General features: G+C 34.8%; 2 protein-coding genes across 3 annotated transcripts in view; one reads left to right on the forward strand and one right to left on the reverse strand.

The window, feature by feature from the left end:
* Positions 1–9161: 9161 nt before the first annotated feature.
* LOC149776238 (uncharacterized) lies at positions 9162–44300 on the reverse strand. The gene is made up of 4 exons (XM_089942642.1): positions 44132–44300; positions 43575–43628; positions 41569–41629; positions 9162–16251 (listed from the first exon to the last, which is right to left on the reverse strand). The coding sequence occupies exons 1-4, from the start codon at positions 44156–44158 to the stop codon at positions 15455–15457; spliced, it is 939 nt and encodes a 312-aa protein (XP_089798768.1). The 5' UTR covers positions 44159–44300; the 3' UTR covers positions 9162–15454.
* Positions 44301–63226: 18926 nt separating this feature from the next.
* Positions 63227–72089, forward strand: part of LOC149776239 (uncharacterized) — an 18140-nt gene continuing 9277 nt past the window's right edge. The window contains exons 1-3 of one of the 2 annotated variants that reach the window (XM_089942644.1): positions 63237–63435; positions 66569–66672; positions 66936–67237. In XM_089942644.1, coding sequence (XP_089798770.1) covers positions 67234–67237 — 4 coding nt within the window. In that variant the 5' untranslated portion in view covers positions 63237–63435; positions 66569–66672; positions 66936–67233. Of the gene's footprint in view, positions 63436–66568; positions 66673–66935; positions 67238–72089 lie in introns of both variants that reach the window. The other variant, XM_089942643.1, reaches the window with a different exon arrangement.

Consider the following 72089-nt stretch of genomic DNA (forward strand, 5'->3'; position numbering starts at 1 on the left):
AGATCAGCACCATTTTTCAGTAAGGCAGAGCCTCCCTAGAAACTATTTTCCTATCCCATTGTCACCTTTTGTAGTTATCCACATTGATAAAGAATGCATTTTGCTATAAAACATGGTAGTGGTCCCATCAGAACTTTAAATCTGAATGTGATATTAGTTAAGGAAACAACTGCCTAAGTACCTGACACAATAAATGTGGAACATAGCACCTGTCATTGTTTCTTTAGTGTTTACGCCTATATGCATCTGGACAGGCATATTGCGGTTTGCTGCCAAAATCACTATGAGCTATGTTACTTCACTACCCATGGGAAAAATGTTATCAGTTGTACAGACCCAAACTACCATTTGTTTTAAATACCATTCATTATTCAACTTTTCTCTCTAAAATTTGTCAAACTGTGTTTTAAAACTTGTATGAAATTTAAGTTGTCAATAAAATTTAGTTTTTAAAATTTTAATGTTTTTTTTTAAATTGCCATTAAAATTTAATTTATCAACATTTGTAACTTTCAAGCCAATTTTCAGACATATTTATCTTGTATTACAGTTAGGTTTTTGCTGCATTAAAAATGTCCTATAATTAAGGAAGATATAGCAAATTTAGTTTTCGTTTCTCAAGAGCACTTGTACCAAAACTTGCACGCTGTGGAAAACCAGCACTACATACTTTCTGACAGATGTCACATGTTTTGTTTGCAAGAAAATTCAAAAAGACTTCATGTATAAAGTTGAAATAGGTATAGCATGCAAATATAAAAGTTTGACTAAAATTGGAGTAAAACATGGGGCCTGTTAGGAATCAGGTCACAATTAATACTTCCAGTTCAGTACCCACGAATGTAGTTCTAGTCTCTGTTGCTTAAATTGGAGAGTTACTTGATCAATGTCTCTCTGGAACGTGTCCAGTTCTCTTCTGTACTGCAAAATCTGAGAGTCAGTAACCTGAAGTTGTTTTTTGCCTGTTCAGAAAGTTTAGTGATTTCGTCATGGACTACATGACCTGCCCTTAAAGTTAGTACAGCATCCAGGTCTTCGCGAATCTGGCGAAAAAGAAATGGTACCTGTATAGCTATGTTTTGTTAATAAATTTGTAATCTTTTATGGTGCAAAGTAATTTAAGAAAAAGAATAAAGCTATAAATCTCTCGAATTATTCATATACATTCACTGAGTGTGTTCTTCAGAATCCTAGAGGCATGAATATTACAGGTATATACACTATAAAGGAGGAATATACGACAAGAAGCATCAAGAGAAAGAAGTAACATAAATATTCCTGTTGAGCCTACCTAGGTTATGGATCTATGTTTAAATAAGACATGCTAGCGGCATTACCACAGACGACGAGGGTGATTGGCACTGTCATACTTATCGGAGAGTCCCACAAATAAAATAAGACTGACCCGATCAATGTCCAAATCAGAGATAACATGCAGGCTAAGTTTTAGAAAACCAAATCGCATCAAATAGGGACGTGATATATTGACTGCTGCCGCATCTTGCTTGGTTATTTTCTATGTATATAAAATGTTGAAGTTATAACAATCTGAATTCGTATAACATATGATATGTAGTAACAGTCTGCTAGGCCCGAATGTCCAACAAGCCAGTACTCCGGTAAATCGCTTGATGCCTGGCACCTGTGAGCAATAGTATTGGCAGGCGATCTATCGGCACGTGTTATGGTTTAACTCATAAACGGAGGTGCGTAAATTAGGAATATGGTCACGATCTCACTGTCACCAACAATCACACATATGCTTATCTTTATGTGGAGTATATACGTTTGTACAAAATATGAGTCTGATATTTGCAGTTCTCAGTTATTAAACTATTTGATATTTGCGCTTTTGTGAAACATGGGCCAAATGATAGACACAGTTTGTCAATTGTATAAATAGTTGTTCAAATTTTAGCAGAGCTAGGGTAAAAGGTACACATCTTTTGCAGGTATTCTGGGTAGTCAAATTTTGTGAAGTCAAACCTTGTTGACAGTAACACTATTTAAGGAATATATTCAGAACTAGAGGATAGTGTTTTATCTCCACTTTAAACGAAACTATCTGGATGCAAATAAAGATATACGATTTTTTTTGTATATCTATCACCCGAATTGTTTCATATGCATTAGAGATTGAAGAGAATGACGTTAAATATTCATAAATATTTTTAAATTTTTTAAGTTTCATCTTTGCATTTGATGATTTTCTTTTTCTAGCGAGAAGCTTCAACGGTTACAATAGTTGTTGATTAGTTAGCTAGTTAAAATGTTGATTTGCGCTAAACGAAAACGTAACTTAAAACATTTAGGTTAGTTGGATTTGGAAACAATAACAAAAGATTCATTGTGTGTCATGTATATTTACTTTATATTGTGCCTTAACTTTATTCCATAATTTTAAGTGGTAAATAGAATGTTTATGTAGAACTAGTTCAAGGCCAGTATAGATTAGAGTTAGACTAGGTTTAGCCATTAAAAATTTTACATTCTATTACGATGTAAGTCAAGTGAAACTGTCTATAAATGGGGATTTAATAACCAAATAATTCATTCCTGTTTTGGATCACTCTGACAGATATACTTCAAGAGGAACTATTTATTTGAAATATTCAATGGGATTACTAAAATGATCATTGAAATAATACAAATTACTTAGGACTATTGTGAACTCATTCAAAAACATCATGAGCTGCAATCTTCTGTTATGTACATTCAAGACTATCGTAAGTAATAAAGAACATTCTGTTTTCGGACTTCTGATAGAACACTGGGGATTATTTGGGATTTATTTCACAACACTGTAATTTCCATGAATTTCCACTTTGTATTATAGAAAGTAAATTGCTTGTTGACTTTTCTTAATTTGTTTGTTTCATTCTTTCTCTTACATGTTTTAAGTTCTAGTGTATTTGGAGTAACAGAAATTGGTAGCAGTTCAGGATCCAAATTTCTTTTAAAAATTCAGAGATTTTGAAAATTGTCTCCAAAATTTAAGTTGGCTTTGAATCAGAATTTTTGTTGCCCCTGGTATAGATTTGAATCTGACACATTTAAGTAGCTTTTAGTAAAACCAGCAAGCATTGAAAATGTCATCTGATGTCGAGAACTTTATTCTAAATTCTACCCAGAATAGGTTAGAGTCAATGAAAAAGGGCAGGTTGGTTTAAGCGAGCGATACATTATCTGTCTGAAGTAAAAGCATCTTTAACAAAGCAAGAGATAAAGAATATTTTGACTCAGTATATGGCGGGAACGAACATTTTGGATAATAGTGATTTTGATAGAAAATAAAAGGAATTACAGTTGCAAATCAGAAAGAAATAATGGAAGAAATAATGGGAATGCCAATTCAGAGAGAGGAAAGTTGAGGGAAATACAAATGCGAAAAATCAGAGCCAGGGAAAAAAAAGAATACAAATTCAGAGAAAGAGGAAGGGGAGAGAGAGAGGAAATGGAAACACAACTGTATTTGCAGGGAGAAGAAAGCAAACTACAAGACAGCTTAAAAGAAGGCAGAAAGCGTCCCACACCATATCTTACACACTCTTACACACAAGTTCAGGTCTTGATGGTAACGGACATATTAGGTTAGTGCCCAGTTTAAAAAAATAAGACGTAGATAAAAACTTTCTCCACTTTGAGAAAATTACTGACAACTTGAGAGAGAGAGAGAGAGAGAGAGAGAGAGAGAGAGAGAGAGAGCGTGCATTGGTATTTATAATTACAAAATGTACTTATTGGCAAAGCTCGTGAAGTATACACTTCACTGTCGGTAAAACAAAGTGCTGATAATGATGTAGTTAGGGTATGTATCTTGAAGGATTATTTGTGGGTACATGAGGCATATCGACAAAGGTTTAGAACTGTAGAAATGAAACTGGACAAATCCATGTCGAATTTGCAAGGGAAAAAGAACAACAATTTGATTGTTGGTGCTCATCCAAAAAGGTTGATAAAGATTACGATATGCACTTATTAGTTGAAAATGTCAAGAATTGTATGCATAGTGATGTCAAGACTATCGCGATGAGCAAAAGTGGAAACTTTCGAAACTGCCTATTCTTGAGAAGTCGTTGTCTACTTTTAATTATTATTGATGGATATTTTAATTTCATGTCGAATGAAACTTTGTTTCATTGCGTTCAGATAACTGTCAATGATCCATGCCATAAATCTTGCTATTGTATGTATGTATGCATGTATGTATGTATGTATGTATGTATGTATGTATGTATGTATGTATGTATGCATCTATAAGTATGTTAACGGCAGGGCAGCACAAGAATGTAAACTTATAAAACTATCAAAGTGAAGAAACCAAAGCCAAAGAAAAAGTATTTAGAAGTCGTCAAATTTTAAGGATCAATGGAAAATGATATCTGGAAACGAGTAGAAAGTATAGCTGGTTATAACTAAATGAGACTCAATTTCACGCCCAAATGAACCACTTCCTCACAACTTCTCTCATAAGACTCCTCGCCATCAAGTGGCTAGACAGGATCCCGGACATTGAGGTCCTTGCCCAAGCAAGCTTACCATCAGTCAACGCCACCCTGATACAATCATTGATGCGATGCGCAGGCCACGTAGCCTGCATGCCAGATCACCGGCTTCCAATAAACCTTCTTTTATAGTGAGCTTAAACAAGGAAAACGCAACAGACGGAGGCCCAGGAAAACGATACAAAGGACACCTTGAAGACTTAATTGAAAACTTTGGCATTAACTATGATATGTGGGTGCAGAATATCCAGGACAGGGGCGTGTGTCGCTCTTCCACCGGTAAAGGAGTTGCAGCTTGCGAGGTCATCGAGACAGTTTCATCAGAACAAACTGTCATCTAATATGTTAAATCCCGCACTGATGTAGTCTTTAGGCCTAAACACCAAACAGAAACCACACATTATTCCACCTTTTGACACACGAAGTCTTCCCCACATAGAAACAATACATTCAATGTTTGAAACACTGAAAAGTTATTCGTTCCATATTCAACACCGTGGTTATCAACACCCCGTAAAAGCATATTTGATCTTTGCCAACTTAAAAAGTCATCGGCCGATCCTCTCCGTTTCAAAGTAACTTGAATGATGTCAACGTCAACGATAGTTTTCATACGACGCTATATACAGAAGGTTCGAACAAAATTGAAGCTGTCATTGCAACACCCCATGCCATCATCTCATGTCAATATTTCTGATAAAGCCTTACCTTTTACAGTAGAAACTGCGACCATACTAATAAATTTGAGCTACAGTGAAACTTTTCAAAAACAAATTGAATCATTACGGATCTCTGCAGCACCAACAGTCTTGAAAACTGTTACATCTGACAATCTATCAATATCCCAGTTTTTAAAGAATAATAGTGTACAAACATATTCTGGCAAAACAGTTATGTACTAATGGCTGCATGGTTTTATTAACATCAAGGGCAATGAAAGAGCAGATAACTTATCCAATGCTGCCTTTCAGTCACCTGTTTCTGAATGAAACATTCTATACACAGACGTCAAATATTGTATAAATCAGAAGGTTCGTGATAGCTGGACAATATGTGGCATGAAAACTGTGAAATGGTATTTTTTTTTTAAATCCAATATGCAGGTGTCTTCCATGATATATAGTAATCGCATAGATGAGGCGGTATAGCACCAAACTCTGATCGGACACACACTTGTCTCATGCTGGCTTCCTGAATGGTGAACCTCTACCAGAGTACATACTATTGCAGTTTTCACTGACAGTGAAACACATTCTTGTCCGGTGTATCGATTTCCATCTTGTGGCAGAGAAGTAATTTCATATGATTTTAATGGCAAACAATATCATGCGTATCACCCAAGAAAATTGTAGAACTTTTGAGGGAATAGGGTTTGTGAAAAAAATGACCATATGTTTTAAGGATTTTACATGTAATACCTTTTTGTTGGCATATTTACTTTTTATATTGTATGTTGATATATTGCTCGTTTCTTTTCATTTCGTTTGAAGGGTTTATGTTTCTGCAATTAATGTCTGAATTACGAGAACCTCATTTGGCACCACATAGCAACTAAAGTGCCTAAGTAACACAAAAGGCAACAATGTACACCCGTACATGCATATCCCATTTCCTCCGCATGATATAGCCAAAGATAGATGATCACGTAGATTCTACAACAGTTTTAACAGCCAAACGTCTGAATGATGATTCTAATTTACATAGTTTGTGTGCTTGTATTCTGTATGCTCACATGAAGTCAAATGCTCTCATTTGTGATTGTTAAAACTAGAATTCTAATTCATTATTCATAATACTCTAATAAAATAAATCAAAATATCAACAGAAAGGAGTCGATGTTGTAGGGTAAATGTTAGGTATCATATTGAGAGGGCATTTTTCCTATTATGGACAACCACTTATGCCTTACTCATAATTAGGATCCCTCTAATTCATGCTTCATCAGATCTAAATGCCATGTTTTTACTCGGAGAAGAAAGAAAACATACATGTGGGATCAAATTCAAAACTCTGGTTAGGAACAAGCATTTGACAGAATATCTTGATATCAATAGACTTCTAAAGATCAATATCAAACGCCGTTCATATTCTCAAAACACCTGAGCAAGAATCACAAGCGAAATCTCTAAATTTTAACGGTTTGTTTCTTGAATTAGAATAAATATAGAATCATGGCCATTTTGAATTATTCTTTTGTAATCCTACGCTGCTGAAATCTCTGAAGTCTGAAGAAGTTCAATTCCAAGCGCTTCCTAATTGAATTTGAAGCTCTGAACCTAAGTTTGTGACCAACATGTTTGTACATGGATCCTGGCAAGATAAAAATAAAAATATTGAACTTTAGATTTTGTTTCAGCCAATCACAAAGAACATTACTTCTGAATCTCTTTTTCTAACTAACCGATAATGGGAATTCTATCTCGGCCTCAAAGTCTAAGTTTTATAAAGTCTAGGCCTAGGCTACGTTCAAAAAGGCTAGCGTTGTATTTTGTTAGGTACTTAAGGCTAACAATCCAAGCGTTCGGTCGGCCTGTGATTTCAACGTATTACAACGCTAACTGAGAAATGAACTTATATTTTATCCTATTGTATAGTGCAACGGGTATCGGGAGGCTGATTCACTCCACACTAATGCACCTCAAGTCAAGAAAAATTGACCAAACATAAAACAAAATAGAGAATAAATGTAAAGTATGTAGCGATACCTTGACAATAGACCGACAGTAAAACCATTTTTTCAATACTTGGTATTGCACACATGGAAAGGAATTAGGTAATTAAATCAGTTATTTGCTGCTTACTTGAACACATTAATGCATTAAATATAGTTATTTCCTTTTCCGTCTTTGTTTGCTGTCACACTGATAATTTGTAACATATAGGTTGTTTGGTTAAGTCGTGCCACCATAAGTTGTGTAATGCTTAGTCTGTCTTTGCAAGAAATGTGAACCAAGAAATTTTCTTGACTGTTTTCTGCTAAATAATCAAATGTATTTATTAAAGACTATGCAGAGGGTTGTGATCAGGCATACAAATTAGTCATATTTATTCAATGAAGACGATATATGATTAGGAATCGAAAATCGTCGGATTTTTTCACTGAAGATCATACAGAAACTTATGACAGACGTTCATTTAGGATACTGATCCGGTCCACTGTGAAGGATATACAATACGTTTAGCTTTGAAGCCACCAGTCTAAAATCCACGGTAATTGGAATTGGACTTAAATCTAGTTTATGACGCTATCCCAAAGTGTGCATGCCACTATTTAGGTAGATAATATCCAATACTTTTGTATTTTAGAAATAGCTTAAGGTCCTCACAACCTTCAATATTCCAGTTTAGATGCATACAAGTGATAGACCATCTCCAGAACAATCAGTGAGAGATTATAAACGTACTGCCTTATGATTCAGCGTTGCTATAAAACAGAACAAGCACTTTTATTAAATAGGTGCAGACTGTGTCATCTCGTCAAGCTGTAGCTAGTCTAATTGGACCAATGAGATATTCAAGATATCATTATACTAACTGGACCAATGCCATGTTGAATATATCATGAGACTAATTGAACAAATTAGACTAATTGAACCAATGGAATGTTCACAATATCACTAGACTAACTGAACCATTGAGATGTTCAAGATGTCACTAAACTAAATGAACCAATGAGATGTTCAAAATAGCACTAGATTAACTGAACCAATGAGATGTTCAAGATAGCATTAGGCATACTGAACCAATTAGACTAATTGAACCAATGAGATGTTCAAGATAGATTTAGGCATACTGAACCAATTAGACTAATTGAACCAATGAGATGTTCAAGATAACACTAGACCAGAGGTGGACAAACTTTCCAGTGCAAGTGCCGCATACACAAATTTACACCTTGTCGCGGGCCGCATAGTTCATTAAGTAAAATAATTAATATTTGAAATAGCAAAAACAAAAGGTTTTTCTAAATAACATCATAATTAATTTTCAGTTGTTAATGTGTTGTTAATATTTGAAAACTTAAACTTAAACTTCAAAAGAAGCACATTTATTTGATAAACAGAGTCAGTGCGAATGATGACTTGTTCCTGGGCCGCATGAAAACCCTTGGCGGGTCGCATGAAAGCCCTTGGCGGGCCGCATGCGGCCCGTGGGCCGTAGTTTGCCCACCCCTGCACTAGACTAATTGAGCCATAAGATGTTATTGCATTCTCTCAAGGTCCATAAGAGAATTATTCGTATTTGTTCCCTGATTGTACCTAAAGATATGTTATGCAGTGAAAAGATTTGATTGCTTTTCTCAGAAAAAGCATTAAAGCCTTGACATAAACCAAATGATGTTCAGTCTGTTGACTTTTCCGTATTATAGTGAAAAACAACTGTGAAATCTAGACGGTTTCGTAAACGCCGTTTGAACCACTAATTCTAGTCATTTGATTCAAATAACATCTTTCCCAGGATATGCAACATAATACCATGCTGACTTTGTTGATGTGTTATGTTAAAGTTAGTGACTATTACTGCATGATGAGATTCAGTCAGTGGAAATAATATATATATATAGGTAAATGAGAAAAGAATATAGTTGACAAAAAAAAGCTACTTCAAATTGTTAGGAGACAGGTATCTTTATTACATAATTACTATTCTCAGAAACACTAATCTGAAGCTCAGATGCAATATCGGAAAATTTGAAAATATTTGTCACGAAGTGTTACTACTCTATAGTCTTAAACTCTTAAACTAAGTAATATAAAATGTTAAAATTCAACATATAATGTATTTTCCTGGAAAACAAAGTGAACATGTAATAAATAATTATAGTACTGTGAATTAAATCCTAAATAATCTTAAAAGTTATATCACAAGGCCCAAAGTAAAAAGTGTTCCTAGTAAGTTGAATGTCTTGATGTACAATTAGCTTGAACAAGCTTATATGGCAACGGTCTTAATGTATCACAATGATTTTATCCAGAATTTCCTTTGATGAAATTGACTGTGATCCCAAAATAGTGATTGAGATTAAAATATGAGCACTTGGTAGTTCCAATTCATAATTTTAAATAAATGATTCCTCTCAAATTATATATGTTCACCGTTTGACCTCAGTGGCCCTCCTCTAAAAATAAATGAGCGTGAATATGTTATAGGAAAAAAGTTAAACGTATGCCTTGGAAATTCTTCAAAATCCAGGAGCTTCTGAGGACTTCAATCCTCCCCTGGTTCCCACCATGTGTTCCTTCTCAAAGACCCATGCGTACTTATTTGTATTCCCTTTTACAACAACCATATCTCTAGATTAGCCCATATCATGTCATTGAAAAGTATCCGACAACTATGATCAGCGATGCCAGATTATACTTGCAAAGCAGCGAAGCTTGCAAAATCTTTGTGTAATGTACACGTGCAATTTGGAAACAGTAAGATTTATTTAAAATCTAATTTGTTGCAATCAACTCCTGGCATGCAATGGTCAACACTATACATTATATTGACATTTGTAAGAATCTCCATTGTAATATTTCAAATATCTTTTTAATTTTGTAAAAATGGAGACCAGTGCCAGCCTCGAAAATATAGACAATACCTGGGTGAACTTAAGTTTGGTAACATCGAATTCCATTTACAAATTACTGACATCATTAAATTTGATGGAATTGATCCTTGCATGGACGTTAATAAATTTGTTCGTAATTACTTCTTGCAGCATATTTGGCAATTGATATACACATGGAGGCAGTTTAATATTGATTTCTCATTGCGCAGAATCAAAAAAAAAACTTTGGTGGTAGTTCTGCATCCATTTTTAGGAAATGAAATTCTTCTCGTACGACTGTTCCGCTTGGTGGACTTTGTCCGCCAAATGGTAACGTGTAGGTTACCACAGAGTATCAAACCGGTCATAACTTGTAAACGCAGCGACGGATCATACCGGATCAGTTGTACAACGCTGTCTTCTTTCTAACTCCCGAGGTGCATACAGATCCCAAACGAAAATGTTTCCGGATAGATCTAACGGTTATTGTTGTGAAAGCTATGTATCGGCGACAGATGATTGTGGAAACGCTTCAGAAGGTTTTAATCGAGTTGTACAAGTGATTTCCTTAGTCAATACTTGCGTGACTGATGGAAGTTGTGTTGCCCACTCGCGTGATCGGGTTCGAGGCCTTATACAAAATTCATGTGCATGCTGTTGCCCGCAAAACCGTTTTGTAATTGTAGGGTTAAAATCGTTTCACAATATCTTGGTCCCGATGCCTGTTAACACGTACAGCACAATCCTGCACTACGCAAAATTGATGAAATCTGGTGTACTGTTTCCGACGATGTTCGCGGAGGTCACGCAGGACCCAAATAGTCTCCTCACCATTGATTAGATCGATGGATTGCTCAAGCATCGCGCTGGTTTCAACAAATCTACCTGATGTATATACTGACCATCGTCGTTAATGTCATTGCCGAGTATGCTGATGGATGCGTCAAAGCTCACAGGATCAACGGAAATTTTTTTGCAGTTACAAAGATCTCCGCGAATGCTTCCGATATGTGCATTTTGAACAGACGCATGCGCCGTTATTAAAACCAACAAGCGAAACCGTAAAACAAGTGAAGAAGATCGCGGAAACCGCGACCCCAATTATTTGAACAGAACGAGACCCTACTCCAATTGTCAAGACAACCCAAGCTATTGAACTTTCGCAGATCACGCGCCCAGAGTTGGCTGAGGTCCAAGAAGAAGCTGTGTCACCCAAGCGCAAATCAAAGCTATCACATGCTAGATTATTTGAAAAACGTTGCCACCAAGAAATCGAAAATGATGTTGTAGCTTTGCGGCTATTTCTCCCAAAATGACTGGAACAACTACATAAAGCTAGGTTAGGAGACTTGTTTCAACATGCTAGCTTCTGAAAATTGGGTTAAGTGGATGTATCAGGAGAAGCTTAGTAAGAACATGGTGACAGGTGTGGACATGAAAGAGTCTGAAGGTGAAGTCAAAACAATACAAAGAACATCAACATGGGAGGCAACAAACAGGTGAAAGACAGGATCCAAAAATATTTTTTTTGTGAAACAGGAACCTGAAAAAGAATATGCAGGTGAAAATATCAGTGATTGCCCTACCGGAGGCCATGAACTCGTGTACAGGATGAACATTCTCGTGGGTCAGTTCGCATAGGCAACAACGCACCAGGAATCGATAACGAGGCTGCTTTGATTTATCAGCGGTTACTCACGACCAGCGTTATGTATTCCGAACGTGTCACTTTTGTTATTTTAACCCCGGGCGTCACAGCCATGATTCTAATCTCTTCAATAAAACCAGAGATCGCATCAGAGTCATTGCGAGTTTATCAGGGTTTTGGAATAACATTCAATCGCTACCGTTTTGGGGGCTTTCCCGGAAATAACCAGTTCGCATTTTCGTCAGACTTCTTGATCAACCACGATTAAAATATCAGTATTCGTGTACAGGACACTAAACTCAACTCTGCCATTTCAATCGAGTCTCTAGCGTCTGCTCTTGATATTGCAGTCATCAATGATCTTGGCTATGTTGAACAAGAATTGTTTAGAGCCCCAAAGAATATCGCGCACTGCACCAATCAGTAAGCACATTGCAATGTAAGTCTTTAGTAGTATCAAAACCTTTCCTTTCTTGCGGCTCTGTTGAAGCATATGGGATTGCAGGCCGTTCCATCGATTTGAGATCGAATACGACGATAAGTCACTCGAGCACCACCAAAAGTGGTTATATTTCAATAAACAGCAACAACACCAGGCGACGTCATTAAATTATGACGATGGTCGAGAACGGATAGCAGATTTAACAACTGCAAATATAGTAATGTGGCGCGGGTTACTGTTCTCTCGCAAAATATATTAGATGAAACTATAAATATACCCAATTCAAATATGTGCCAGATTATGTGTTCGACATGTACGCGCATGTGCTGGGAGATAGAAGCAAGCAAGATTTTCAGTATTATTAGCACAAAACTAAGGTGCCAAGGTGAGAGACAAGAAACGTTCAAGATAACATTTAGCTCAGGACAACTGCTTTTCTTCCGTCCAAGGGAAACTTGTACGCATCGACCACACCACCGCATATAGCCATGACCCAAATGCCGGATTTGTCAACAACAGAATCATGAAGTTGTTCAACAGAGCACTTTATCTCATCGATGGAACCTATTAGATGGAACCTAAATATAGCTAGTTTTGAGAAACAACAACAATTCTCTGACTGGACAATACAGCGATGAATACGAAAGATTCGCTGGTCCGTCTATGATGTTCGCCAAAGACACAAACGCATATGCAGGTCATTCAACATATTCATTCAAACAGGCAAGGGAGCACGCAGATGTCTGTGTTGCTCTAAATATTAAACAAGATTTAACTTAACCGTAATTTTAACCACCTCTTTTTAACGCGACGAAACCAGCTTAACGATAACGGTAAGTTATACTGCACGATTCAATTCTTATTCATATGCGGGTTTTGCAAACTTTGAAAGGTTATTTTCGGGGCCAAACACACATTCACGTTAACTCGTAAAAGCCGCGCAAATAATGATGAAACTTGGCATGGAGATGGTGTCACCGACGGTAAAGTTCAGTTAACCAAACTTACGCTTTGGGGGCCTTTATTGAGTTACTCAGTAGCCACTGACAAACGTTTGAAAACATTTTTTGGGTATAGCAGAACATCTACCTTTTCATTTTTCACAATGACCACAGATTCGACATCAAACTCTGATACATTTTCAAGTGCTTCTATCCTGTATAAATGTGTTATTTGATATATTTTCAAGTGCTTCTTTCCTGTATAAATGTGTTATTTGATAGACTCTTTAGACCCATACTCACACCATGAACGTACATAAAGAATTTATATTAAAAGAGCTTGGACCAAGCATATCCTTTGTCTAATCTATACTTGAAAAAGCCAATAATCGCAAATGCAGAACAGAACATCTATATTAGAAAAAGAAAATAATTATGAAGAAATATCAGATAATATAGAAAGTTGTCATCGATTCATAATGATTACAGAAAAGATAGAAAGTTGTCATAGATTCATATTGATTACAGATAATATAGAAAGCTGTTATGGAATCATATTAATTACAAATAATATTGAAAGTTGTCATGGCTTCATATTTGATACAGATACTACAGAAAGTTGTCAAGGATTACCGATAATATAGAATGTTGCCATGGAATCATATTGATTACCGATAATATAGAAAATTGTCCTGCTATCATATTGATTACCGATAATATAGAAAGTTGCCATGGAATCATATTAATTGCAGATAATAGAGAAAGTTGTCATGGATTCATATTGATTACAGAAAATAGAGAAAGTTGTCATGGAATCAAATTGATGACTGATAATAGAGAAAGTTGTCATGGAATCATATTAATGACTGATAATATAAAAAGTTGTGGAATTATATTAATGACAGATAATATCGAAAGTTTTCATCGAATCATAATGAATACAGATAATATAGAAAGTTGTCATGGAATCATATTGATTACAGATAATAGAGAAAGTTGTCACGGAATCATATTTATTACATATAATATAGAAGTTGACACTGAATCATAATGATTGCTGATAATAAAGTTTTCATGGAATCATAATAATTACAGATAATATAGAAAGTTGTCATGGAATCATATTAAAGACTGATAATATAGAAAGTTGTGGAATCATATTAATGACATAATTTAGAAAGTTGTTATGGCATCATAAGGAATACAGATAATATAGAAAGTTGTCATGGAATCATATTGATTATAGATATTAGAGAAAGTTGTCATGGACTCATATTAATTACAGATAATGTAGAAAGTTGTTTTGGAATCATAATGATTACAGTTAATAGAGAAAGTTGTCATGGACTCATAATAGTTACAGATAATATAAAAAGTTGTCATGGAATCATATTAATGACTGATAATATAGAAATTTGTGGAATCATATTAATGACATAATTTAGAAAGTTGTCATGGAATCATAAGTAATACAGATAATATAGAAAGTTGTCATGGAATCATATTGATTACAGATAATAGAGAAAATTATGGAATCATATTAATAACAGATACTACATATTGTTGTCATGGGATCATATTGATTACAGATAAAAGAGAAAGATGTCATGGAATCATATTAATTACAGATACTATAAAAAGTTGTCATGGAATCATATTAATGACCGATAACATAGAAAGTTGTGGAATCATATTAATGAGAGATAATTTAGAAAGTTGTCATGGAACCATATTGATTACAGATGATTGAGAAAGTTTTCATGGAAACATATTGATAACAGATACCGCATAAAGTTGTCATGGAATCATATTAATTACAGATAACAGAGAACGTTGTCATGGAATCATATTGATTACAGATAATATAGAAAGTTGTCATGCATTCATATTGATTACAGATAATAGAGAAAGTTGTCATGGAGTCAAATTGATGACAGAAGATATAGAATGTTGTCATGGAATCATATTGATGACAGTTAATATAGAAAGTTGTCATGGAATCATATTGATAACAGATAATATAGAAAGTTGTGATGGAATCATATTGATGACAGAAGATATAGAAAGTTGTCATGGAATCATATTGATAACAGATAATATAGAAAGTTGTGATGGAATCATATTGATGACAGAAGATATAGAAAGTTGTCATGGAATCATATTGATGACAGAAGATATAGAAAGTTGTCATGGAATCATGTTGATTACATATAATATAGAAAGTTGTCATATCATTTTATTGATTACATATAATATAGGGAGTTGTCATGGAATCATACTGATTACAGACAATATAGAAAGTTGTCATGGAATCATATTGATTACAGATAATATCGAAAGTTGTCATGATATCATATTGATTACAGGTAATATAGAAAGTTGTCATGGAATCATATTGACTAGAGAAATAGTATTGATAGTAGTTATATTCAGAGGAGTAGAATTAGTATGAAGAGAAGTAGTAGAAGTGCCGGTAGTAGTAGTATTCACAGCAGAAATAATATTAGTAGTAGTCGTAGTCGGACTGGCAGTAATATTGGTAGCACTAGTAGTCGGAATGGTAATATTATTGGTAGTACTAGTAGTCGGAATGGTAATATTATTGGTAGTACTAGTAGTCGGAATGGTAATAGTATTGGTAGTACTAGTAGTCGGAATGGTAATAGTATTGGTAGTACTAGTAGTCGGAATGGTAATAGTATTGGTAGTACTATTAGTTGGAATAGTAGTAGTATTAGTCCAAGTTGCAGCAGTGGTACTGGCAGTAGTTGTCAGAGCTTCAGTAGTAGTAGCCTGAGGGATAGTAGTAGTATTGGTAGTAACATTTGTAGGAGTGGTAGCAGTAGTAATGGCAATAAGAGTAGTCGGAGTAGCAATGGTAGTATTAGTTATAGTAGTAGTGGTTGTGGCATTGGTAGTAGTAGTCTCATTAGTAGTGGTGGTAGTCGGAGAAGTAGTAGTGGTAGTGGTGAAGGTGATGACATCAAAAACGTTTCTCTCCAGTGGTGGGGGTTTGCATCTGCTGTCACATGACTCCTTGCTCAGAAAGTTGTTCCTGCTTCCGTAGCATCCACCATATGCAAAGCGATTGCACTCGAAGGTCAGTGGATCAAAATAGTAACGAAAGATAAACTTTCGGCAAAACCCGTGACTCCTTAGCCTCATACAACGTTCCAAAACTGCAAATAATAATAATAATAATAATAATAATAATAATAATGCCTGGCAAGAATATTTTCAATAATATTTATTACTCGAACAAGAAAGGTACCTGACACAGTGGAATTAAATATATATCAGACAATCCGAAAAATACCATAATTGATAGATAGTGTATTATCAAGCGCATTTCGGAGATGAGAACTGAGTACACATGATACATGTAGCATGGTTATCAGATTCTATATGTACAACTTTAAACAGAAACTCAAAACTGTAATTTGTCAAGAGCTGGAGAGAGACAATAGACAAATATACGCAGTCTTTGTAATACATTACTGGAAATTATAATCCATCTGTTGTTGTAAACACCTCATGAACAAATGTAACTATTGAATGTATCATTTTTGTTACAGTTAACAATTCAGTGTACTTGTACATGGATGATTTATTCCAGAAGTACTTTTGAATAAGCTTATACGCAAGTTAGAATATAAAGGTCATACTAAAAGAAAATGATATTCATCTTCAATATAATGGTTGTCACACAACATACAACATATTTCACATCTATTGATGGTATTGCTTCCATATCTCCTAGTCTCAATTCTCAGATTATAGGGGGGACACGAAGTTTTGTCAAAACTGATTGATGTTTATGGTTACACAAGAATTTGAAATTTAATATCAGGCCGAACTTGTTTTAATGTGTTTAAATAAAGACAGTTAGTTCAAACTGTATAACTTATTATTCCAATCTGATAGAAAAACATTTATAAGTCATTACTTAAAAAGTAGAATAAACTTGCAGCAGTTTACAGAAAATGGAAAAATCAAAACTTCACCAAAATCAAATCTGCTTAAAATATCTTTTGGAGAGTAACCAATCTGACAATATTTTATGATTCATTTTCAACATACAACTGCATATATGTAGTGATAAGTATAATATTTGCACAAAGATTAATTTAATTATTTGACTAATTAAACTTGCTTTAAGTATTTTAGTAGGATTCTTCCAAGTTCACCATATACGCCGACGAATATATTCTTCATATTTAGCAAATATTTTTAAAACCTTTGTTGTACACGCTGAATGGCGTGTGAACAGTAAAAACCCCGTACCTCTTATGACTAATTTAAAACTGGAGCAATACAAATATCAAAAGAATTTAGGTAACATGTTTTATAATTACAAATAAGCATATTGTTTGCGTTTATTGCATTGCCAGCAAATGTCTGTTGAGCTTTAGAGAATTTTTAATTGCTTGAGAAAACAAGACCAAGGTAATTAGAATTTTCAACCACATTAATTATAATCTAGGCTGTAGTCATACTTCATATTGTCTTAATTGGATCACCTTTTCTAACGACAAAAGCTTTAGTTTTTATTAAGATCAATATTTTGATTATATTTGTTATCATTAGGAGTTATGATACTTGTTCGTTATTGGCTCAAAATAATTTGCAGCAGTCAAAACGTAAATACTCCAGCTGTCGATGTATCGATGTTTCACGCCGATATGAGATGAAACCGGAATGAGATACATCAATGGTTCCTTAACCGCATTAATGTGTGTCACGTGTACATTTGTTATATACTTAAAAATACGAGAGAAATATATCATCTATATAAATGCAAATTATTACATTTTAAAACCAGCAGAACGTGACAAATATTTAAATTTTTACACAATCTAAATTCCACAGATCCAAAAGTTAACAACACTGTACAAATCTGTCCACCTTCGTCAATTAGGATATAGCTCGAAACCAGGACAACAATTACTCATGCACACCATTTCTTTGATACGTCATCTGGATATAAGCTGGAATGTTGTGAAGAAAAATGAAGTTTATAAAAGTATGTAATGGCAATAATTGTCAAACCATCACTTATAGTCCCCATCTTAAATTGTCCCTTTATTGTTTGGAAGTTTACGTTTTTCTGTGTCTCCAGTGCTGGTTTTCAATAGTTTGCAGACTTCAGATAAATGGCTTCTATTGCTTAAATATTTTGTGCTATAAATGTAAGAGCAAGCTAATTAAAATTTTGCAGATATTGGACGTATGTTTCCAAAAATTGTTTCTATTATGAAATGACAATTAGATCGGTTAGTTTCAGATCAGCTACTTTCCTACGTTATAATAACGCTTTGTCATTAAGGTATTTCAATCAGATTTGTGTGGATTAAGTTAAGGTTTACGTGCCTTCTAGATCACTACGCCATGCCATTTACTTTTAAAATTGTAAACACTTAACAAAAATTGACAATTTTGTTAACAACACAGTACACTTTTTTATATGACCCATATAAATTTTCATCACAGCCGATGTACATGTATCTTCACACTATAGTATTCATCTATTCAAACTATAGTGACCACTGACGAGTCACCTCAATTTTACAAATAGCTGTTTTACGGCTTAATTCAGAACTAAATATGATTTTTTCGAGTTAGTCAATTGTTTTGAAGTTGGTTGCAAATGATCATTTGTTTTCTAGTGACAGTTAATGAACTATTGGTACCTATATGTAATTAACATATTCCAATCTAGATAAACGTGTTTAAGCATTATAATGTTCGCTACGCTCATTTGATGTCATATAGATGAAATACATGGCGTGATGACTATCAACGGAACATAACCTTGAAGAAGCCCCTGTAGGATACTTGATAATGCAATTACTACAGACACCTGATGCTCGTTCGAGGTACCGTTATGGGCACATATATTTACACTTTACAAATCTAACCGAAGTAAATGTGTGTCAGACACAAGACGAGCTTTTAATGGAGTTTCGTTTGAAAATTTTGATTGATAGGGATACAAACATCCAATTTTGAAATGCTCGATCGTTAAGAAAGTTTAGATAAGTACTTTCAGCATGTCTGTATCAGTTGAACACTATTTGATAATAATGAATCACTAATTCGATATACTGAACCAATTTAATGCCTGTTAATTTACCTAAAACGTGTTGAAAATAGCGATTTTTTTCTCTATAAAAAAATAGTAAATTAAATTCACCATGTCAGTGTGTCTGCAAATTTTTTCGATTATGAATTCTCTCTCTGGAAACATGATTCCAAATATATTTAAATTGAGTTTTGCTTTAGTTTGGTGTTTTGCAGCAAAGCAGTATGATTACGTCAGTTAGTGCTGAGACAGCTCAATTAAAATGCCTTGCCAAATAATATACTATGATTGCCAGTTTAGACTGATTCGATGATATATTTCAATCTGGGGTGAATAATAGTTATTAGCCACTGTTGTAACTGTAGGACCCGGAAGACATTGAACAATCTTTCTTGTCCATTATATGACAACTTGTTGAACTTACAGAATAAGCATGCATGCTATTTCTAATCAAGGAAGGATACAACTGGGTCTCTTCCGTCTGATTATTTTGAACCTTCATTCATGCAGAACATATTATTATGCTGTGCAATCTGACGTGTTAACAATAAGCCCAAGGTGGTATATCAAATACGTAATTTAAATAAATAGATTGTAGCAGAAAAACGCTCGACAGACTCTCATATTGTAAATTTGTAATCATGGATTGTACCTAAAAGCAACAACCCAATTTAAAAACAATGCAAGGAGAATTGATCGAAACGAGTAGCAACATAACACAAAAAATCAAAGTAACGACTACAGTAATCTTGTATTTCCGCAGTTCAAGAAAGAAATTCTATCGAGTTTTAGATAATTCCATAAAACTTTCGTAGGGACAACATCATAATGGAATATGAACATTTGCAAACAGTATGAAATACATCTACCAAATATAAAAACAACCCATGCAAAAATAACTTTTCTTGGTGTAAGTAAACATTCTACGTAGTTTCAACGTAATCTCAACCCAGGTGTTAGAGAAACTGTTTAAATAGACTAAGTATGACATAACTGTAATATTAAGTTTTGCGGTGTTATTACATTAGGTTTATAAACATCAAATGGAACATTACATACCCGTACAGCAATAATGCCATCAAATGTATTATGCTCATGATACTATTCGATGGCTATTTACCTCCAATGTAGAATCGTTACATTCAACACAGTTCAGCATCACATTTTCGCGTCTGTGACCTAGACTACCATTAATTCTGTCTACGGAAAACTGTCTTGGATTATTATTAGCTTACTGCCACAACACTCGTTACTGTGTCACAGCTCGCACAATGATTATTTTGCTGTTGTTTCAGTGTCATGATAAATTCAACATCGAGATCAAAGTCGCTCTTATTTTTTTGTCACACTGTTTATGACTAACCAATTTCTTCTACTACATCATCGATAGTATCCTGAATTTGATTATTATTTTCTGTGAAGTCTATGACAACTCTCCGCGGCTGAGATATTCTTCTGACAAGTGACACTGCGAGATAAACTAAGTTTGACCATTCGATACAATCATCGACGATCCAGACATTTGTATTCTAGATGGTTAATCTTGTGATGAATAAATTGTCATTGCGTATCCTAGATTCCATGGAGTTTTGTCCGTAATCAACGCTCTCTCAACATCAATGACATGAACTAAAACAATATTGTTTAATACAAGATTGTGTTTCTCTGATGATCCTGGTATATCAATCTCAATATTTTGTCGTCGCATTCCTGCTTGTCAATAACACAACAGTACGGGTAGATTTGAATTTTTTTCTTTATGTAACATAAATAATTTTTTTGAAGTGTATCACGAACTGTCTTTCTACTAGCAAATATCAAATCATTTGGTCTCCATAAATTCCAAATATTGTTTATAGGAGGTTCTGAAATTATCTCGCACATTATTTCACACTGAATTTTATTCGGTTATAGTCTGATTAATTTCTTAATCTCTCCTAATTCTGGATCAAGTGCTCTATGATCATCAGTTATTTCTTCATAAGAATCCACAAGTTATTCATCTATTTATGTGGGGACAATCCAACAAATGAAACCGTGCATATTTCATCCCAAACATTAATCCTTGGAATATAATTCTCGCTCATTCGTCCATGAGTCCATTCGTCTTCCTTCATCAAAAGAATTTATGATAAGTGCATGATTTAATATTTCTTTATTTCATTTTCCTTGCGAGTCTAAGTGTAGGTGTTAATACAACTATATTAATATTCCAAAATAATTCGAGCACACGTGTTGTTTTACCAGAATATCTAGGCCGATTGAGATAAACCGTTTAATGTTTAGCTACAGGATTATACACTGATGATGCAGATGACAATTTTGACATTTGACTTTTTGGGCAATAAATATCCTTGATTTCAACGTCGGCGGATTCAGGTTGATTAATTTTTTTTCTTTTTTTTTCTCCATTCACCTCATGATGCAAAAATGCTGATATGTAGATGAGGTGCAAATCCTGTACTTTTATTGATATAAAATTAATCCGTACTGAATCTGACAGCAAACTCAGAAACTATGTTTATCATCGAGACTCACGATCAATATAACTCACAATTTTACCTAATTTAGTTCCGTCTGATAAATAAAACATTACTTCGACTTATAAATGTGTTTCTGTTCGTTGTAACAGCAATTATAAAATCGAATTCAGCATCATCTATAATTAATATTGCACAATATCGTTTATGATCATATGATCCTCATTCGGTGAATTTACCAATTATTTTTCAGCCAAGATCTTTTCCGATTTTATTCTCAAAATCGTTCATATCAGGATTTTCATCATCAGCATATTTATTTTGTTGTGGTAACCAAACTTCTTTCTGCGACTTATATGATAGAATTGCTTCACTTACTGTTAACAATAATAGTATATTTGCATCGAGCATATGCCTTAATAATACTGTTGGTGCACGCATATTTTTCAGATTTTTTTGGCCAAACCAGACATGACAAATTGGTTGAAGATCTTCGGCTAACGTAGATGACTCGATACAAGCGAATACAGTAAGGTCAAAGTCTGGTAATGGTCGATTTAGCGATACTCTAATCATATTGTGTGTTGGATATCCAAATCGCTCCAAATACTTAGAACACTCTCCCATTTCAAGAAAACGTCCGGGATGACATGCAAACGTATCAACCGAGATAACATCCTTATAATCGTATCTGGTATTCCATAATCCACTGTGTCCATATTAGACACAACTCGATATCATATAATTGAGAAAACCAATCCTCATACGCTTCCACGAATTTTTCTCTCTAGCAAAATAAGCCGCGACTGATGGAATCGTAAAACAATTACTGAGTAACTTTTCGTGCATGACATCGTCATGGGTGTATTTTGTCGCAATATTTTTCATTTCATCTGAACTATGAAATAACACTACTGATACAGGATCTTTCTTACTTATTTCATAAATAAAATCAAAAATATCTCCTTGGTAAAATTTAACAATTCGATTTCATGGAAATATCCTTATTGCATTAGTCCACGCATTCGCATTATGGCCAATAATTTCAATCGAAGCTCCTTACAATTTACACTTTGATTCGTACAAAATCTCTTCGGTTATCTTTTTTACCATTATTGGAAATATAATTTCTTTCCTAGCTCAGCGACGTCTTTGATTGATGTTCCGGTTTCTCTATCTATTTCTGCCCAATCTTTTATTATTTTACGTCTTTTATATGTTAAGCTATTTCCACGAGTCGAAATTGTAAAATGTTCCGTTACTCGTTCCGCTACAAATTTTAGGCTTGACAATTTCATCGGATTTAGGTTATTAACTTTGGGATTATCATTCAGCGGATATATTGCATAAAGAACTGTGGTTCATAATACGGTTTTTCAATACCAATCAACATTCCTGGTCTGCTTTCTGTCGGATTAATTAGAAATCATCTTCGTGGGTCATGGGTTCTACTATCAAGATCGAATCTACATTCAGTAGGTTTAATCTTAATCGCTGATAATAGGTTAAATTCATCCATATGATAATTAAGAAATATATATAAATAAATTAGGATTCTAACAAACAAATGCAAATGGCTTATGACGGCTTCACTTACAAACGGAGAGGGAGTTTATGACCTAAACGATGTTTGGAATGTGGTGATGGTGTTAGAGGAAAAACGCGGTTGTGTGTGCAATGTGGTGGTAAAAAATACAGATAACTGAAAATATTTTATGATAAAATACGACACTGATAATAATGACAGTCATAAAAAAAACGCTGAAGATGATCTCGCCAGATTTTCAAAATAATCATGTAGACAAATAAACATTTAGACAAAATTATATAAATGGTGCAAAACGAATTTGGAAAACATCCTATCCTGAATAATTATGAAGCATCTCGTGATGGTGTATTAAGGAAATGTCGACTAAACAAACAGTTGTTAATTTCACTAATACTGGTTATCTCATGATCAATACTACGGGGAATAAACATTCTTGTAGTCATAGGTTTGCCTATGAATGTTTCGCGGGGTAATCGAAGACGGTCTTGTGATCGATTATATTAATGGCATAATCTCGACAACTCTTTAGATAATTTGTGAGCCATTACACATGGTCAGAAGAGCAAATTTGAACAAATCGGTTAATATTAAAAAATTGCAAATCTTATTAAGTTCTGTAAATGCAGAAACTGGCTAAGAAATAAAAATTTCAATCAATGAATGCAGCTGAAAATTATTTTGGTATTTCAATGCGTGCAGTAAAATATGTTGCACATACTATTACCAGATCGGCTTTTTCGAAGAAATATAAACAAAAATTAACTTTCATTATTGTTATGCGGAGATAACTCTGTCAAGCTACGCTTTGTCCGGTAGAGAAATTAAGTAGTTATCACACTTGTTACTGCGTAATTGATCGCATTGTCATCGTAACTACTTATATACAAATAATCAGTAATTCAACTATCCGTGTGATAATAAGTATCAGTAAAGTAATATATTTTTGTACTAGTTCAAATTAGTGAAAGGATATTTACGTCTTAATTTCGTCTCCCTTGTCAAGGACAAGGTAGAAAATAAATCACCCGTTTTGTAATGCAGTAACTATTTTTTGTCTCTCTGTCATACAGAAATACATGTATTTTTTAACATGGCTTAGTCAAAGGCAGAATAATATACAATATATGAATATTTTAATACAATGTATTCTGGAAAATGGAAAATAAATCCACTCTAAAGTTATTATAATTATCATTTGTAGGAAATCCAACATAGGTTACTTCATAATGATTTCTAAAACATTTATCTTGAAGGTTGTACCATAACTGAGTGGTAGCGTGGCTGATTCTAATACTCTCATACTCTATCCCCGTGACTGGCAACTGTCGAAGGTGGCGAAAATCGCATCTTTTCATTAAAAAGTGGAGGCTCCAGGCCACAAAAGAATTTCATGTACACCTTCTGACCACGTCAAAAACAAAGTGGTGAGTGCGTTTTGCGCTCTCCTCGGGAGCTTGAAATTGAAAGGCCTAGAAAACCCTCTGGATCTCTAACATTTCGTTTCGTTTAGCGATTCGCTGGGGGGTATCTATGCAGTTAAAGCCTCCAAAAATAAGCCGTAGCATGATGTGAGATCTAAATCTCATGGAAGGGTACCCCACACAAAAGCCTTCAGAAATAACGTCTACCAAAAAGAAAATCCGTGTGGGGTTCCTAGAAGACCATAAGAAAGATCTCACAAAAGAACCCTAAGGAAAGGCACAAATGAAAAATAACCATTCTTAATGCTACGGTTTATTCTTTGTTACAAATTACATTTATTGTTTTGGTTCTGGTGGTCCTTGATATTCTGGCGGAATTTCTGGCCAGCCTAATAAAAATATTCGATCGACGATTGATAAATAACTACAACATACTATTGCGACTTTGTTTCCATCGCAGCTGATAAAGTTGATTCGTGAACAGTCATAGTTACTTTTGATTGGTTATAAACTTAATTCCGCGCTGGAATTCATCGTTAATTTGTTCGATTTGAAAATTGACTGTAGGAATTCCGACAACTCGCCAATCAGGAATTCCATCAAGCGAATCCACCAAATGATTGTGATTTGATATAATTGTAGTTTTTGACGATAGCTGTGTTAACGATTATTTGCTGAAGTAATTCGTTTGGAGTTGGCATTATTATTATTATTATTATTATTATTATTATTATTATTATTATTATCTAAATCCTGATTTTCTAAATCAGGCGTGGATTCTAACACAGTCATGGCTTGTTTGTTAAGTTTAATCGTCTCTATGAACCCAACATCTGATATTTTTCCATCACTAAGACTTCACGATTAAAGATGATAATTTTGGAATATGCTAGCGTCGCTGTGTAATTTTATTATATTCTCATGCAATTTTGCAATTGTGCGTGTACATATTTTTTGGCAATAATATTAAAAAGGCCAGCAATTGTTTTTGCACCTGAAACAAAACTTTTACAACTGCTGGTGTCATCGCTAGCGAATGTGTTATGGTGGATAATAATACGCCTGTTCCAGCAATAACAGCAGACGCCGAATACACAATTATGTCAACAACAGCTACACGTCTGCGATATTTTTTATAATTTTACTGTATACTCGTCAACGATATTTTTAGGGTTTCTTTTTTCATTCACGTGCTTGATTATATCTAAAACTTTGAACGTTGATCGGAGTGCTCATTATATTTTAATTCGGTGGGAATTTAGCTACTAATTTAAGACACCTATAATAAATCAAGCCGAGTTTTTTCTTCGCGTTCCACATTAAATGTTTACCCGTCGTTTTGCTCCAACGTGAATAATACAAATCCAGAGGATTCAGTTAGTGGAGAACGCCGTGAAATTAGGGTACATATCGTAAATGTTGTAACGCTAGGTACTGAGATCCTGTATATACCCGTAACCTCAGCGCAATGTTTGATAGATTTATTAAGTGGTAACCATAATGCTTGTCCAGACGCTACTGTATATATTACACTATCGGTAATTTTGTGATGTCACGGAGTTTAATATAGATGGCTGGTTGACTTCCAAAAAATTAATTAATGAATCTATTTTTGTTTTTACGGAAAACAATTGAACATGATTAGAATAATCAGTTCTAAATGAAGTCATTTCATTATTAACTGAAATTAACGAGTTCATCATTGGAAGGATGTATGTCTTCCTTACAGCGTCATTTTCTCATTCTGGTTCTCCAAGATCAGTAATTTTATTATAAGGCATATTGAGAAAACCAGTTATTGTATCACCGGATTTTGGTATTCTACCAAAAATAATATCTAATATCGTTGACATAATAAAGTTAGGTTTGATTCTTCCATTACTATCAGAAATAGCTAAGCAGTTTTCAGTTACTCCATTAATTTTAACGATAGATTGCAATAAAATATTACTGGTCTTTAATTTTCCTTGCTTATCTTGAATTACAACCACTTCGTTGGATCTACATTTGCAAGATTTAATAATTCAGATATTTCATCACTAATATTTTTACTTACATTCTCATGAGTTATTCCGTCTGTTTTTTTTTTTTTTGTTTTTTTTTTTTTGTTTTTTTTATTGTTTTTTTTGTGATTTTGTTTAGAGGAAGCTCTTTCGTAATTAACAATCATTATACTTTAAGATCTGTTTAAAAAGACGCATCTACTTCTATAATCGTGCACGACTTTATGAGGTGATAATGTTGATGATGACACAGCGTCGAGTACAGCAATTACTTCACTGCTACGAGTTGACGGATCGGTTATTGTTTATGTTGGTAATGTTGACTACCAAATTGGAGATTTTATTGTGTTTACGTAATTTAAAAATTCTTTTGGTGGAGCCATCCCATACGAATCAAAATAAATAATTCCACTTGGATCAAATGCGTATGCCACCCAATGAATTCCAGGACCGGAACGTTAATGGAGATTAATGATACCAGTTTCAGTATTGTTTGGTTGTTTTGGTAATTGATCACACATTATAACATCTCTGATATTATTTTTAATTTTTTTTTAGCAGCATCAGGTAAATCAAAATAGACATCAGATGAATTAACGAAGTGTTCTTGGAAGCCTCAAACCTCGGCCGTATCGATGAGGAATTCCAGGAAGTCTTAGACCTTTCCCCCTTTTTTGAAACCCTTTTCATGTTGCTTTATCTAGTGCTAAGTTAGCGAAATTACTAGCAGTGGCTCCAGCAGCACCGGTGCAACTGCTTTTGCAACAGCAGTATGAAGTGGAAATATTCCGTCAGTTTTAATCGAGCTTTTAACTGAACCTGCTGAAAGATTAGGTTTAACACCAGAATTTGAATGTTTGGCGCTATTGAAGTGTCTGAATAGGCGTTCTGTCAAAGATAATTTATTCTGACCGCCTTTGAGTTGTTCTTCTTTTAGTAAAATTTTTTATCCACAATTTTGTTTTGCAGCTGCCTGAACATTTCTATCTAGCCAGGAGTCAGACAAACACTTTCATGATGATATGACATTTTTATATTTAATATGTTAATACAATTGTAAAGCAATTTACATGCTTTCTCTCGGTGCGTGAATAACTTTCCTTCATTCACCAGTACCTTCAAGTATCATTGCTTTATCGCTGAGTATAACTGCAATTGTTCTGTAATTAATTCAAACTGGGTTTACACGAGCTCGAAAGTGAATAACAAGGACAGATTAGTTAAATAATTCTATATACTCCAATGAAAATTAATAGATCGGACACAGTATTGTAAAATCCCGCTGTGATATTTGTAAACCAGCATCTATATTTGGATCACGTCCAATAAACGTCATTAAACGATGATATGCACGTACTACATGATTTCGGTCCAAATTTAACATTATATCTTCAGATGGCTTTTTGGTGTCTATTTATCCTTAAAGAAACTTCGCTAACTGCAAGTGTGTCAAATATCATACGACTACTTTCTTGTGAATCTAGTCGATCGGCATTTTATAAAGCGATATATATGTCTTGGTGCAGAAACTCCTTGTTGTGATGCTATATGCTACATAAATAACCCAACAACATTACTTTGAGTGATATCTGTAGTTACTGTCAGCCATGATGACAATGACTGTCCACCTGAATCCATAAAACTAATTAATATTTCTTCTTCAGGAATCGATGGAGTCTTTACTGACATCCACAGCGAATTTGTTTTAGTCTTACCATGCAATTTGTGAGAAGCAGGAGGACGGCAGATTGCATCATTGTTAGTGGCTTTTCTAACTAGTACAACTGTATGTTTTGCCCCAAAAATAACTTCTCTAACATTTCTATAGAATACAAAGATATGTGACAGTGGAATTGCACATGAAAAAGCTTCTTCATCATTTAATACTGCTCTGCGTGTGGCAATCCTAAGTTAAAATTTGCGTTTATTGATGCAATTTCAGTACTAGCTTCGTTAATAGTAACGTTTGTATGATCAGGATGATTAGTAGTATCTCTGGCAAACATCATTGATGGGCCAGCTGATCTTGTATAATCATCTGAATATCTTGCAAAACCAAGTATTGCTGTAGCAACATCAACGTCTTTTTGAATTGTTTCAATGTTTCGACCATCAGTCATGTACGTAGCACTGTCAAACGAAACTATAAAATCATTATTAACAATACCAACTGTTGCACCAACTGCTGCACCATCATATTGTAAAATTCTACCTTCTACTTCAATAAATCCTTCAGCAGGCAAAACATATCTGCCTGTATCCTGAACATGTAGTTCGATTCGGCCACACCGATCTGGCATAGGTGTGTCGTATGAATAATATTGGTAATCGCAAACAGATTCATTTTTAAGAACTGAGGCGTCCTTATTAAACGCTGGATCGGATATACGCTTAAACATTTTTACTATAATTATTATCGTCTAACACGAAGACCACTTCCTGCGATTAAACTTATCGCCTTATTTTTTCTTTTTCTTTTACAGGTGTAATCATTTTAGGTTTAACTACTTCATTATCAACCAACTCTGTTAGTTTTTCATTCGCATCTTGATTTATTATTTTATTAACATTTGTAGGCATAACTTCAGTGCTGAATAATTTGACTGGCTGTGGTTTTTGAGGTTTATGTACAATTTTAACTAATCTTTCTTTGACTGATGAAATACTTTACCAGTAAGATTAGCATCAGAACTTAATGCTTTGCTGACAATTGCTTCAAAAATCGTACATGTGTAATTGTTTTGCAATTGGTGCTGCTTTTGGAGCTATCCTTCTGAATAAACCCATAACAACATCTCCATGTCCATCTTCGTAGATCGCTTTATTCGTTGGTATCATGAATTTACTACTCTGACCATTTCAGGTGCTCGTTGTGCATGATGTATGATCATTATTTAAATTACAAGCTGATTAATTAATTGTTTTCAGTCGCTGTAGTAATCATCAACAATTTCATTAATGAGAGAGTGATAACTATTACGACCCATAATACCGCCCGTAAATAATCTTCGACAAATATTATATACTTCATAAATAATTTCTGGAGAGTTATTTCCTGCGCTCTTTCCTCCGATCATAATTTCTAATCAATTAACATCAGCAAGAACACTGTCAAGACAAATTCCTAACCACTTCCTGTTTTTGTATCGGAGCTTTGTGTTCCTTTAAATAATTCAACAACTATATCTTCCTCTTCTCGTTGTAATTCTTGTTTTCTTTCTCTTATATCATTTCTAACCAGATTAAAATACTCTTGAACCTATTTATCTTTATCATCAGGTCTATAACTGGTTCTGATGACAACTAAACTGTTAATCCAATCATTTTCTGACAAAGACCCAACATATTCTGGATTTAAATATTTATCTCTTTCATCATAATTTACCACAAGATTTATTCATTTCATGTGAGGAAAATTACCTTTTAAACCAGTGCTGTCTAACCATTTTGACACCATGGGCCACTAAAAAATGTTTTGTTTTTTTTAAGCCGAAGGCTGCAGCACTAAACTGAAAAGCAAGGACTATATTGCTGCTCGAGCTCTGGCGGGCCATTTAAAATCAGCCCGCGGGCCGCAGAGCCGCGGGTTGGACAGCACTGTTTTAAGCTGTCTAAAGCCTCTGCGTAAATTTACTTCTAAGTTCATTTTCAGAAAGTTTTCGTTTTTGCTTCGGTTTAGGAGATTGTGGTTGCGGTTGAGGTTCATCTTGTTGCCTTTCATCATCCTTCAATCTTGAAACATCCGCATTGTCAGTGATAGAACTAACAAGATATACATTTTCAATCCAATCATCTTTTGTCCAAGATTTAGCATGCTTTTTTCTTACATATTTTTCCATTTTATGATAATTTTCAGCAATATCTACTAATTGTTCACATCTTGCATTCACTATAGTTTTTTAACCCTTATTTTCAAATTTACTTCTAAGTTCATCTAATTGTTGCTGAGGAGATTGATCTTCCGTTGTTGTTTTTTTTTTTTTTTTGTCTTTTAGTTTCAATATATTGTTGTACATTTGAAAAATAATTATCTATCTCATCTCTATATGCAATATAATTAAGATCTTTTTCACTCACTTGATCACCTCCTTGATTTATTCGATATATCCACTTATACCAAGACTCTTTTGACACCGATCGATGTGCATATTCAGGTTTTAAATATCTCCTTTACAATAACTCGCAGCGGGAAATGCAACTAAATAGTGTGCTTTTATATATCCTTCTACTCTTCTTCTATAGTTCCTTGGGTACAACTACTAAACAATTTAATTTTTTCTTTTCTTTCTTTCGTTTTGTTCTTGGATCTGAACCAACAGCGCCTTCAAAATCTTCGTAACCAAGCTGAGGAGCAGGGTGTGGTTGAGCGGTAGTTATTTCAGCTGAAAGATCTCTTAAAATATTTATTGTATGTTTGGTTCTTCTTGCTATCTTTCCAGTTTGCTCAGTAGTTTATTTCAATGCCGGAAGAAGACCTTCAGCAGTTTCCGCAACTCTTTCAGTAACGATCATAACAGGTTTAAAAAATTGTTCTTTATCTTCTGCATATTCAAGTTCTGCATCTTTTCTCGCAGTTTTTGTTTGAGAGCATCACGAACACAAATATATCTTCTAATCGGTCCTGATCTTTCTCGAGCTAATCTACTTGTGTAAGATTCCATTATTGATATAAAAATGATTTAATTGCGCACATATTTATAGCAGCATAGAAGGTGCGACAACAAATAAGTGTCAAGGTGGTATACAATTTGAAAAACACGAACGACAAAGATAAAGTAACAAAAAACTAACCCAATTACATAAACTCTCGGTTTTAGTTGGAGGCTTCGGCTTGACGTTATTGACCTTTCATTTTCATTTTCGTGGGAAGCTTTATTTTTCAAAAATGAACCTTACAGCAAGTGATTTGTTCACCCTCTCTGCAGCTCATGACGACCAATATTGCATCAGGAAGCTGACAAAGTCCACTCATTGGCGGTGCAATAAAAAGATATAATAAATAAATAAATAAACATGAAAAAGACATCACATAGTTTCTTTCCTGACTTTATGCAAGATATACTGCAGTCCTCACAGTTATTGGAAAGATGAAGCTGCCGTTTGAAAGTTAGCAAGCGCGGCAAAGGCCATTTAATGGGATTGCTCTAGAATAGTTTGCCAAATAAGCATTGTGGCACATCTACCTACTAGCGCCAATAAAGATATCCTGTGGGTGGTTTGATATGAAAACACATAAAGAAGTTCATGAGACTGATATTTTGCTTCTCCTACGTGATCGCTTTCACAGACGACTATCCAGGAATGCATTATCTATCGTAGATGTTGCGAGCAGATACAAAGAAAATGACCCGTTGCCGTCTAAAGATTCAGCAAGAGTCGCCGATGCGCTTTAGATACAAGTTCGCCACTCACACGTCTACGGGTATTACAAGTCGACCCAGGTAAAGAATTTCATAAGGTGCTAGTTCGTATCGGATATGTTAATATGCAACGCAACCAAACTATCGTGGAACGATTTAACCATAAATTTGCAGAAGGCTACTTGTACATCAGTATGCAATAGATTTACTAATGATGTCGCAGAGCGTTCCCGAGAGTGGATAACACGACTTCTATCAGTCAAAACATATACCGTTAAACGAACGATTTCACAACTACCGCCGTACTTTGTTCGGTATATTATGCACCGTGCGAGTTAGAAGACTGGGAACTTTGTGCTACCGACACAGTGTGGTCCACTGATACATTTACAATATCGGATCAGATTGATTTTCCGAGACAGTCAACACGCTGCCATCTGGCGATAGAAGAGTTTGGTGAACGAGAAACAAAGCACCAACGTGTGGCGAAGCAACAAAGTTCAGGATTTGTGCGAAATCGACAAGTCATTCGAAATGAGGAAGAACTACAACCAAGACATATATGTTTTAGTCCCTCAATACGATAGCCTATTAATCAGTGTGACAGCTTATCAATCCTAAGCTGATTTACAATCGATTGGTGTCTGTACGTACAAGATGCAGTCTGGGAATATCCATCGCTTGGTTGACAAACTCATCTTCGTGCAACGATACACACCCATGCGATGTTTTCTGATCTGATTAGATCTGATATGCGTGAATTTGCGTTGCTCACTCAAACAATCCACATACATGTCGCGTTTGAAATTTGTTTCCAATAATAACCCGGCGAACCCCTTTCGTAATCTTTGACTGGCTTACTAGTACGTTTGTCTTTGAATTTGTCAACACCCTTCTTATTATCGTTGCTAAAAAGAGAACAACCTTCTGGACGCTCGCTGATGTCAAACTTATTTACTAAACTTGGTTCAACCATATGTGCGTACACATCATTGGACCTGGTGTGAATCAAAGACAAGTCTGTTTGCTTGTATGTCATTTTGAAGTTGTCTCTATACGATAAGTTTGGATACGCCCAACACAGACACGTCAACATAGATGTGGTTTGCTAACTTCAGCTTGGCTGTTTATTGATGTGAACGGCCGCCATTCAAATATACTGTTTACTAAATTTCCTGGTATGTATTTAATTGATTGAGTTTTTAGTTATGTACACGAGCGGATTATTCAGTTATTATATTGCTAATGTTATAGCTACAACCGTTTAATGATTATAAGAGGTAAGCTTCTATGATTTATACGTGTGTCTGATTTGTATTTTTAACGTAGCTTGAACAACTTTTCAGTCATGTTGGATATGCCAAAGGATGTCTGCAGTGTTGCAGTTTGTAGTATCATGCAGCAGCCATGGAACATGATGTCCCACCCAATCAGATTATCCTGACACCAGGCCGACCAGTCCTAACACTATTCTCTTAGTACCATTTTTATTTCTTAGGTATGACTCGGCCGGGGTTCGAACTCGCTACCTCACGCATCTGAAGCGGACGCTCTAACCACTAGGCCACCGGAGTGGTCTATGTGCTTTATATACGTGTCCTACCAACTCTAGTATGCTGGCTTATTACGTGCAGCCTGGTATTCTTATAGTGTGTAATCACTGTCCAATTACATATTATTTCAATAAAAATTTAAGCATTTTAGTTTTATCAGTCTCATAAACTGCAATCGTTTCAATCCTGGCTATTATTTCACTGACCTATGTATGTTTTGTTTTTTTATAGTTGTTGGGTGTTTATGCAATCCTAGATTGCAGCGAATCTTTTACAACGTGCGTGATAATACTAGAGAAAATCCGCATATTCGGCAAAGCTGATTATGGAACTTTACGCCGATAACATTGAGTATGAAACATTACGCCGATAACACTGATTATGAAACTTTACGTCGATAACACACTTAACTCATGGCCGAGCACCTAGACCAACACGTGGAGCAAGCAAATGCGATTTACAGTTTTCGAACTATCAAGTTCTATCGCAGAGTTTATATTTTCAAACGTATACACCTTTGCACTGATTGCACCCTAAAGCCATTAAACGTTATATATATATATATATATATATATATATATATATATATATATATATATATATATATATATATATATATATATAATTTCCTTCAATGCTGATGAAAAGTACTAGATAAACAATCTCAAACAAAAAATGTAACACTTGCCATTTTGGTCACCGTGACTTAATTTGGTAGAGGAGAAAAGGGTGTAGTACTTATCGAGCAACATTCCCTCACCAAATTTCGGGTCTCTAGGTACAACAGTACTAGAAAATAAAAATAAAAACTTTGTCTCCGCTGGCCTCATTATAATGGCAAATTGCATGAACTCTATGACAAAAGCTTAGCAAGGGTCTAGAAAAAATAATGGCTGAAAATACAGGGACGCTGTATGGTTGTGTATGCTTTGAATGGAAGTCGACGTAGGAGTTAGTGAAAAAATGTGCCATAATATCTTTGATGTGGCTATCCACATCGATAATATGTTGTTGTCGTTATTATTATTATTATTATTATTATTATTATTCACGATCATGACATGATTAGATACGAAGAACAGTACCAAGAATAATGATCTAATATAGAGAAATATGGGAAAATGTCAAAATCAACCACTAAGAATATTTATTATGAAGTAGCGATCTGTTCTGAAGTTAAAGCTTCGAGTATTTGTTATAAAGTCACAATATTTAAGACACTTCTAAAGTATAAAACACTTAATTTTCATTATGAAGTAGCGATCATCGAAACTCCTCAGAGGTTCAAACTCAAGTAGCGATCATCGAAACTCCTCAGAGGTTCAAACTCAAGTAGCGATCATCGAAACTCCTCAGAGACTTAAACTCAAGTAGCGATCATCGAAACTCCTTAGAGGATTAAACTATTTAGCAAGCTGACATTGTTCAGAGGCAAAATGTTTGAATATTCGTTATCAAGTAACGAAAAAGAATGGAAAATCAACCACGTTTCAACCGCAAAATTAAAATGAAATCATGCAGTACGGTAAGGTTTTTACACCTATTTTAAGTAATGATCAAGCGTGAAGTATCAGGGCTAATGTTAACGCCCTAAGGTTAAGCACTGGTCAAGTGTGAAGTATCAGAACTAATGTTTACGTCCTATTTTAAGTAATGATCAAATGTGAAGTATCAGAACTAATGTCAACGCCCTATTTCAGGTAATGATCAAGTGCGAAGCAGCAGAACAAATGTTAACGCCTTAATTTAAGCACTGATCAAGTGTGAAATACCAGAACTAATGTTAATTCCCTATTTTAAGTATTAATCAAGTGTGAACAACGAGTGTATCAATCAGAACAAAAGAGTCTGATGCAAGAAATACAACAAACAAAGTGACAATAAGGCTACCCACATGAAACTGAATGTAGAAGGAGAGCATGGAATTAACCCACGTTTATCATGACCATAATTTGATTTAATTTATTTACCTCTTTTACTCCATTGACCTTCATCTACTATGACCTCCATCGTCCGATTTTAAATTATATTACGTGTTACAATGCATACACACAACATACATTCAAGATCATTATGATTTTTTATTGGCAATTCGTTTGTTACTTTGTCGTTTGTTTTCAAGACTCAGAATGTATGCTAAAGTTGCACATAGTAATAGTAATACAGTATGAATCGTCTCTAAATGCTTAAGGAGCACATAATAATGCAGCTGTAATCTGGCAATCTTTCACATGACGAATGCATATGCTCACTCTGTGGAAATATAAGGTCTGAGATGAACTTGAAATATAAGTGTGGGCTTACCGTAAAAAACATTTTGACCCATGTAATGGTCACATTTTATTCACAGGAAGCAGACGAAAAGGCAAATTCGAATTCATTCTGTGGAAATAACATCCAAATTATTCAAATGTTTTTCAGAACAGAGATTTTAATTTGCTTTGTCCAAAGATAACGTTAAAAATAGTCAGGATCAGCAACAAATGGTATTATCCAAATGGGATTATCCTAAAGGGATTATCATTCAGATAATTTGTTCAGAGACACTGCAGTCGAGGACAAAGATGATACTTCAACATGAAATCGATATCTCGAATACATTCTATGGTCTGGTTGGTTTTTTAATGATATCTTGAACGAAAAACAATATGGAATTCTTGCATATAGGGTCAACACATCTTCGTGTAAAGATGAAACAACTAGAATTTTATTTTCGGAAAAGGTTCTCATTTATTTATCCTCCACTGTATTTTTCCTACAAGAACATAATGACATAGTCTAGATTCAACAACATTTAGTAACTAAGTCAGATAAATCTGTCCCTAAACCTGTACTAATATTGAGATCAGATTTAACATCTTTAACCAATCATGCAATTGACACAGACAGTTGGTCGTATTTTGTACAGGGTTGGGGGCTGATGTATTTAAAAGCTACCTTTTTAGTTCAGGTAATATGTAACTCGTTTTCAGCTAGTGCAAAAATACACAATTTTCCCTTCGTTTTAAAAATGTAAATTATAAATTTTAATTAAATAATGTCTTTTACGTCCAGGGGCTAAACCAACGTAACCAGAAAAGGTCAAACCAAAAATTTGTATACTTTAAATATTACATTAATTTCCCTAAAGTACAACTGGGAGAATTAACAATAACTTATAGTGGTTAATGAATTCCTTAAATTCTAAAATGTTCAAGAAATCCTGATACATCCGAAGGTATTCCGAATGATAACTGTGGTGGTCAATAAATTGCTGATGTACCAACACTGCACGAGTAATCATTAGGTTCTCTACCAAGTCCTCCACCACATATAGAAAATGAACTGAACATATTTTTGTTTTCGAATTTGGCCAGGATGTCAAGCATGAGAGAACAAAAGGGGATACTCTTATATGTTCATTTAAGGAAGGAGGATTAAATATGATTCACTTGCACTATTCGTGTATTATATCAAATTTTCCTGGATTAGGCGCTTATACTAAACGAGGATGGTTTATGGCAAAAAATTGGTTTCTAAACAAAATGTTGGAAAATTTGGAGATCAACTGTTATTATACTTAAGAATTATCAAATTGAAAGAAATCTTCCTTAGCAATTAAACATATTTTGGCATGATGCTATATATGCTCATCATAATGGAAAAATGAACCATCGACCGATCATGAATACTAATCTAAAGATGTTCTGGATTCAATAAATACAAACAATTTTAAATCGTACACAATGTCAGAACAGATGGTGTTGTACTTGTTCAAGGCGGGGCCCCAAGTGGCCGAGTGGTCTAAAGCGCCCTCCGTTACGGATCACTGCCATCTCACCTCTGTCTGTGTGGGTTCGAGTCTGGGATTCGGCCAATGTGAGTACGTGAGAAAGCTTGCCAGTAGCTTCTCGTGGGTCGGTGGTTCTTCCCAGGGGTTTTCCCGGGTTCTTCCTCCACCATTAATACTGGCCGCCATGCATAGCCTTTCGTGTACTGAGAAATGGCGTTAAACCCAACAACAACAACTTGTTCAACACATTTTTGATGCACAATGGTCTCCATTAAGTTTTGACGAAATAAAACAAGCAACACAAACTGACAGTTTTATACAGAACTTTTCTCTCAAAGATATCAGCAAAGTGGAAAAGAAAATTAAACGTGTTTTTAAAAGTGGAGATAGCTTCGATGCTGTACTAGGTAAGAGCAAAGAATATATTTATTTATATTTTAAAAAAATCTAATAAGAACCAAGACACAAAAGACAAAAAGTAAGCACGAAACTTGGCCTAAACAGCTAGAATGTGAATAGGTGTTAATGAATGGTCTAACATTTTTGTTTTGGCTAAACTACGTACAAAAGACACAAAACTGATTGGCTTTAATTTTAATTTTAGATTTCAACATAGATATATTGCCACAAACCAGTTAAGATTAATGTAAATGATAATGATAAATGCACATTATGTAAGGCGGGAACAGAACATGTTGAGCACGCATTCGAAGACAGTTATTTCGTAAAGCAGTAATGTATGGCTTCTACCGAAACGTTTGATCATTTATACTGAATTCAAACAGATATTAACATGCATTTGATTCCGAAATATTAGCACTCTAATCGAATCAGGAGGGAGCACTAGCATTACTAAAAAGGGGCAGTCATCGTCAACGATCCCTTCATTATAGGTTTTGCAGTCTTAGTGAAACAAAGAGTAGAATGTATAAGCGAAACAACCTTGTAGTTAAAGATCAGTCTATATCATATGCGTTCCTTGGGTTGTAAATATTGTATTCATTTCACTGTCCTGCGTAATTCATTGATTAATCATATTTTTCTACACGGTGCTTTACGCGTGACTAAATCGAGAGTTTGCGTTTAATTTCGGCACGCCAAACATGTGCTACGTCACTGATGTCAAAACAGTAAGCTTTTATTCTGATTTGTTACAATTACAAGTAACAGGTAGGCACAAAGTTGTATGCAACCGAAAAACAATCAAGTTTAACCAGCTGCTTTGTGATGAATATGATTTTTGATAAGCTTTAATAAATGATACTTGATTACTTTTGATAAATGATACCTGATTACTTTTGATAAGTAAAACTTGATCACCTTTTAATAAATGATACTTAATTACATTTAATAAATTATAATTGATTCAGTTTAATAAATTATACCTTATCACTTTTAATAAATGACATTCGATTACTTTTAATAGATTATACCATTATGCATTTGGTTATTTAGTTTTAGTAAAATGAGGTAAAGTGACTACAAATTGCACCAGAATATTAATCTTTATAACAGCATAATAATTTTGATACTAGTCACTAAAAATCAAATAATGAATTTCTCAAGCATTTTTGCATCTTTCAAAAACCTTATTACTACCTGATACCAAAATCAGCCACTCTATATTAGGAAAGAGTGGTTGTGAAAAACGATTTTCATGGGTGAAAAGAAAATGATTTGAGACAACTATATCGTTTTTCGCAATAGCCAATAGGACATAATTGGACATGGGAAACATTAGAGAGGCAATTAGACAGAGGGAAACTGATTTAGCATGAATAGTCAATTCATACTTCTGTTCATCTCCTTATGGGTCCACTTTGATAAGTAATTGGCGAATAGAATCAAAGATCTAAACATCTTAATAAATATGTTATATCGAAGTACGCAACCGTTTTAGTGGTATAACAAATGAAAATACTTCTTAATATACACTATTCAACACGGTTGCCGTCAATCAAAGACGATGTCAATTGTATATTGAACATATGATCCAAAAACCATAGCAGAGACTTAGATATAAAAGATACCCATAACTGTAAGGAAAGAAACGTAATTTCTATAACTAAGAAAAAATACGTCAATATTCTGTTCATTAATTGAGTTCATAGTAATACATGCAAGCACGGTATTGACTGTTCCACGTGCCCGAGACCTGGCTATTGTTCAGTTCGCAATAGTCCTATTTCTCAGAAACAGATAACAAGCGAAATATAATATTCAATTAGCTTTCTTGAAGATTTTATGTATTTCACATACTGTACTTTTATATCTTGGATGGTTGGTGCAACTTAGATTTTGAGTCTTGTCGTAAAAATAGCCTGAGTAGCAAGTAAATAGACATTATATAATGTACATTATTATCATTTTTTCAATAAATGTGAATATTTTATTGTAGCAACTGAAAAGCTGTTTCGGACCCATGGTCATCAGAAAACAATTTATTGTCCATGCTTTCCAAAAAATTTTATTTTAACGGATACCCTCCAGACTAATTAAACTCCATTTCTGATTGAGCGAAAGGACCGAATCAAGTATCACACATTACTCGATGACATAATTTAACAAAAGCCAAGAGCAAAATTGAAAGCCTATATGCGATACGCCTGCTCGGTGTCAGATAGTCAAACTGGTATCTTTAACGTCTCTTTGGGAATAAATTTGTCCCTCCTTTGAAGCAGAGTATTTGTAAATAAGCACAATTAGCAATGCCTGCATGGAATATTAGGGGGTGGCGTCCTTTTCGAAGAAAATGGTTAGGCTTCGACGATCAATGCCGTTTCCTGACAAAAACGTATGGCTCTAGAAATATGACAAGGATATTGGTATTGTACTCAATGCCATGTACGCTCGGCATTGAATTGTTTTCACTTTCTGATTGGTATCTTGTTCAGTTTATAATAAGTGATATTAGTCCTATTTCAAAAAGATAAACAGCATGACAAAGAAAAGATTCAAGCAGGTTTCTTGGATCGCTCATGCATTTCATAAACAGTATTCTTTGTTGTTTTTCTTACTTGTCGCACTTTTGATCTTTTATTAAAACTGCTTACGTACAAACTAAATAGATATTTAATTTGTTTTTATAAATATGTGTTCTATAAATATATTGTAGAAGCTGAACCTGGAGAAGCTGAACCAGTATTTTAGGCACACATATGACATTGGGAAAATGGGACGTAATGATCAAAAATCAAGTTTAAGTTGGTTGTGGAATCTTTTATGAACGTTTCGTTGCATTAATAAAATATATATTTGTTTTCTTTGTTTTATCTTTCGGGTTGTTTGTCAGAAGCAACAATTAATGATTTCTTAAAATAAATATCCCCCCGCCCAACAAAAAAAAAATCTTAAGGAAATTACGAAGCTGTTTCGTACCCTTTTCATAGGAAATTTCTAGGAGCTTTTTCTAGCAGTTCTTACAGGAAACCTGATTGTCTTCAATATTAAAGTTGTACTTGTCTTGGACAGTCGTGTAGCGATATTGCAGCTATAGACAACTCGAACATCTCACAAGAGATGTTAGACAGTGTATATAAAATATAAGTGAATTCAATAAAAAGAAACATGGTTCAATGACCAACTGGCATAGACAAAAGTAATCCTCATTTGTTTTCCATTTTAACAGTTGACAGCGTGTCCTTTGAATTTGACGTGTGGGTGACCACATGTTTCTGTAACTAACTAGAGAATGGTGTTCACTGTCTTTCTACACTTAATTAACTGAAATTTAGCTAGCAACCAAGTTGGCAACTGTGTGTGCCTTCTAATAATTGTTTTTGTCAAAAATCATTTAAAGACTACCATTTACCAAACATTGGCATCTTTGTTTTGCAAAATCAATATACATGCATCAACATCTACCATCATATATATCTAAACAAACGTATAGCTGCCTCCAAATGATAACATATGGAAACGAGGATATCTAGTGACCTCCACTGCATAATCTACATGAAACAGCGACATTTTTAACAGTAACAAATTTTGCAGAAAAACTTTGTTTTCTGGCTTGGGGTCGTTTTGAAGCATGCAACTCACGATGATGACGATCATAGTCTGCGCACACAGATTATATATACCTGTATTTCCATGAATAAAAGAGACCTACTTCAGGAATTGTTCGGGTTGTTTCGCTGGGTGGTGGGACAATCCGGATTCATTCACCCCCACCCCCACACACATCACTGCATTAAAACATAATGAGAATGATATGAAATCATAATTACTGTACCAGATACCGAATAGTTTTTTTTCTCAATCATTCAGTACTTACTGCAAACCCGTCTTCTTTCTTTTGGATGGCGAACGCATATTTCATTCGTTGCACATTTGTTCTAAAATACAAATGCGACAACTCAACATATAAATAAAAATAGTACAAGTTCATTAGGTCCAAAACCTACATTAGTCAGACTAGTAGATACTTAATACTTTCACTGCTTTTAATGCAACAGCGAGAAATGTAAACAGCGTATCTATTATTGATATTAGATATGTGGGAGTAAAATGTGTTTCCCATGATCCGGTGTCAGTCTGAGTGAAGGCCCATTCTCCCTATTGAGTGCAATAACCCTAACCCAAAACCTAAAACACAAACAATGAAATTCACTGTCAACCATTCTCGTGTATAAAGAAGATGATATTTAATTATGATGTAGGTCAGTATACCAATCGCCACAAGTCAGTAAATGAATTGTTTCAAGAAACCAAAATAATTCCTTAAATTCTATACGTTTGAATTTGAGTAAGTAATGGGGCATTTCCCCATTTTATGAAGTCTGAGAGAGAGAGAGAGAGAGAGAGAGAGAGAGAGAGAGAGAGTGAAAAATCACTATCAGGTATTGACGTTCTCCAGCCAAATTATGTAATTTTTCAGTAATTTAAAGTATTTGAGTAATTGAAAATAATGAAGACATACGAAAAGAAATGATTTTGAGAATAGTCTCTAACAGTTACGCATCATACTGCTAGGTAGACATTATATACTGACTACATGGTTACGTAATACTGGTAGGTAGACATTATATACTGCGTACATGATTACGTAATACTGGTAGGTAGACATTTTATAATGACTACATCATCATATCATACTGGTAGGTATACATTATATACTGACTACTTGTTCACATCATACTTGTGGGTAGACATTATATACTGACTAACTTATCCCATCATTTGATAGGTAGACAGTATATACTGACTACATGATCACATCATACTGGTAGGTAGACATTATATACTGACTACATGGTCACGTCATTTGATAGGTAGACATTATATGCTGACTACATGATCACATCATACTGGTTGGTTGAACTTACATGCTGACTACATTATCTCATCATACGGGTAGGTAGACATTATATACTGACCACATCATACTGGTAGGTAGACATTATATACCGACTACATGATCACATCATACTGGTAGGTAGACATTATATACTGACTACATGATTACGTAATACTGGTAGGTAGACATTATATGCTGACTACATGATCACATCATACTAGTAGGTATACATTATATACTGACTACATAATCACATCATTTGGTAGGTAGACATTATATCCTGACTACATGATTACGTAATACTGGTAGGTATACATTATACACTGACTACATCATCCCATCATACTGGTAGGTATACATTATATACTGACTACATGATCACACCATACTGGTAGGTATACACTATATACTGACTACATCATCACATCATACTGGTAGTTAGACATTATATACTGACTACATAATCACATCATTTGATAGGTAGACATGATATGCTGACTACATTATCACATGCTGACTACATTATCACATGCTGACTACATCATCACCTCGTACTGTTAGGTAGACATTACATGCTGACTACATTATCACATGCTGACTACATCATCACCTCGTACTGTTAGGTAGACATGATATGCTGACTACATTATCACATGCTGACTACATTATCACATGCTGACTACATCATCACCTCGTACTGTTAGGTAGACATTACATGCTGACTACATGATCACATGCTGACTACATGATCACATGCTGACTACATTATCACATGCTGACTACATGATCACCTCGTACTGTTAGGTAGACATTACATGCTTACATCATACTGATTCACATAACCCATCTTGATATTCAAACGCCCATCCATTCATACGTCTTTCGTTCAATAAAGAGTAAATATATTATTTCTCTCTCTCTCTCTCTCTCTCTCTCTCTCTCTCTCTCTCTCTCTCAGAACTAATTGGAGTGTAAGAACTTACTGAGCATAAGTCAGCACCATCCGACCACCAAAGGCAGATTTGCAGACAAAGTATCTGAGAGAAAACAAACATATACAGCATTTTAAAACCTTCCAATTATTGCCAAGAAAGTAGCTTCTGCTATTAGATTCAATTATATGTATTAGTAGCTTTCTCATCAACAGTCGGAAATTTATAAATGAGGAAATGACGAAGATGTAGCGATTCAAGTGATGTAATTTATTTTCATTATTCCTACACTAAATTTTCCGCTTCATCGTCTGTCTTTCTTTATTGGTTTCTGTCAATTCATAACACTTTGCATACCAGTCTAGTCCTTGTAAAATGCCTAGAATGTCCAAAGCTAATGTTATATGTATTATTCTACCTATGCGAGTCAAAATCCTATAACTCGATCGTGTTACGTTCCAAGACACAAATGTTTGATAATCATATCCATGTGTACTGAACTGACTGAGAACAGCGAGTATTGAGTCAAGTTGCTTTTCTTAACAGATGCTAATTATAATTAAAATAAGATAAATACAACAGCAATAGAAATGGAAGAAGCTACTTACCAGAACTACACAGCCGATTGTCTTCATTGCTCAGAATCGATCTGTCGAACGAGTTTTATGTGCTCACACGCAGCTGACTATAAACTTCGTGGGCATGGAATATGTTTTTGATAAATATTAAATGCCACTGCACAAATGTGACACTTATTTTGAAACATGTCTGCCGAGGTAAATCGTATACAATTTACATGAGTAAATGTAATGTGTTGAAGGTGGGATTCAGCTTCCTGGTTGAAAACGTCCTATTTTTCTACATACCTATTATCCACGGCATTTTGTAATATCGGGCAGCGAAGACATTTTTATCCTGACTGGTTGCTGGTAGTTTTTCAGTATTTGTGTTACGTCGATTGTAAAGAAGTTCCCATAACGTATATTAAACACTGTTGATATCTGCTTTTTTTTAATATAGTGTAGAATTCATGGGCGGGGAATATCAATGGTCTTTCAAAGGTGCGCTCTTTATATTCAACGTGCATGAGCCGGTGATAGAATCCAGGAAAGCTTTTCTAGATTTGGCTCAGAATTGCAAATTTGTAGATGTTATTATCTCTTTGATACGTGCACAATAATAAGATGAAGTAATATTTCACTTATTTGACGTGGCCAATGCGTTCATTAGACTGTTTCCATGTGACGTCATAGGCAGCCATATTTGTAGTCTACTGACAGTTATTTGTTATTCATTTAATACAGGAACTTGAAGTGCATTAAATAAATTTAAAGTTCTTCCAGACAACATGTAAAGACAGCATAGGTGTTTTTTTAATATATATTCGTATTTTATGTCTTGATTGCACCTTATTATGCTTTGCTATTAATATACAATTGTGTAATACTAAGATATTACATATTGACAATTTGCCCAGCGTCCTGTGGAATAGTAACAAAATCGTCGGCTAATGAAAAACTCAAAATTGATTTTTTCCAAAATAAAATGTTAGCATAAAAACAGATTCTTTCAATAGAAATTAGATATACAGAAAAATATTTGAAGAAACAAAATGTAGCAAAAATATACATGGAGGAAATAATTTATGAAACGTCAATTTTAAAATAATGATGATAGGATGAGACTGTTCACAACTAACAGAGAATGATCGGGTATCCATGTTGAAAAGAGATACATTATACAGTGACATCAAAAATATGATTAAACTTGATAAAACTTGTGCATTTTCTTAAGAAAACATATTGTTACCGCACAAATGAATAATGCAGCTCGTCAAATTTTTGAAGACGACTTAAATATTGCTTCAGTACCAACATTTTGATTGCAACTAACTCAATTTAGCATTCATAAGCTTTAGTTCTCCCCTGTTTATCCAAACTGAAATGGGCGACCATAAACATTTGTACGTCATTACAGTATTGTAGTCATTCAAATCGAAAAGATCATCGCTTACGTATGATGTGGTGATGCTTTTTCCACACGCTTTCTACAGATTTAATTAAGTAAGCATCTCCTTTCATAAAACAATTGAGACGGGAAAATTCGACGATACATTCAATATATTTGGACTTAGCTTTGGTATTCAAAACACGAGAAGTAAGTACATGTTTAATGTTGCTCTGTTGTGTGTGTGTATCCTTTTTGTCTATTTTATTTCAGTTACTAAAACATTGCTCATTTGTACGCTACATGCAAACGGTATTTTGAAAACTATAAATATTAGTTTCAGTTCTTCTGTTTACCTCTAATGTAATAAAATACGGCAATATTTTCACAGATATATATCTCGAATAACTGTTATTCAACTTGGGATGGTTGGATACAGCCCTTGGGAGGTTTGGGTTGGGGCATGAGCGGACAAAGATGACATTATATAGACATTCGCTTGAACTAATAGTTACTGACACAAAGCCAGTGCAGTGCACTTGTGAATATTGTAACGCTCACAATAAAGATGCATTAAACGTCTGATTATCAAATATTAGAAACGGAAAATATTAAAGATAACATAGATGAAAAATTTCAAATGTGTAAAGGTTTCATCTGCAGATAAAACATTATTTAGTAAGCAAAAGGAAAACAAATAATCGGGTAAGCTAAATGCAGTACAACTTGTTAGTTTGAAAACGTAATATATGATACCTGATGATGATCCGTATGATATAGAAATTGAGAACATAACAAATACATTATGAAGATGAAAACAGTAGTAGATATAAAGGGGGTATCTCAGCCAAACCTCCATTTTGTTTAAGGTCAGACCCCCACTGTTAATAATAATAATGAGGACTTTGTATAGCGCCTAATCTTTAGAAGCTCTAAGCGCTTTACAACATTAGACAACACCTATAAGATAAGAAACATGATAATATTATTACAAAAACAAACAACATGAAATTAGAAAAACATTTTAAAAAACAAACATGCTGATAATATTTCAGGTAGGAAAAATTATTAGGTCTTTAAGTTTGTTCTTGCAGTCGAAATAAGTGAGTTTTGAGAGCCCTCTTGGATGTGATCACTGTGTCTTTGTGTCTACGTTCAGTGGGCAATTCATTCCACGTTGCTGGGCCCTGATATGCATAAGAACGCTGTCCATATAACTTTGTTCTCATAGTGGGAACAATGAGTATACGATTGTCAGAAGAGGAGCGTAAGTATCTTGCTGGTGTGTACACTTGGTGAAGTTAGATAGGTATGTTGGACTAGAGTCCGAGAGTGAAATGTAGCACAGAGAACAAATTTTGTGTTTGATTCTGGTTCGAATGGATAGCCAGTGTAGGGTACAGAGCAGCGGGGAGGTGTGCTCTGATCGTGGTACTCTAAGTATGATCCGAGCAGCTGTGTTTTGAACTTTTTGAAGTTTCTGGAGTAGATATTGAGATGAACCAGACAGAATTGAGTTACAATAGTCTAGTCTTGAAAGTACTAATGAATACACAAGTGTTTTAGTGGCATCAACTGAAAGATATTGAGAACTGAGATGATGAGTCTCAGCTCAAGATATACAGCCTTGCATATGTTCGTGACATGTTGGTGCAATGTGAGAGTACTGTCCAGAGTAACACCTAGGTTTCGTACTGATTTTGTGAATTTAATGTTGGCGTGCTGATCTTTATTGTTTGAGGTGAAGGATATGAATGAGAAAGTCTTTGTGTTGTGATCAGAATGGCCTCAGTTTTATCATCATTCATCTGCAGCTATTACAAGTCATCCATGATTTCAAATCAGAAATGCACCTCTCTACACCTTGGATGGTAGCATCAAGTTCAGTTGGGTGGCTAGATTTGTATATTTGCGTGTCATCAGCGTACAATTGGCGAGACACTGGATGATGATCTATGACACTTGAGAGCGACTGAGTGTACAGAATGAAGAGAACAGATCCAAGAACATACCCCTATGGAACACCACAACATAGATCAACTGGGCTGGAGTGTATTCCATTTGCAGATACAATTTGTGTCTTGTTGACCAAGTAGGACTTGAACTACAGTAAGGCTGTATCGTGAATGCCAAATACATGCTGCTAGTCTAAACAAATACGAAAACAATTATATGTATGCAACAGCGTCGATTTCATTATTGATTACCTGTCAAGGACCTATCATTGAATCATCATCGTCGTCATACAAAACAGGATTTGGCTTAGATACGCCTTTTTGTATCTACCACTATCTATGCTGACCTGAGTGAAATATTACTGTCACGTGTACACTGCGTGTTTTTATCACACTTAAGTCAATTTTGACCTGAGTGGAAAATTACTGGCACCGGTTACTGTCCATTCTGACCTCAGTGGAAAATTACTGTCACGTGTATAATGCGTGGTTCTTTCACACTTTCGTCCATTCTAAAGTCAGTGGATACTATTGCACTAAATAACCTACCATTGTTGCAGGTACTTCCTTTTGATGTTTATTTATAGATCAGTCATTCGCGAACGTATTATACATAAACATTGGTCGAGGTATTTTTAAAATTTCGGCCTCTGCTATTATATATCTCTCATCATTATGATAGAACAAGTTCAGATTACCTTACAGCTGAGAAGGGAGCCATGGTCTTACAGCATGATAACATTTATATGTGAGACTATTGATTTATCGATATAACATTTGTTTAGTTCGACATCCAATGTGAACTTTGTGTATCTATTCTGCGATATTTGATTGGAAAGATTATCAACAGCATTAGAAAGTGAATATGTAGTCAATGTACCAAAATAATCAGAATTTTCTGTGCGAGATAATTGTATCTTATTTCTGATTTTTAAATATGTGCTGTACTTTTCATTGCCAAGCATAATTGTCATATGCTTACCTCAGACAAGAATTCTTTTCATCTTTAAAGTAGTATCCTCTTCTGTAATATCTTCCATTATGTTTGAAATTCAGACAAAGTTTACTGAAAATCGTTTTTCATATTTCATAGCTGTATTCGGTATCATATCAACAAGCAATTCGGCTTTGAGACATATGTCCTGTATAAGATCTAGCATAATAAACTTCTCACCACGCAGATAAGCTCGAAGGTGATTAAGAATTTTATTATAGGTCGCTATTGCTGTTCTACAAGACATATTTTTCTTCTTGTATTTTGGCTTGATCGTTTTGTTTATTGCTGATAATGCAATATATACCCCTGACACTATCAGGATTATTGAATTTGCGGTTCCTGGCGCTGTTAGTATCATTGTAATTTTATTCAGCTGGCTTATGTTTTAGTGTAATATTTTATAGCTTTTCTGATGCATTACGTTTTGTATTGTACTATTTATAGTATTTGATCAGCTCGTCCCTACCGTTGTCTTGGACACATGATGATACGCGATTGAAATCACTAATTTCTTTTCTTGTCATTATAGAAGTCTTTCAGCAATTATTTCAATTGCTGTAATAAAAGTATTTTCGGCGGAAGCCTTTTTGATGAGAGCACTAAATTATAATTGACAAGATCTGCAAGGAAATCTATGTACTTATCATATACTTCAGATGAGATATCATATATGATACCTGTTAAAAATGAAGATGAAAATGGAGGGTCAAAATTTGTTGGTATTTCAAAAATGTCACTGACTGTATCACGATTAATATCTTCTGTTTTGTGAATATAACTGATAATATAACATAAATGTCCCAGCTTAAAATTATTGAGTACTAGATGATGCCTGAGAATTGCATAAACTGTTGCAAAACTTAAAAGACCACCAATATCTGCTTACTCTATATCTATGACGGACATGTTTAGGTATAAGGCCATCAGCTCTTTGATTTTTCTGTATTTTGCTTCTGTCAGTAACTTTCCAGCTTCTTTTTTTAAAATAGTTTTCAGCGCAATTTTTGGGGAACTGTTACGTATTTCATAATCTTCATCAGCACCACATTTACAGCAATAATCAAGTTCGTGATAAAATATATCTCGTTCGACATCAGCGTATAACTCAATCATATGATCAATATCTGATACTGCGTTTAGTGCAGCATTAATGTGATATACGTTTTACTTTTCTTTATCGATGGTGACAGAGTCTATTAGAACTTGATATGATGCTCTTAACAGGTTAGTGTCAGTACTATTATCTACTAATTCTAACAACGTCTTTTATCATGATAGTTCATGCCTAGCACACGAAATACTCAACGCTAAGTAAATGTGTCTTTGATCTCAAAATTTTTGTAGAAACTTACGTTTTCTTGTTTCAGCTAGGTTATTAAGCTTCTCGGGAATCTTTTTCAGTCGCTCTTGCTCTGGTTTCTTTCCACCATGAAATTTTGTTTTTACAAGGTTAGATTTGTCGATCATCAGAACATTTTCTTTATTTAGCTCAAGCAACATACTTATCAAAAACTTGCACACTTTTAACCGACCTTCACCGCACTCACTTACAGAACAGTATTTGCTAATCATATCAAAGTCTCTGATCGCGTGTCTCAGTTGAGGGCCTCTCATTCCGGAAACTCTAGGAATGTTGTCACTGATCTCATTTAAACCGAGTGAACATAAAGTTACATTTTTCATTGCAGCAATTATATTCATGCTTCTTGAACACTTTCCGTGTCTAGCTGATCAACATCAGCAATGTTTAATCTCCATTTTCGCATAGATTTGTACAATTCTTTTGCGACTCTGATTGATGGAGGATCAACAGACAATATATATTGCAAATCCATAAAATCACAGCGTGCTAGCATGCCAGACCTATACTAAGTCATCGAGTGTATATATTTATGAAACCTCCTCAGACCTGGATAAGGACCCTTAGCTTCGAAAATATGATTCCGGAAATACGAGTACTTTTTTATGGTTGATGCAAGATCAAGCGTAAATTGACAAGAAGAATTAACATAAACATTCGAATTTATATACAGCGTATTCCATCTTCAATCATCATTCGATCCGTCTAAACCCCAGGCAAAATTTCCATCTTGCAACGGCTTCTGGACACTTTATTTTAATCCGAAATCTATATGTTTCTCCATCTGTGACCCACTCTAGTCCGTCAGAGAGAGTGGCGTTAAAAGCAAATGCATAATCTGACTTATTTTCCGAATAATATTTTGACGCAGATGCAACTAAACCCCAACGATTATTAACAAAACCAGCGAGATGTAGGATGTGACCAACATTACGTTTAACTCGTATAGTACTACCACGAATTGCAAGCGATTGGGAAACACTATCCACTATTTACTGACAAAATTAAGTGCAGAATCAAGCACATACGTAGAAGTTATCTTGTTGGCAGCCATATCGATCGCATCTGAAACCGTGCCTCCTGACGATTTTGTAAGATAATTGGAATCTGCAGCAGTAATTATACTTGCTGTCTCGGCGTTCAATTACTGTTTACTTGTAAGATAAAATGGGGCGATCGGATTATAAGTCGTTATTATTTTATTCGACCCATATTTAACGTACTTGTCATCATATCATCGGATTTTGCTACTCGTGATGCAATATCTCCTGTTATCATATCGTCTACGTAATTTTTATTTGTTAAATCTGATGTTACTGATGGAATTGCCGTAGTTGTAATCTTATTCGATCCCATTTCCAGATTTCCGACCACAGAATCACCGGATTGGATCACACGCTGCCCTTGACAAACTTGACATTTGTTGCAAAATAGTTACTGGTCAACGTTTTGTTATAAAGTTGACTATTAAATATTATTTTCCTGCCCATATATATATTTCCAACCATCGTCCCTCCAGTTATTAACAAACTGTTATTGTCGACCACACTAAATTGTGCATACCTTACTGCTTATGAGTTATGTTAGATGGGGAGTATTCAGTTTGCACATTTCCATTTTTTCTTCCGCTCTTCTTTTTATTTCCGGTCATCTTTCTGCCTGTCAGCGATAACTTACCATTGCTGACTGGGATAAGTTGTGCAAAGTTTACTGCTTGTGAGTTATCTGCATTAAGCGGTGAATATGCTGTCTAAAGTATAGCACTCGCTGACCTGACATACTTATGTTACCTGTCATTTTATCTCCAGAGTTTTGTTATATAGTTTGATATATCTGCACCAGCCGTGGTTGCAGTTGCTTTCTTCTTATGAGCTGTGAATTAACGCACCAACTTCGAGATACAATTTTATAAATATCTAGTATAGATTGAGTAAAATCAACTTCGATACGGAGCGATTGAAAACGTTAACATACCCACGACCTACCAGATTGCCATTATCTGAGAGTAGGACGAACTGGATCGGGAAAAACTAATCGTGTGATGAATCTGTAACTTAACAACCTCTTCAACTGCGATTGGGTCTATACATCTCAATCCACAACAGGATAAATATGAGCTGCATAGTGAATACAATGAAAAGCTATTTAAAAAATGAACTTGGCGCCGGCGATGATATTTTTATCATAAAACAGCCTGAAGATTTAATTCCAGTTGCTGAGCTAGATTCTGACAAGCATGAAATAATTGTAGTTGATGACATTCCGCCTAGCAATGCAGAGACGAATAAGATAAAGTCTTATTTATCACAATCTCGCAACAGAAAATGTAATGCATCAGTTTGGCACAGATTTTTTTAATAACCAGGCTCGATTTATCAGGCGAAATACAGGTTGTTTCATGCTAGATAATATCGACGTACAAAACATAGCCCGAGGAAAGTGTGTAGGTATATTAAAAGAGAAATTTGCTGAGGTTTATCACAACGCTACAAGTAATGGCATACAACTTTTAATTGTTTGATAAAATAGCAAGAGATCAAAACCGTATCTTCAGATGTGGAATAGACAGGTTTTTGGACTGCGAAAATTAATATAACGGTAAACATCTGAAACTTAGTAATACGGCCACAATCTGAAATTAGTCTAACAAAAATAAATAAAGCGAAAAAAGGACGCGAAACGAATAAAAGTTCTAAGATATTTGTTGAATCAAGAACTTTATTTAAGAAGAAGGTTGAGCAGGAACATCGAGGTCTAGAGCAAACGGCAGACAAAACTTCTAGACTTTTTAGACCAGTGACAGAAGCTGTACTTGGCGAACAACCAGATATTTCTGCGGCATCACATGAAGATAACGCAAAGTGAAAAGAAAAAATATTACTTGGTATACTTGAAGAGCAGAATACAGTTATTGAGCGAATACGGACCTTAGTGCGCTACAAAAAGAGGTAAAACATTTAATCTCTGAATCAATACAGCGTCAGGAATTATTATTAGGGACACAAAAACGCTATTACTCATATCCTGGTCACAAAGTTGTCACAGAATGATCAAAATAGGTTTCATAAAAAATTTGCGAGAGAACCAATATCAATGGAAGCAATTGTTGGAGAGATTGTATTCAAATTGACCAACATAACGTTCATCAAATTCGCGAATGACTAGGAGATAAATATAATGATTTTATTGATATCTTGAAAAAATGTTATAACTTTGGGATTAAGAGCTGAAAATAATATTGACAAAGCAATGAATATTCGGGATCTTTTGCAACAAATATGATGATGTTAAAAGATACTGGAGCTAAAACAGTTGCTGCGGTACCACTTACTGGTGCTGACGACGATGGGACCCATGATAACATTAATGCAATACCGGACAGCGCCATCAGCTGATAATGTAATAGCTATCGTTAGAAACGCGCTGATAGTTCTCTGTAATGCGATTGGAATTTCCACACCAGGTGCTAATGCTAATACAGCTGTGATGATTGTAACAAGACAACAGAGTGGGATTTCGGATTTACAACAGAACACTTTTGTTCGTGATACAAATACAATGTTTAATGACGAATGACTTGAATGAGGAAAGAATTATGATTAATACGTGCGTATAATGTCCAAATATTGGATCAGTTAACATAATCCGCACGAACTAAATAATGAAAATACAAATAAATGACCTTACACAGTACAATGACACGGGGCGAATGATTCGCAGTGATTTTACAAAGAACGATGTGTTTTACTCAAATAGTAAAACTAGCATTTTACTCATATAGTAAAAGTGTCTTCACTCAAACAGTGAAAATGATGAAAACAGAGGGACAAATGTACAAAATATCTTTACAGTCCAAAAAAAAACAAAAACACACATGGTTTTATAAACCCCAAAGATTAGCCGACGGCTAAAAGATTACATGTATAGAGTTACACACTCTGTCATCAGCTCACTTAGCTACCAGTAACATTGGTCAATCAAGCAGTCAGTAATCTAGGTTGGTCAATCAAGCAATAAGCGCCCACCAGTATAGGTCAGTAATTCCCGATCACCTGCTACTCGACCAGCAACACAGTTTACTCAGCTCTGCGGCTGTTATGGTTCAGCTTCACAGCTGCTATGGTCAACTTCAATGGTTAGCTCTGCAGCTGGAACCACGTCTACTCCTATCATTCCGATAACTCTGATCACTCTGGTCAGCTGAAAATACTTCTAACACCGTGTGCTATGCATGTCACGGGCATATACAATAAAACGTAATGACGTTATATACGGTAAGCTACACATATTACATTATCGGCACAATAATTACAAACCAATACACAAGTAAAGAAGTGACCCTAACTGTGCCCGACAAGAATCCAACGGTACTTAATTTTTGCTAACAATTAGACTTTATATATTGCTAATTTAAATCTCTTGCTAAAGTCACAAACAAGAATAAAAAGTATTTGCATGATACTACGTAAGCAAAAGCTACATATAAAATATACAAAAGTAAAAATGGTAGTACAATTGTTAAAACTTATACACAAGAAATTAATAACTCACATACCTCTACAGCTGAAGATGTGCAAGTCCTTAAAGTAGACCGCTCACTGACAAGGCGTTCCGTAATGTAAAGATTGTGACATAGGGTGAGGCATTCATACACAGACGATGCCGCAATACATCGTCTGTGCGCTGGAAGTATTCGATTCCTCCCATCGAAAGCACTTCGCACGTCAAGTATAGGATGAACCGAACTCACTATTTCGAAATCTTTGTACAATATACATGAATGACCCTCGGGTATCGTTGTACACAAAAAAAAAAACGAAGCCCGAATACATGTATTTAATAAATAAAAGGAGTTATACAATTCAATGACAATGATAGCAAAAGCTCAATCTATTGCTCCATAGATCAGAGCTCAACTTTACAACGAAGGTTATGTTAAAAGAAAAGCATTCACAAACAGCTCAAATGAAATAACTATGATGGTACCGTTGAGCACAATATTCGGATTTTGTAAAGACTACAATAAGGTATTTCGCTGTATCAAACATACACTTATTCTTGCACAATTTGTAATTTAACGACTTGCTCTATGGATGCTACGTGTCGTTTTGTCGATAGATAAATTAATAGAACTTGAGACGATGTTCACAGCATTCAGAAAAAAGTCTAATTTATGCAAAACAAAGTTTATCAAATCGCAATTCCAAATTCAATTAATAACACCTGACTAATCACAACAATGTCAAGTGAGCAGTTATCAAGACATGTGTTTATTGTGTTTCAACGTCAGGATAGACGTGGAAATCAACTTCAAATTTTTTTTCTGTATTTGACAGTCCAGATGTCAGACAGATATTTGTCAGAATAAATTCAAAGCAGCGAACGAGCGATCAAATGTAATTTTTCAGCTAGAGCTGAGAGAAATGTATCTAGATAGCATATGTATCTTATGGATGCTATGGCGTATATGTATGTTATGCAGGCTATGGCGTATATGTATGTTATGGAGGCTATGGCGTATATGCATCTTATGGACGATATGGCGTATATGTATCTTATGGACGATATGGCGTATATATATATCTTATGGAGGCTATGGGGTATATGTATCTTATGGAAACTATGGCATATATGTATCTTGTGGAGGCTATGGCTTATATGCATCTTATGGAGGCTATGGCTTATATGTATCTTATGGAGGCTATGGCTTATATGTATCTTATGGAGGCTATGGCGTATATGTATCTTATGGAGGCTATGGGGTATATGGATCTTATGGACGATATGGCGTAAATGTATCTTATGGAGGTTATACAAAAGTATGAAGATACTGACAGTGATGTATCTAGAGCGTATTTGTATCTAATGGAGACAAAGCAAAAGTATCAAGATGCTGACAGTGGGTCTCAAATTTTAATCGAAGAATTTAGAACATGTTATTCAATGTTATTCATTTTGACGTCAATAAGCATAGGGAAAGAGCCATTTTATCCACGTCAGATATAGAAGTTATATGGACACTTGGACAGGCTGCAGTTGCTCCAGATAATGTGTATTATGCATACGTGCTAATTGTGTCTAATAGATTCTTAACTATAGACTATACCAAGGAGAGGATGACCGTCCAGGTATAAATACCAAGTGCTAGCACTTTAGATATAACTATAAGTGTTATAATTTTATCAAACAAATAGAAAATACGATGAAATATATTATACACAAAGTGAATTTATCGCCATGACAAGTTTAAAAAACATTAACACAAGCTATTATTAAACAACAATCTGTTTCGCTGAAGATAGATTTCGGAACGTGAGTGCTTGCACTCCGCCGGCAAAACTAATGCTGACACAGCGGCAACTCAATACATTAAGACTGCAGAAACCTTTTATTTTAAGTTTAGCAGCAGCGTAAGTTACTGCAATGGCCAGATTGCAAGTGATTCGGGAAAAGTTCTGGGACCTGCACTGGTAGCTATTGCAAAACGTTACTACCCAAATTATTACCACTACTAGGCATGCTGGGGATAGCTGCTGCTTGAAGGCGATATCCCATGCTACATAAAAGGTTGTTTCCGGTGATGGAATCAAACAGTTTGTGTAAAATTCGAATCATTTCTTTTTTGTCTTACGATTATAAATAATTAAATGCACGCAAACGTAAAACAGCAACGAAACGTAAAAAAACTAAAAAAGCAGAACCTCAAAGACGAACCGTAAAGCAGTTCAATGTGGATTCATAGGGCCATTGCTAGCAGGAATAGCGCGGTCTACTTCCCAGTTTGCTGGTGATAGGACATGGGAGAGGATTAATAGACCGAATGTGGTTGAAAATCGTTTTGCAATGACAAATTGGCGATGTTATTGTCTGTTACACGTCTGATAAACTCGTATCCCCGTTGGAATCTCATCACATGACAACAAATAAATAGAGTCCTTGATAAACATCTCGGTATCTCGGTATATTTGGCACCATTTTCCGATTTCACTTTTATCTTATAACCAACCCGGGTTCCAATCCGAAACGACTATTTACTTTAAAGATTAATTATCTTCCAAGCATATTTCCTGCATAGCAGTTGTACTTCTGGTGAATGTATAATATCTTCTGATCACTAACCATTGTTCAAATTTACTAAGCATACATTTTTCATCTTATAATGATAGCAATTTTGTTTCTACAATTGACATGTTCATATCGTACTATTAGAGAAATATAAAATAGTAGATATAGCATGTTGAAACATGCCGATATCGCAAGGAGAAGTTTATTCTCGACAGAAAGATATCAACCTAGAAAATTTGCTACTGCATTTCATGGGTTTGATAACAGCTGGTAATTTGATGATAAACTTTTGCTAGTAAATTGTTCTGCCAAACATTTCTATCAGCTGCTTCTGCCAACAATCGAATCTGAACTTACCACGCGCAAGGGTATAAAGTTTATTGTTCAGCCTTATGTTCAGTGTTCTAAGCTCAATATATATTCGGGATCTCAGCAGCAAGCAGGGGATAGGCTCTACGTCAAAGAAGCGTGTGGCTCAGCAACTTGAGGAAATGGCTGATCCTTATATCACATCAAAATCTAGTCGAATTCTAACAGGGACAGTTTGATATCGCTGTCAGATAATATATTTCAGGAGATATGGAAGAAAATTGTTGAGTATACTGCATCTGGTTCGGGCTGAAAATTTGATAAGATAACAGAAATACTATATCGCACTCTGAAATATAATCCACCGCTGCCAACTAAGATAAAATACTCGAAATATTATATAAATGTCAGAAACAGTGACATATGATGTTTTCAGTGGCAATATTATCAGAATTAATTCCAGCACATTACTCTTATCGAGTATTAAGTTATATTGGTCATGTTAACAAAACTCATTTATTCTGAGATTAGGTTTCTATTCGCTAAAACTCAAATTCCAAAATTCGGAAAGCAAAATGAATAGTTGTCATCAGGAGGTGTTAATGAATCTAAAAATCTACCCGATATACAATAGCAAATGTGCCTGTCAGCAGACAATAAACTTGCTGTTTTATAAGCATCATTACGCGTGGATAAAGAAATGTAACGGGCTAGGCGGAGGGCAATGAAACAAGCATAAGGAAAAGAAATATTACTGTTTTAGATGCCTTCATGACTGTAGGTCTCAATAGGTACTTGATCTACATCTCGAGTATTGCTCTAATGTACAGTGGATATCTACGTCTGGCGAAGACGAAAAAAATATTACAAGTTACAAATTATAGTTACTTGATGAAAGTGTTTTTACAATCTAAGCAGATTTCGAATATAACAATTATATACAGGGAGGTATGATGTGGTGGAGGTGGGGTAAATTTCTACAGAAAAAGGAAACAACATCCGCACCCCATAAGGAAATTGGCTCAACTGAAGCCTAAAACTTAATAACAACGATAAAATAAAGTGCATCCCAAATAAAACTGTAAAGTACGTCAGTGACACTTGGCAAGATAAGATTTATTGATAGTCTGCAGTTTATGGCAGCATCGCTAGACGAGCTAATATAAGACTGCGATAAGTTTCATATTCTGACTGAACATTTCGGTGAAAAATCAGGTTTATTGACACGAAAAGGTCTTTTCTTATGAGGATCTTGATGATTGGAACAGATTAGATGAAACATGTCTACCTGATAAAGATAAGATTTATTCTTTGTTAAACCTTGAGAGCATTAGTGATGATGATTATGCTTATGCTCGATCGATATGAGACTCGTTCGGCTGCAAAAACTTGGGAGATTATCAGGAATTACATCTTATCACGGGTATACCGTTGCTCGCAAATATATTTGAAAATTTCAGAGATGTCAAATAACTATGGACTCGATCTAGCTTGGTATTATTTGGCACCCGGACTAAGTTCGGATGCATTACTGAAACATAGCAAAATTAAACTAGAACTATTAACAGAACCGGATATGTTCTGTTTCATCGAGCGGGTAATCTAAGGCGGATTAAGCGTCATAATAAATAAAAATGTCAACGCTAATAATAAATATCTGCCAGACTATGATAAGAAAGCACCATCAAGTTGTATAGTCTATCTTGATACCAATAACCTGTATGTTTACGATATGTCGGAGTCTATGCCATTTGGTCGGTTTAGGTGGATCAGTGAAAAACAGTTTTTTGATGAAATTGATGAAATTTATAAACTCTTAAGAGCGGGATGCAAGAATTCTGATGTTAGTTATTTTGTTGAATTTGATCTTGACTATCCTGCTGAGCTTCACGATGTGCATAATGATTATCCATTTTGCACAGAATCAACGCTAATCGACGTTTGCATAGTTGTAAATATAATGTTTACATAACATTAGTGTTCTGGACATTCCAGGCCCAGTATTAGGCTGGGAATTTCCGTTAAAATGACTAAAATCTAGTGAAAATGTGTATTAATAGTGCTTTTTTAACTAACTCTTGTGTATTTATTTTGCATATCATATACATTAAGGAAATTCCACAACCAGCTCTTACTATCCACACTGTCCAGTTCGATTTGCCAAAACTCTTAAGTTATACCATGCTTCGTATATTGTCATCGAGTCATCATTGCCAAATCTTGAAAATGTTCCTATCAAACGTGTTTATTGGTACGGATATCAAAACTGAGTTTCAGTATATAAATAGTTTATCTCGCTAAATGAAGTGTGTGCGGTAACTTTGTCAAATTAATTTAGCCAATTTGACTAAATTCAGTATATAAATAGTTTATCTCGCTAAATGAAGTTTGTGCGGTAACTTTGTCAAATTAATTTAGCCAATTTATTTCTTGAAATTGAATATCAGGAAAATGGTAAAGGGCCGCATTGTGTTCGTTCTAATCAAATGCCCGCCTAGGAGGCACGACGCCGGAATCGTTTGTATGCTCTTCACACTATACCTCGAATCGGAAAATATCTTATTCCGAGATAGTGCTGAAGGAATCCAACTGAAGTAGTGCCCATTACATTAGGACTAGAATTATCTAAAGGTGTAACCGAATGAACAGTTAGCTCAATAATTCCGGCATTTTTCTAAGTTCTATAAAGACACCATAGTGTACGAGTGCATGAGCGGACCTAATTCACTATATAGATATAAACTATTAAATACGAAATTGGTTTTTCTTTCCCAAATACATCAAGCTTCAGTTTGACGTTTTCCACATTTTATATGCGTTTGTTTGCTGAATTATGCTTAAATTTTTTATCTCTATCACTGTGGTACTAGTTTAATCTCCTTTTTGTTATATAATCTTTGCAATTATTTGGTAATTTAATATTTCTACTTTTATATTTCTGCTATCAGTTTTCCCCTGTTGCTTTAGTAACATTGTACAACTCGAACACTGATTGTACCACTATACTTTAATTGCAACATTTTACAACTCAAACATTGATTGTACCACTATACTTTAATTTTAACATTGTACAACTCGAACACTGTTTGTACCAATATACCTTAATTGTAACATTTTACAACTCAACACTAATTGAACCACTATACTTTAATTTTAATATTTTAGAACTCAAATATTGATTGTACCACTATACTTTAATTGCAACATTTTACAACTCAAACATTGATTGTACCACTATACTTTAATTTTAACATTCCACAACTCAAACACTGTAACATGTTACAATTAAAGTATAGTAGTACAATTAGTGTTTAAGTTGTAAAACGTTACAATTAAAGTATAGTGGAACAATTAGTGTGTTTTTGTGTGTGTGTGTGTGTGTGTGTGTGTGTGTGTTTGTGTGTGTGTGTGTGTGGTTGTGCGATTTGTCCAGTTCGCCTGTTTGCAAAATATTGCGAAACATTATTTCTTAATTTTGTTTTCCTCTCCCACTGCCTTTGGTGAAAAGACGTTCGCTTCAAGGCACCTGAATCATCACTTGAAAAGAACTGAATTTGGTCCAGGGAGGTTTCAGGTTCGAATCCGGTTGAGTCTTACCAAAGACTTACAAAATACATCACCATTAATAGGTTAGTATTAGGACTAGTCGGCCTGGTGTCAGGATAATGTGACTGGGTGGGGCATGATCTTGCATATCTGCGGCATGATGACCCAGTGCTAGACATAACTATAAACCGCCACACTGCAGACATGGTAGCGATATGACTGGGAAATAGTTAAAGCTGCACACACACACACACACACACACACACACACACACTTTATCCCTACAAAATGCAACACAAATTGAGGTTTCATCATTAAGGGTGACAATAAAAAAAAATTTAAACTTTAAAAACTTTAAGGTCTTAAAATATCTACGTAACGGAAAACAATCGAAGCCAGCAAGTTTAGCAAAATTCAACAAATAATTTATTTCCCTAGAATACAAAAAAAAAAAAAAAAAAAATTAAAAGGAAATTACAGTCATGTGATTTAAATCCCAAATAGTCCTAACATTTCTATCACAAGTCCAAAAGTATAGAATGTTCCGAATGAATTCCAGTATTGAATGTGATACTGTGCCAGTAGACTTGAATTAGATGATGTGCCAACGATCTTAATATATCACAATGATATAATTCAGAATGTCCTTGGATGAATTCACATTAAACTCAGTTATTTAATCCAAAAGTCAATAAGCATTTTGTAATTAAAAAAACAAATAATTCAAATAAATAAATCCTCTCAAATTATAACTGAACAGAACTAAAATATTAATTCCAATAAATGATAACAGAGGAATGAATAATTTTGATGCAAAGTATCTTAGATACATCCCTACCGCACCTATGTACAATAACCTATTCTGAAAAAATTTCACATATTAATATAAATCTTTTCCAAACTGCAAACAAGATCAGGTCTGTTTACTTCTATTTTAGCCAATCGACCTGACAAATATCAGGTAGACTAGAAATCGCCAAAGGGAGAACCAATATTCTGAACTCAGATCTAAGTAAACATATTTACAAATATTATGGGTCACACAAACCCGTCGAATCAACAGATGAGCGTAAATTTTCCCAAGAGTGAATACAGGGTATGCTCAACGAGCAATACTGACACTGAGAATTTAAGAGTGGAAAAAAACCCCACTCCACAACAATATGTGTTCCTGCAAGATACTCGTACTGCGTGGAAAGCAAATTGTTATACATATGTTTATGTGTCTTGAGATATAAAGCAGTCAGTCATAGATGAAAGTAGGAGGAAGAGGCAGGCAGGAGGGTGTGGGTGTGACCCCATTGCCCTCGTGGGTGTGACCCCATTGCCCTCGTGGAGCCCTCATCAAGCGCTTGGGTCGGTGAAGTGTGGATTGAAAGTGCAGGAAGATGATTCACCGACCACCATATATATATATATATATATATATATATATATATATATATATATATATATATATATATATATATATGTGTGTGTGTGTGTGTGTGTGTGTGTGTGTGTGTGTGTGTGTGTGTGTGTGCGTGGTGATGGTTATTGATGTAAATCTGTAAATTCATGGAGCCAAACTGTGGAGAGGTATTCGGACCAGGATACAAGTGGACAAATTGACTTTAGTGAGTTCCCAATATAGGGCAATGATAGAACTGTACAATTATAAGAGAGTTGAATAACATGACTTGAGTGCCGTTTACAAATTCATCCTTACCATCTACAGTCATGGAGAAAAGTTAAACACACTATAGATATACATAATAAATTATTATCATTAACTATGTGAATGTATGAAATATTTAAAAAGCGGGAGCTACTTTATTGTTGTAGGTTGCAATATAAGCACAAAGCGTAGCAAATATTTGGAATGGAACCATTGAATCTTTAGAAAAATCGGAAAAATACCCCATCCATGACTACTTAAGCTAAATTCTAAAAGATGTATGTTCCTATACTGATACAACGCAAAGAATAATGCTAATTTATAGAGTTTCTTTTTAAATATGCGCTGGAAACGTATTGAAAATTTGATGAGAAATTTTAAAACTTTAAATATCTAAAAATATTTGTCTGCGACCCGCTATTTTCCTGACCAACAACTTTACAAAATTATACACTATATACTTCTAAATTTACACTGAGCATTTCTCTAACCCCCCGTCTCTTTTCCTGACAGTGACATTTTACCATCCGACCCAAAATCACAAAGATCAATACTCTTATGTCTAATCCCGATACAATTTCCTTCCCTAATGAATGTCATATTCTTTCTTACCAAATATAATCATAATTTGTTACCAGTGAGCCATATATTGTAGGATTCTCTTTCTTTTTTTAAAATGTAGTGTTGATAGTACTGGCAGTAGTAATAGTAGTAGTAACAGCATCAACAGCTTTATGATTAGCTAAGAGAGAGAGAGAGAGAGAGAGAGAGAGAGAGAGAGAGAGAGCGGGGGTGGGGGGTAATGCGAGTTTGATCTCTCATTTGCATATTAGTATGGTCCTTATAGGTGTATTCACTTCCGGTAACTTTCGATTTGGAACCACAACAGCTCTCTAGCTACAGTAATAATGTTTCTTGTAGGACTGACAGGTGGAATTGCAAGTGGCAAAAGTACTGTGTCCAGCATGTTTAATGAGCTTGGATGTCCATTGGTTGATGCTGATCTCATTGCAAGGGAAGGTGGGATTAAGAAGTCTACAACCTCCTTCATAACCAAGCCACACATTCTTGTTTCTGTAAGTGAAAAAAGGGACATCTACTTAAAACACTAACTCTCCTGGTCAGTCTACACAGGGTGACTTAATCGCGCGAGACCTCTCGGCGATACACAGTTTATCTATCCGTACTGTCGCACATTTTCTTGAGGTTTATGTGCAAATGGTATATCTGCATCGAGTTGGAGTCGTCGGTTTTGACTCATTTCAAGCACTTGCTTCATCTTTTCAGAAATATAATCCATTCCTAGCTATACCCATGTTTAATTTCAAATATTCTTTGAGCAAGGCACGTAGCTATGCTGAAGATAATTTTTGAAAAATGCATTTTGAAGGAGTAATATGTAGTTTTGGGGAGTTACTGGGGTATGATTGTTGCATATTTATGATTTACTGCTAAGATGATATGCCAGGAGCTGACCAAAAGTTGCAATCTAAAAATAGTATGGATGCAAAATTTCCTAAATGTGGATTTTAGCACTTTTCTCATCAACATTGGAGACTTTTCCAGTGTGTCGAAAATTAATACATTTCTTATAATACATTGAATTGAATAATGCTGTACAGTGTTTACACTTGTACAAGTAAATAAATAAGAAATATAAGTTGCTGTATATCCATTTTTTTCGTATGTAAGGTAATTAGGCATAAATAGTCCGTGGTTGTATGTTAGAATACACCTTGCTTTTATACACACCAAAATAAAAGCAAATTCAGCAAAATCAAACAATGTATAGCTGTGTTAATATTTATAAAATTTCACGTTTTCTAGTACCTGAAAAAAATAGTAATGCAATTTAGATAAAATATTTGGAAACATAGATGGCATAGGGGTAAACCCATGATCAGAATGCTGCATATTGGATATTGGTGCCAAAGGAGCATCTCAGAAATTTATAAATTTAAGATGGCTTTCAGTTCTGTTTAATCACATTATCTGGTGAGTGAAAATGTAGTTAATAGTTATATTATGTGCCAATTTTGGGCAAAATTTTGACATACTTCTGCAGTGTAAATTATGTTCAAGCCTGTAATAATGACTCACTAACTACTTCTGTCAAGTTGGAAATTTATCTTAGGTTTGGAAGACAAACCTGACCAATTTAATTTAAAACTCTATTTGAGGTAGGTGCATCATTGAAAATTTTGAATAATATCTTAAAAAGGTTTTAAATATTGCTGTTTCTAAAGGTTAAGCATATATTTGTGATTTTGCTTTGTATAAATAAGTATAATTCCATGAAAAAATGATCACCTGAGTACAAGGTATGGTACAAATATATACCTGAGCTGGAATGCAGGTCTAATGTTATTTTTCGAAAAGCTGTTAAAAGTTATACCCGCTGCTTGATTGATTGTAGCTAAAGCATGCATATATATTGCAGAATGCCAGTGATATAGTATTCCCTAATGTTTTTCTGTGTATGCTCACCACCACATGACCTCTGTTAAAAATTCTGTATATTACATAACTTGTTATGACACACTTCACATGAATCTACTTCTGTATTCTATATGCAACTAAAATGTAAAAATATAAATTTACTTGGAAAAAATCAGACTTAATTTAGGATTTCTATAGCTTTTATTATTTTTATGATAGTTTTAGTTTAGGGAGAGATTTCTTGTCAGTAGCCAAAAGATTTGGGAAAAATCGTGACTGTGTGATAAGACAATTATTTACTTAGCTTCTAAACCATTTTGTAAACATTAATTGATAGTGTGTGTATCCAGAATATGGATCCATTGAATGTACAGTTTTGGAATTTCAAAACTGTCTTGTATTTTCATAACTTATGTCTCTAGAAGTGCAAATGATCAGGAACAAATGACATTAAATTACAGGAGAATTTTTTTCTTCAATTTACTATACTTGTATTGTATCCACAATCTACAACTTAGGTAAATTAAATAAGTCAAAATAAGTTAATATCTAGATTCATTTAAATGATATGACACAATTCGCTGTTAAAGTGAAATTGCTTAGTTGCCGTCAGATTTGGTCGACCAAAATATCAATAAAATTGATTTGCCCATCAGAGATATGGTAAACAGGTAAATGGGTGTTTTTCTTTCAAATATTTACAAATTATATTAACAAGGAGCTAGTGCTGCCAGTGGACACATGAAACTTGTATAATACTGTATGCAATTCTGTACAATATTATTGATGCAGCTATCCAATGTCAGTTATGTTTCTGTGCTATTTATTAGCAGAATGGATGCCTGTAGTTGATTTACTGGTACACTACAAGATTAGCTAGTAAGGTTTTTTATGTGGACTTGCTAATTGGAAAAGAAGGGAAACTAGGAGATTATAACATTATGTCAAAACAGAGTAGCATCAAAGGGAATATCCATGAGTTTATGTGCAATTTTGGAGAACCTGACTAAACCACCCCCTGAGCATCTGTCTTGAAGAGATCTCCAACCTAATGTTCCACTAGCAGTTTGTGAAATTTACATGATTTTTTTTTTACCCATCAAGATGATACGCTTTTAAATTTTGTCTACTTTTTTCTGTTCATATTTGTTTATCTGCTCCAGAGAATGTAGGAAGAATCAACTGCTGTTCAGTTTGGCATTATGAGTAGTTCTGCTTATTCTGTGTTTTTTTTTATGGGTTTTTTTTTAACATAGACAACCAAGAATTTCTTTTTGGGACTTGTTATTCTTATGATAGGGTGATTCCAGTTTAAGTCATGAGTAATGTCAATACTAGTATATTTAACATGATTCCCTGCTGCTGATTTTTTTTATCAGTGTCTGAACACACCTACATTGTATGAAAATTAACATGAAATAGGTGATGCATCAGATTTCAAAGTGAGTTAGTCACCTTGTGTTGATTGGGAGAAGGGTTTTATCAAATGTTATCCCATTTTTCACTGACAGAACGAGGTGTCTCTGATTCAAACTCTATATCATAATTGTTGATGTTCATAAAAAAAACATGTATTCAAATCAGCATTTCTCTTCTCATTCATAAGAATGTTTCATACATGTCATTCTCCTGGCACGTTGATGCATGACACGGCAATAAGATTAGAATTGCTAAATAACAGCTGACATGTACACAAGAGTCTGTTAATTGTTTACAATGTTGCTGTTGGAATTTGGGTTGTTTAAGGCCACATATGGAATGTTTTTTAAGGTATAAAAGGTGGTCATGATGTTTTCTGAGCCTTTGATTAAAACTGGCAGACCATTGGCAGGAGACAAGATGGAGAGACCAACCATAAATAAACACATGCTAGAGTAAGTATTTTGATTTTTTTAATCATATTTAATTGTTACTGAATTGTTCAAGATGTTTTAATAGTAATATTTAAGGATAGATCTTACAATTGATGGCAAAATGCAAAAAAATGTGTTTTCTCCCAATGCTAAGAAGTATTAGAACATAATGCTTTAATATATTACAAGATAACTAATTTTAAAGTTGAGAAAAAATATTCATTAAAGCATACATATTTTTTCACTGTTTATTTCAAGTCTAAATCTTTACGTTCAATCTGCAGTGGTGAAATCTGCTAACAGATTTTTGGAGGTAGGCCATGAAGAGACAATAGCCCTTGAGGATGAGACTCAGGAAGACATCTTAAATCCAAGTCAGGAACATCCTTCATGGGGTGAACAGACATGTAGGAGTATTGGAAAGCAGTCAGCAACCTTACAAACCCAGCAACAGGAACTTCTTTATAGGCTGAGCAATATTGTCCTGTCAATACAACATTTTATATGATGTTATAGAGGTGACATTATCCATTCTTAGTAAAATACAAAGTGATTCAGGGGGAAATCTGGACCAGAGGACTAATGAGTTAGTAATCACAGTGAATGTCATCAGTGGTCACTAGACTAATGAGTTAAGTGTGAAGCTTAGTAATCACAGTGAATGTCATCAGTGGTCACTAGACTGATGAGTTAAGTGTGAAGCTTAGTAATCACAGTGAATGTCATCAGTGGTCACTAGACACTAATCTTTTGAGGGAAACTAAAATTGCTATTGGATTTAATTGGAACATCTTTACAATGAACTACAAGATAAACAATTCTTCCTTTTTATGTAATTGACAATATACTGACTCATATTAATTAATTAATATCGTAACATTGCCATCAGACTGATTTATCTTCAGAACTTGCTGTTTTATTTAGTTTGAAGAGAATACATATTATGGCAAAAGATGCGCTCGTTTGTTTTGAATCCCCTTGGAAACATCAAAGTATATGCCAATAAAAAATCTACTGGTTTAGAAGCCAAACTACTGATCAAAATTTGTTAATCTACTGGTTTTGAAATCATGGTTCTGTCACATGTATGATGTTTAAAAATGCAAACAGCTTCCATCTTTATCTCAGTAAGTTTGGGAGAGGGGGGTGAGTGGTTTGTATTTGTTCAAATTCTAATGTTCAGTCATGGTTCCTGTAGTCTTTACTGAGACCCACCAGGCTACAGTTTTTAAGGCCTTTCTCAGTGTAGAAAAATTGAGAAAATATCTGGCCAAAAAGATTTCAAAAACTGGTTGTCCAGCACATTTGTATGGTTGCCTGGTAAATTTACTAAATTACTGCAGTTGTCCCCAAGGTTGATTTAATCATAATTTTATTTATATATAGGCTTAGCTATTAGAGTAATAGCTAATATTATGCAACAATAAATGTGATTGGTTTGATTCTTTATACATGCCATATTTCTTGAGCCAAAGTTAGCCAACAGAAACATTTGTGACAGTCACGCTCTCAACAGGGAGTTCCAGTGGGAAAATTACCTTTTAGGTCAAGGGTATTCAGTGTGTAAAGTCAAAGATAAAAGATACCACTACCATATGATTTGTTGTGTGTTGACAAAAACTGAAAATTCACAAGCCTTGTTTATTTAAGGGTTGACATTGAGGGGCTAATAGGAATGTGATTGTGTAATCAGATAACGAGCAGCCAACACAAGTTAATTATTGTGGCTTTTCACCAACAGAAATCACCCAATACTCAACTACAAAGTGATATGGAGATAATTTGGACACTGTCCTGTAGGTATCCAGAGGCACAATTTAATTCTCAAATGTTTGTTGTGGGAAAAAAATATGAAATTCCATAATGACTTCTAACATTATTATTTTTTTAAAAAAAACAATTTTTTCTTCAGTTGCCTGTTTGGGCTTTTTTATTGGGGAAATTCGTTGCCAGTCTTAATTTCTGATTGTCGTCGGCTGCCGGACAATGGACTTTTCTACCAATATTCACTGCTGAGCAGTCATCAAGACTGAATAATAATAAGGCAGGTGGCTCTCAGTAGATATTATGGACAAGTGTTTGTCCAGGGTTGGACAAAGTTTGTAAAAACTGTCTGCAAATTTAAACTTGCTGTGAGGGTTGTTATGGTTGGGGCAGTTTAAGGTCGCTTCCCACCTGTCCTTTTATTCTACTTATCCATGCTATTCTTCACTCTCCTATTTCTCCAAATTCCTTCTCTTCCTCCTCTTTAATTTCTCTATACTCCTTCTCCTCCTCCACCACTTTCACCTCCAGACCATTTTCCCCCTCCTCCACTTTCTCCTCCAGACTCATTTTCCTCCTTCTCCACCCTCTCTCTCTGACTAGACTTCATCGACAGCTAGTCTCACTTCCATCTCCAACTCTTGACAACTTGGGACTCAATTGAACCTGAAGTTCTGTGTCCCCTAATAAGCTTTCTTTTCAAAGCATTGTCTTTACTTAAAATCTACCTCTAGGTTTTGCCACCAAATTACGAGTGGCTCTCATGGAGTAACCCTATTTTTATCAATCTTCTCAGGTGAATACTAATTTTCTCTTAAGAGTTATGAAGGTTATCATTCAGCCTGCGTTGTAATCGCACCCACTATCTGAATTCCAATTGGATACTGCTGTGAACTGATCTAATCAAACTTAGCGGACAATGTCCCTCTCGCTGTCTGTCAATGTGGGTGTGGATAAGAACACACCTCGTTCACCTTGCGGGTTTCCCTCTGATCTTAGGACTAAGCTGTAACATATAGGTGTGATACAGCAAGCCATTGTCAAATCATGTGATTGGTTGCCTTTGCCAGCTCAAGTTTTCAGTCTCTGGTGGGTCATGATAACATAGCCAGCAGCAATCTTTAGACATCAAACACATGGCCGCAGTAATATTTCCAAGACAGTAGATTATAGCTTATACATGACTTTATAGCTGGGGCTTTGCAGACGTGACACTTGCCCATGGGAGATTTGAGCTTGCTCCAAAAATATGGCAGCTTACGGTAATAACACAAGTTAAAAAAATAAGGCAACAAACATGTTTGTTTTAAAAAGAAATTGTGATATATTTTTTTTTAACCCAGCAAAATCTAATTTTGTTTTCTTTCATCCTATTTGCATGATAAAATCATATGCCAGTAAGTTAACGTTATCAAAAAATATCTAGAGGTACATGTAGTTACATAGGTGAGATGTTATTATGGTGTAAATGATATATAAACACTACTCTTGGCAGGTAGATGTTTGGTACAATAATTGCACTAGTAGATAAATCCACATGGACAAAATACAGATGTATGAAACTATGGGTTTTTATCTAATGGAGGCATGTGGAATATATACTCACTAAATTAAGGTTCTGATATGTTTTTTGGTAAGTTCACAGAGTATAAAACTTGTAGAACATACAGCATTGCAAAGTGAAAATGACCTATGTCCAGGATTCTCAAGTGGTTTCAAAACTGAAGAGACATTTGATCTTTGACCTCATAATCTCAAGAGTCAGAATGAAAAGAGTCAAAAGTGAAATCTGAATCGTCATTAGTTTCTGACAGCAGTGGTGAGCTCATATTGTAGCTGGTATTGTTTGATTATTCATGGAGCTAACAGATTTCTTGTCTAATGTTGAATAAAGAAAAACATTTGTCTTGAATATTGTTGTTGTTGTGGGGTTTGACGTCATTTTTCAGCACATGATAGGCTATGCATGGCGGCCAGTATTAATGGTAGAGAAGAACCTGGGAAAACCCCGGAAAGAACCACTGACCCACAAGAAGCTACTGGTAAGCTTTCTCACATACCCGCATTGGCCGAATCTTGGACTTGAACCCACACTGACAGAGGTGAGATGACAGTGATCCATAACGGAGAGCGCTTTAGACCACTAGACCACTCAGGGCTCCATTGAATATTGTAAAAAGCAGATAAGTGACAGTGAGATGGACATGTTTTTCTTTTTCAAATATCCTTTCTGAATCTTGTATTTGTGTTCCTCATTCTAATTATGTATGACTGCATGTATATTTGTTAATTCAGCAGAAATTACTATTATATACATAATTTTATTTTTAGCTTCTCACCGTATTTTAATTTTAACTTCTGAAGTAATTTTTAACTGCCAACATTGACCGATACAACTATGAAAGTAATATAGGAATCAGATATCTTATTTCTGTATCATAACCAATTCAAACTGATTATCAGGAATCAAAATAATGTGTATACACAACATGAACTAGTTTTGTCAAGAGTAAACGTGACAATTGGTACTTATACTTTGAAGTCCTCTGTCAAAAGAACATGTCAGTTAATTAGTTTCTTCTATTTTTACTTTCTAAAATACAGGGAGAAAAAAAAACTCTCTGCATTCAAGTTTTCAACTGATGGACTTAGTGATTTAACAGTTTATCTAACGTAACAAAATATTCTGTCTTGTTATTCAGTCTCAAATAATTGTAAAGCATGAAAAAAGCACTGAATTTTCAAACATTTTCCAAATTGAAGCAAATATTTTTCCAATAAAATACAAGTAAAGTTCATCCACTATGATAGGTGGCTTTGTGAGCCACCATACTTTTGACATTAGTTTATTTTTCATATGTATGTACAGGGAAAACTCACTATAACATAATGGTCATGGTCCATATATATTATGTAACAGACTATGTATGTATGTATGTATGTAGGTATGAGTGTGTGTATGTAGGTATGAGTGTGTGTATGTATGTATGTATGTATGTATGGCAAAACACACTATAACATGATGGTCATGGTCCATAGAATGCCATCATTATATGTAACAGATGTGTGTATGCATAAGGACACCTCACTATAACATGATGGTCATTATCCATAGAATGCCATCATTATATGTAACAGATGTGTGTATGCATAGGTACAGCTCACTCATGGCCTATTGGTCATGGTCCATAGAGTGCCATCATTATATGTAACAGATGTGTGTATGCATAGGTACAGCTCACTCATGGCCTATTGGTCATGGTCCATAGAGTGCCATCATTATATGTAACAGATGTGTGTATGCATAGGTACAGCTCACTCATAACATATTTGGTCATGGTCCATCGAATACCATCATTATATGTAACACGTGTGTCCATAGGGACATGATGGTCATGGTCCAAAGAGTGCCATCATTATATGTAACAGATGTGTATATGCATAGGTACAGCTCACTCATGACCTATTGGTCATGGTCCATAGAGTGCCATCATTATATGTAACAGACATGTATATGCATAGGGACACCTCACTAAAACATGATGGTCATGGTCCATAGAATGCCATTGTTTTATGTAGCATACATTGAATTGTCATTACCATTGAATTACCAGAAGAATATTTTGCATATATATCATCCAGGCTGTACAAGAGGGTAATGGAGGTGTTGTGTG

This window comes from Sinohyriopsis cumingii, chromosome 18 (genome assembly GCF_028554795.1).
Source record: "Sinohyriopsis cumingii isolate HCF-2022 chromosome 18, ASM2855479v2, whole genome shotgun sequence".
NCBI lineage: Eukaryota > Metazoa > Mollusca > Bivalvia > Unionida > Unionidae > Sinohyriopsis > Sinohyriopsis cumingii.

Coding starts and splice junctions, on each gene's coding strand:
- LOC149776238 (XM_089942642.1), bottom strand. CDS start 44,158: ATGAAGACAATCGGCTGTGTAGTTCTG. Junction 41,630..43,574: donor ATGGTGCTGACTTATGCTCA/GTAAGTTCTTAC, acceptor TTTGTATTTTAG/AACAAATGTGCAACGAATGA. Junction 16,252..41,568: donor AGAAAGAAGACGGGTTTGCA/GTAAGTACTGAA, acceptor TATTATTTGCAG/TTTTGGAACGTTGTATGAGG.